Raw genomic sequence first — 60,948 nt, forward strand, 5'->3', positions numbered from 1 at the left:
TGGGTCTAAAATGAGTCTCCTGCAGACAGCATATTGATGGGTCTTGCTTTTTAATCCAATCTGATAGCCTGTGTCTTTTGATTGGGGCATTTAGACCATTTAAATTCAGGGTAACTATTGAAAGGTATGAATTTAGTGCCATTGTATTGCCTGTAAGTTGACTGTTACTGTATATTTTCTGTGTTCCTTTCTGATCTAGGCTGCTTTTAGGCTCTCTTTTTGCTTAGAGGACCTCTTTCAATATTTCTTGTAGGGCTGGTTTTGTGTTTGCAAATTCCTTTAGTTTTTGTTTGTCCTGGAAGCTTTTTATCTCTCCTTCCATTTTCAATGAGAGCCTAGCTGGATATAGTATTCTTGGCTGCATATTTTTCTCATTTAGTGCTCTGAAGATATCATGCCAGTCCTTTCTGGCCTGACAGGTCTCTGTGGATAGGTCTGCTGCCAATCTAATGTTTCTACCATTGTAGGTTACATATCTCTTCTCCCGAGCTGCTTTCAGGATTTTCTCTTTGTCTCTGAGACTCGTAAGTTTTACTATGAGATGTCGGGGTGTTGACCTATTTTTATTGATTTTGAGAGGGGTTCTCTGTGCCTCCTGGATTTTGGTGCCTGTTTCCTTCTTCACATTAGGGAAGTTCTCTTCTATAATTTGCTCCAATATACCTTCTGCCCCCCCCCTCTCTCTCTCTTCTTCTTCTGGGATCCCAATTATTCTAATGTTGTTTCATCTTATCGTATCGCTTATCTCTCGAATTCTGCCCTCGTGATCCTGTAGTTGTTTATCTCTCTTTTTCTCAGCCTCTTAATTTTCCATCATTTGGTCTTCTATATCGCTGATTCTTTCTTCTGTCTCATTTATCCTAGCAGTTAGTGCCCCCATTTTTGATTGCACCTCATTAATAGCCTTTTTGATTTCGACTTGCTTAGATTTTAGTTCTTTTATTTCTCCAGAAAGGGTTTCTCTAATAACTTCCACACTTTTTTCAAGCCCAGCTAGTATCTTTAACGTCATGATTCTGAACTCTAGGTCCGACATCGTACTAATGTCCGTATTGAGTAGGTCCCTGGCAGACGGTACTACCTCTTGTTCTTTTTGCTGAGATAATTTTTTTCATCTTGTCATTTTGTCCAGAGGACGACAGATGAATGAGAGAACAGAATGCTAACAGGTTAACAACGTCTCCAGCAAATATACTCTATACAAATCAGAAAGGACCTGAAACCAGGGGACAAGAAAGGGAAAGAAAGAAGAGAAAAAAAAAAAAGGAAAAAGAAAAAGATAAAAACAAACTAAAACAGAACAAAACAAAAAAAAAACAGAATATGATCAAATATGATCAGGCTAGTGCATAGATCAGTGCCACACACTAGCTTTTGGGCATATTTTGGTCTGTTAGAAGAAAGTGCCTGCTAAAATTTTAAGGGAAGAAAGACTTATATATGTACAAAATAAGGGTTGATACAATTAAGGGATGGCAGATGAATGTAAAGATGAAAATTATAAAATATTTTATAAAAGGACTTGATAAGATAAGAAGTTGTTTTTAAAAAGAAAGAAGAAGATTTAAAAAAAAGAAAAAAAAAAAGGGAGAGAATGTGATCAGGCAGGAGACTAGAACAAAGCCATACACTAGTGATTTAGGGTATATTTTGATCTGTTAGAAGAAATTGTATCTCAAAATTTTAAAGAGAGAACAACTTATACATATATGCCAAAAATAAGGGTAACTACTATGAAGGGATAAAAATATGACTCTCAAAATGAAAAATAAAAAGTTTTTTTTTAAAAGGGATAAGATGTTGTTTGAAAAAGGGAAAAAGAAAAATGCAAAAAAAAAAAACCTTTAAAAAATTAACTTTGAAAAACTAATGAATTATGGTAAAAAGCCATGAATTCTATGTGCAGTATTCCCCTAGCGCTGGAGTTCTCCCGTTCTCCTTGATCGGTAAACTTGGTCTTGGCTTGCTGGCTGTTCGTGCTGATCTTCTGGGGGAGGGGCCTGTTGCCGTGGTTCCCAAATGTCTTTGCTGGAGGCGGAATTGCACCACCCTTGTGAGTCCGGGCTAAGCAAGCTGCTCGGGTTTGCTCTCAGGAGCTTTTGTTCCCGCAAGCTCTCAGTACAGCTTTAGAGGACCAGGGTGAAAATGGTGGCCTCCGAATCTCCACCCGGAGGAGCTGAGAACTCGGGGTCCCGCTCCTCAGTGTGCCCCCAGAGAAAAGCAGTCACTCCCGTGTCCCCGGTCTCCAGCCGCACTCCGTGCTCACCGGGCCTGTGACCGAGCGTTTCTATCTCTGGCACCCGACCCCGTGTGGAGTCTCCAAACCCAGCAGATCCCTGCGGTGTGCTCCCGCGCCGCTCCTCCCGGGGAGGAAGGGGAGTCTCCCCGGCTCTGCCGCTTGTTGGGTCCCTGCTGGAGGAGCAGTGGCCCGACTGGGCCGCGGATCACAGTTTATGGGACCCCGAGCTGAGAGCCCGCGCCTCGGCTCCGTCTCTGCAGCCGGCTTCCCCGCTCCGATACCCAGGAGCTCTGCTGCACTCAGGCACCCCCGGTCTTTCTGTGACCCCGAGGGTCCTGGGACCACACTGTCCCTCGAGGGTTCCACCCCCCGCTTAGCCACTGGAGTGATGTCCCTCCGCGAAGCCGGCTTCTAAAAGTTCCGATTTTGTGCTCCGCGGCTCTAGCACTTGCCAGAAGCGGCTGACGGAGTCCCCATCCCCCGCCGTCTATCCTCCCGAGTATCGCCTCGGATTCACTTCGCACGTCCTACCTTCCAGAAATGGTCGCTTTTCTGTTCAGAGTGTTGTTACTCTTCTTATCTTCAATCTCCTGTTGAGTTGGTAGGTGTTCAGAATGGTTTGATCCCTATTCAGCTGAATTCCTGAGACCAGACGAAATCCAGGTCTCCTACTCCTCCGCCATCTTGCTCCCTGATATGAGGAATTCTTAATCTCAGGAAACAAACTGAGGGTTGCTGGAGTGGTGTGGGGGTGGGAGGGATGGGGTGGTTGGGTGATAGACACTGGGGAGGGTATGTGCTATGGTGAGCGCTGTGAATTGTGCAAGACTGTTGAATCACAGATCTGTACCTCTGAGACAAATAATGCAATGTATGTTAAGGAAAAAAAAAAAGAAGTTAGCAGGAGGGAAGAATGAAGGGGGGGGAATCGGAGGGGGAGACGAACCATGAGAGAGGATGGACTCTGAAAAACAAACTGAGGGTTCTAGAGGGGAGGGGGGTGGGGGGATGGGTTAGCCTGGTGATGGGTATTAAGGAGGGCACATTCTGCATGGAGCACTGGGTATTACGCACAAACAATGAATCATGGAACACTACATTAAAAACTAATGATGTAATGTATGGTGATTAACATAACAATAAAAAATTTAAAAAAAATGTTTGTTGCTTTAGCCACCCTGTCTGTGGTATTCTGTTATAACAGCCTACATTGACTAACACAAGAGGAAGCCCAGCCTCCACCTGCCCCACCCCATTTCTCAGAGCTGAACTCCCAATCTGAGGCTAGAACATGGGTGGAAGTCTCATCTTACAGAGATGATGGTATAAGGGTAAGAGACATCTATACATTGAGCTTCACTAAAGCATCATCCTAAGGTCTTTGAAATTTCTCATTCAAAGCCTGTTATAATAGATGGATAATTGGTTTCACCTTTGGAGCAGACCATTCTTTTGTTGTAGGAATACTACCTTTCAGATGGGAAAAGAGTAGTGCTGTCCTTCAAACTCACCCCTTCTTTCCTTGCTGCCAACCCACATACGTAGAATAAAGACCCTCTTCTGAAATGGGGAACTCTACGATGCTAAGTTTTAAGCAGCTGACTACCTATGAAAAGGTGCTTGTATCATGGGCAGAACTGAATGTCTGCAACTCGTGTTTTCTAGCAGAAGCTTACTTCTCTATGGGCTTTAGAACTGAAATGTTTCATTTGTTCTTAGATGTGTGTATATAGGGATGTCTGCATGATCATTTTCTCACAAGACACCAGGAATTGAGACCTTAAAGATGCAAAAATAATATGTGGGCCTGATCACCATCTCCAGTTCAAGGAGAACATGCAATTGACCTATATTAGATTGCTGATGTCCCACACAGAGTAAAACAGAGTTAGCAATTCCAGAATGAAGGTCACCAGCTAGATGCGTTGTGCTGCGTTTGGATGACTACCTTCTGATGGGATTGTCCTGCTGGAAGACACAGCATGCGAGACACACAACTCTTGTAAGAAGGAGGTGGGGCTTCCAGGAGGGAGTGGACTTTCTCTGCAAGAGCAAACCTGGAAACAGAGGAGAGGCATCTGAAGGCAGGCCTTAACATCAGGAAGGAGAGGGCTTTGTCCCATGGAGGACAGAGATGTACTCAGTGTCTCACCAACTGGTGTGGAAGGGAAGGCTGGCCTCTGCGTAGGGAGGGAGCTAGGAGTGGTTACAAGACACTTCTTACAGGACTAGCCTGGGGAGAGTCTCTTCCTGCAGAATATGAGAGTGGTTTCACTCAGTATAAGTACGCTGAACTGTAATTCCCTTATTACACAAGTCTGCAGGTAACTTCTGTTGAACATCACAGAACCACCTATCTTGAGGTTGTGGGGTAAAAAAGGAAGAGGGTCCTTCCTTCTTCCTGAAAGGCATTTGACCCAAGAGGGGGCTGGTGCTTCCAGAGCTGTGGTGCCAGGTAGAGACCCCTAAGTGAAAACTCCAGTGAGTGAGACATTCCAACCCAGCGGGAATGGGGGAGAGCCCCAGGGGGGGACACACGCTGGGCACCCTCACATATACTAGAGGGAAAGACCCAGGACTGGCTGAATTCCTGCCACCACTCCAGCAGGGGTCATGGGAGCAACACTGGTTTGGACTTTCCTCCTTTCTTCCCAAATATTTAAAGGTCCAACTCAATTTCTTGCCAGGCTAATCTCTCCTTAGGAAGTTGCCTGGAATACAAAAAGCTGTCTGATGTGTGGTGTTACCATCTTTTAGTTGAAAAGGGAATAGTTAATGAAACCCAGGTTTTCATAAACTTAAATTTTTTGCCCTTCACATCTGCCTTTACCCCTTTTAATAGAGAAATGGAATCTGAGATGAGCTTTTAATTAAAAATCTCATAATAATATACAAAATATCCAGGAGATAAGAAAATTAAATATTAAATATGGATTTTTTTCCTTCTCTTTTCCTCTCCACATTTCCTGTTATTTGGCGTGTGCAAAGTTTATTAGAACAATAGGAGACAGAAGATCTTTCAGTGTCAGAAAGGACAATGCTGGAGAGGGTTAATTTTGGTGGTGTGAATGTCCAATGGCCTTTTAACTCATCAGTCCAGAACCAGACCAAGGGGTGGGCACCCCCTTCTACACCTGGGGGTTTGGACACCACCACCCCACTCTCAGCTAGTCAGATAAGTGAATGACAGGCCACAACGGCAGTTGAATACCCTGGGAGGTGGGGAGGGCGGGGCTGTGACCAGGGGCTGGAGTGGACAAGGGGCCTGAATAGGGGAAAAATAGAGATTCTGGGGAGAGAAGCTCTCCTGAGAAGTAAGGTATCTCTTCTGGATTCTTTTTTGCATCTGACAAGCTACTAGTGACACTATTTGATTGTGGAACATGCAACCCCTTTTTTCCATGATGGGGGTAAGAGAGTGTGGTCACAGGAGAAATAAAAAATCTTAAATGTTTGATGTTTCTAAGTGATGTTTATTACTTTGATTCTAATGAAATTTTAAAAAGAAAAATGATAATGCCTTGCAGTTCTATAGGAAATTCCAAATATCTTGAAGTTCTTGATGAAGGGAGGATGCCTTAGTCCCTTAGTTGGCCTCCAGAGCCATACAGTCCCAGGACAGGAAGCTTTAGAAAGCCGGAACACAGACCTGCTGGTGACATTTTTTAGTATTTCATAAGCCAACTCATGGCTGGTGTCAAGTAGGGGAGATTTTAAAACCTACCATGGCAATCACTGGTGTAAAGGTTTGTGTGGCATGACAAGAGCAGGTTAACTAGTATCTCCAAGGGTGGGTAGAAGGGACACAGTGATAAGAAAGCTGGCAAACACGTCAATGCTTGTCATTGCGAATTCACAAGGACATGTTCGTTGTGTGTTTGTTTAAACCTAACCTCATTCTGAAAAGAATCTGAGGAAACCCTTACATAAAGCACAGCAAGATAAAAAATAAAAATAAATTAGAGAACTGAGGCGAAGGGAAAATAAGCTGGAATACTAAGACGAAAACAGAATTTAGAAAAGTCATCAAGCAGAAAAGCGTGCTGTGAAGTTCTGCATGATTATTCCAGTTGAGCCGCAGACTTACTTCTGAGCAGGATGCACTGATTTTCTACAGGGTAGAGGCACATAGGCCAGCCCCCAAATTAGCATTTGGACCTGTTTCCATATGGCAGGTATAGCTAGATGGAAAATTTATGTGAGCAGAGCTCTGTCCCTACTGCTGGGGGGAAGGCCACATACATTATTCCACAAGAAAAAAAATTCTAAAGCCTTAATTTTCATTTGATCTGGGAGTGTCCATGAAAAAAACCTCGAAGCCAGTTTCAAACTTCAAAGCCAGAAGCCAGATGGTGCATTCCTTTGCTCATTCAATAATGAATTGACAACCTAATGCTGCCAAGAACCATGCGAGGTGCTGGGGACAGAGAAACTGGTGGATCAGGGTTGCTGCCCACATGAAGCTGGGGGGGACAGACAGGCCAGTAACTTGGCAGGGGTGGGTGCTTCTCATAGGGGTGACTGTGGGTGTACAGAATTGGGCACACTATAGTGTAGGGGATTATGAAAAAGGCAGTCCCCAAGAGGTAGAAACTGAGATTCTTTTGGCCTCTGTGGGTTTCATTCATTCATTCATTCATTCATTCACACATTCATTCAGACCAGGGACTTACAGAGTCACATCTCCCTGAATCTTATTGTCAACTGGCACATCTTCAACCTCATGCCTCTCTAGCTTTCTATCACTCCTACTATACCTGCTTTTCAATTACAAAGAGAGAATTTGATAGACCTATATTTTTGTTCTAAGGGGCATTTCTGTTAAATTATATCTACATTTCAAAAAAATGATTTTGTATCTATTCTGTTATTTTGATTACCACAAATAACATGAAGAGAAAAATGTCCAGTTGGAAAAAGTGCTGGAACCTAAAGGAGAGCATCTTCATCATGCTCTTAGCTTTGATGTTTTTAGCTGTGTGACCTTAAATAAGCCAGTCAGCTTCTCTGAGCCTCAACAACTCACCTGTCAAATGGGGATTAACCAGTGCCTACCTCATAGAATTGAAACTAAATGAAATACTGGATGCAAAGTGCTTAGCACTCAGACAATATTTGACAAATGTTTGACAAATGCCAATTTCTCCTTGGACTAGAAATTATCTTGAAGAAATGTTTTTGTGATCGATTCAGTTTTTAATCAAACATTCTTTTTCAATGTATACCAAGCAGGGTAATGGGGTTAAGGAGAAGGATAGCACTCTGCCTACTGGAGGCAAGTCCATGACCACTAGTGCACTGGTACCCACCCTCATCATCTCAGGGTCATAGTACCTCCTTCCTAATTCCTGTTCCAGTGTAAAGGATTCTCAGAATTTCTCCGAGACCAATCTGTCAGACACTGTCATTTCCCAGTGTAACAGCGACACCAATGATCACTGCCTCCCAGTATCTTCACCCTGTATAAATCTCCTCCAAAATGTATTTACGGCTGGCACTTTGACCAAGAGAATGTGTGGTAGAAGCGATGCCATATAACTTCCAAGACTGGGTCTTAAGATATATTCGGTTTTCCTTTTCACTTCCTGGAATCCTCCCTCTTGGAACTCAGCCACCATGCTTTAGGAAGCCCAGGCCACATGCAGAGGCCACATGGGAGAGAACCAGGGTCCTTAGTCATCCGCTCCAGCTGAGGCCCCGGTGACAGCCCATACCAACTGCTAAATATGTGAGTGAGCTTTCTTAGATGTGCTAGCCCAGCTGAACTCCCTTTTGACTGCAGTTCCAGCTGGTATCACATGGAAAGGAACTGACCCATCAAGCTCAGTCAACCTACATAATAGTGAGAAATAATGAAATGGTTGTGCTTTTAAGCCTTTATGTTTTGGGGTGGTTTATTACACAGCAACAGACAATTGAAACAACTAGTGTTTGCCCTGTTCTTTGTCTCTTGTTAATCTGTCTTTGGCCAGTCTAACTTGCCAGGACCCAGCTGGAGAACATAAGAGGTGTGGAGGATGAGCTCTTTTCCTCCCCTACAAAGCCACGGGGCATATAAGACAAAATACAACCACCGATATCCAGGCTGATGGCTTTTTCTAGCACTTTGGAGGGTTGATATGCCCAGTGCCTGCCGGGATTGGGGATATAAATGTCCCCGTTCACTTGACCTCTGGTGGGATAATGCTGAGGTGTATGCAGAGGTGTGGAGGATGAGCTCTTTTCCTCCTCTACAAAGCCACGGGGCATATAGGACAAAATACAACCACCGATATCCAGGCTGATGGCTTTTTCTAGCACTTTGGAGGGTTGATATGCCCAGTGCCTGCCGGGATTTGGGGTATAAATGTCCCCGTTCACTTGACCTCTGGTGGGATAATGCTGAGGTGTATGCTCTTCATCATTTCCCAGAGCTTAACCATGGAGCTAAGCTTCCTACTCTGGGGGAACCCAAATTAAGACCTTTGTATGGGACAGACTGTAAATGGTTGTGTATGGATGTCTAGGCTGCTATGATCTCAGAACGGGTATCTGTACAGTCCCTAATATTCTCGCCACCACATAGTAAGTGTACAAGGAGAGTAATGTACATTTATTGAGCACTTGCTGGACACACACATTCTGAGCACTGTACACATATGACTCATTTAATTCTTACAACAACACGTCCAGATAGGTATTATCATCATCATCTCCATTTTGTGGATGAAGAAGCTGAGGGTAAGAGGTTAAGTGTCTTGGCCCATGGTTACTCACCCAGTAAGCAGCAGAGCTGGGATTTGAACCCAGGTTGTGTGCTAGGTTCAGCAGAGGCTACCCTGTAATAAGCACAGTGCTACACCACTTCTTACCAACATAAAGCCCTTAGCTATTAATGGAAATGAAGTGACACCAGGCTTTCAATGCGTTCAAAATATTAAAATTTAAGAGAAAAAAGACAAAGCCTGCTGTTTGGTTAAAGAGTTGTATTACCTAGCAGCTAGCTATATAAACTCAACCTGAACACGATTTTGACTTTCTCTGCATAAACCCAACAATCAAAAATGGAAGGTGCGGAGCTGCAGTCTTTGGCTCATCCTATAGGAGAGCTTTTTAATGGTCAAAAATATTTGACAATTAAACAGGCTGCTTGAGCAATTTCTTGAACACTAAGAGCAGTCATGTCATTTGTACTAGAGTTGTGGAGGGGTTTTGTGCATCCAGTGGTGGTTATATGATAAGATGTTTAAGACCCCTGCCGATCCCAAGATTCAACAACACAGATTAATTGGTGCTTATGACCCTAGACTGTTACTTGTCTGTGTCAAAGAGATATTGTGTCTCTAATGTGGAAATTAATGCCCTGCACACTTTCCTTCCATCCTCCCTTCCTTGCAGGGCTGTTACAAAGATAAGAAATAATGCATATAAAGTCCCAGGCACATAGGAAGCAAGCATGATGGGGCCATGAGGTGGTAGCTATTATGATGTAGCCTGGATGTCTGGCTCCTTGTGTTGACCACATAGAAGGTGCTGGACCTTCAGATAAATGGTCCCCTTATTTCTCACAAAAACCCTCAAGGTAGGTTTTTTTATCCTTAGGAGCCAGGACACTGGGGTTGAGAGAGGTGCCCAACGTCACACCGCCAGCCGATGGGGGCACTACATCTGCCTGATTCTAGAGCCCTTTCTGCTCCCTCTGTGCAGCCCCTGAAGGGCACCAATCAATTCTTATCCATCACGACTCAGGATCTTTTCTAAAACAACCTCTCCTGACTTTCGGCAAGAACAGCAGGAGAGACTTAATTGAAAGAAAGGGTATTTTGCAGGAAGTAAAGGTTGTCATTTTGTTCCTTTGACTGTTGTTGGTCCCTAAAACATACACACGATTAATGAACTCACTGTAAGCAATCTTTCTGAATTTTTTTTTCCCTGAATCCCACAGAAATTGTGATTGTTTTATAGTAACTGCTGCTGTGACACGAAGTGCCTTTAGCAAACATCAAACGTGGTTAATGCCTTCACCAAGGGGACAGCTGCCTATGGAATAACAGCCCAGCCAGGTGGGATCGCCAGCAACAGCCTTGGCCTCATGATTGAGACCTTTGAACATCAGCTATAACCCGGCCCAGGTGAGCTTCACTTGGAATCGAATGTATTGAAATGCAACTTAAAAATATTAGTTGGGCAGTTTTTGTTTTTTGTTTGTTTGTTTGTTTGTTTGCAAAGGGGGTTTTTTACTTTATAATTTTGCTTAACATTCTTCAAATTGCAGCCCTACAAAATAGGATGGAAGACTCCAGGCCTGCTGTAGGAACGCTAGTTCCCGATGCTCACCTTGGGCAAGTCATTTAGCTTGTTTGGCCCTCCAGCTTTAAGGAATAAAAGGAGGATGGGGAGAAGGGAAGGAGAAAGAAGAGAAAAGGAAAGCGAGAGGTCCAAGGATAGGAGTTGGAGGCAGGAGGAAGAAGAACAGAAGGAGAAGAAGACACAAGGGAAATCCCAGAGACTGGACATATTCCTCAGGCCATCCTGCATCAGAAGTCTGGATTCTCTGGTGATGTGTGAACCTTAGTTTCCCGTGTCTGACACTGTGGCTGACCCAGGGTCTCAGGGCTCCCCGTCTGTTCTTGTAGACAGGGCATGCAGATGAGCCAGGTGACAATACTATCATCAAACCCCAAATCCCCTCCCATCCCGGCAAGAGCAGAGCTATGCTATCTGACCTAGAGCTGTGGGAGCTGGGAACTGCTGCATACCATGTGAAGGCAGAGCAGGAGAAGTCCCCGGCCGCATGTGCAGCAGCGCTGGATACGGGATGGCTGTAGCCCGTGGAATGTGGGAGGGAACATGTGCCGCTTCTTTCAGAATCCCCATCCTTCATCCTGGTCCCAGAGCGAAGTCCCAGTGCAGGAGAGTCACAGCCAGAACAAGGTCACAGCTGCCCCGGGAGAGCAGGAATGAGACATACACCTTGTTGTGTGAGCCGCTGAGAGCTGAGGGTCGTGTGTCTTTACAGAATTACTGTGTCATCCCAATACCTACTGGTTATAGGGAGCCTCGGGGATAGGAAAAATCACATGCTACAGTACGTGGCAGGGCTCAGGGGTCCCTCGACTGCACCAGGCATGCCTGGCTCCAAGCTCCCGCTCCTGCTGCGGTGGTCCCTGCAAGCACATTCACGCTGCGGGGGCCTCTTCTCCTCCCAACTCAGGCTCACCTGACCTCCTCTTAGTTTCTGATCCCAGGTAGAAGCCAGACTAACCTCACCTCCCCGCCCACCCCAGTGGCTTTGTTCTTAGCTCTGGACCCATAGAGAATGCAGGAACTCTCTGTGTAACTGTAGCTCTCCGGAGGCACAAAGAACTTGCCAGAACACTGTGTTAAGAGACCTGGCTAAGCTTTAGCCTGGCTTCTACCTGAACTAAATTGCGCCCCTAAAGGTGTCTCCAAGCTGAGTCAAGGCTGCTAAACAACTAAATCTATGTTGTCCCAACCCACATTGCCAAACCATGCTCAGTGAATCTTTACTTAGTTGCCTTCTGTGATTTTCCATTTCCCCATAGCCCTGCTAGTCCCTCCTTGTTTGCTCTCCTACTTCCCATGGCCTCCTCTTCTCCCCTCTCTATTCTCCCTTAGAAACCTCATCTCCCTTTCTTAGGTAGAGTTGAGCTCAGTGTAGCCTGGGGTCTTGCTCCCCTCCTACAGTAGTCGGAGCAAAGTCTGTCTTGCCACCTTCAACAAGGGTCCAGTGTGCTTCTCTTTGACACCAGGGACCCCAGTGTCAGGGAAGTAGGTATCTTTCCATCAAAGGACACCATTGCCCCCCCCCCTACATGCCTTTGCATGCAGCCAGCTCTGCTCTGGGGGTGGGAGTCCTCTCTCCCATGCTCTGCCCAAGGGACTCTCAAGACGTGCAGCCCGAAGTCAGCCTCGGAATAGGGCCCTCATCCTGGGGAGGGAACAGCCAAGCGGAGCATTGGGCACTTGACACCTGGTGAGTAGGAAAGCGAAGGAGGTGTGGATATTCCAGGTAGAAACACCAGCTGGAGAAAAGGTCTAGAAGGAAGAAAAAAAGCACGCAAGCAGAAAAATGTTAAGACATTTTAAGACAGGCCAGGCAGGAGATGAGACTATAGAGCTGAGCATGACCGGAGGCACGGGAAGGTTGTAAGCAGGCACAGTCAGAGGCCTTCATCACAGGATGGCTGGGAGAAGGGGATGGTGGAGGAAAAAAAATCCATCTTACTGACTTCTCCCTACCCAGCCTTTAGCACAGTGAATGGCACGTGGCACTCAATGTACACAGCTATTCCCTAATTCATTAGCAAATGTCTAAATGCTAACATTTACGAAAGGGCCTCATACTCGGCTAGGTATTGGAGAAACCTGCCTCATTTTATCTTCAAAACAAGCTGATGGGAGAGACTCTGTACTTATCCTCATTCTACCGGAGGTCGGGCGGCGGGAAGCTAATGCTTCATTTGGTTTCATAATTCACTCAGGGTTGCAGAGCAAGAAAGTGGTAAAGCCAGAATCTGACCCCAGGGGTCATCTTTAAAGCACCCGCATTCCTAACTCCCCAGTGTTCCCCAAGCTCCCTGAAGATAAAAATCCTCCAAGGCACTCCTTAAACTTACAGATCGCTGGGGGCTTCTCAGCTGGGCCCCCAAAGCCTGCTACTTTTTCAAGTCTGTTCATTATGACAGGAGTACCGGGTGATGCTTATCCTCAAGGAAGTCTGGAAAAGAGGGCTGGGGTGGGGGGATAATGAATCCTTGTTGAACTGGCCCAGAAGGTGACAAAAGCGCCTGGTGAGACATGACAGTGCCTCACTGAAAGCTGACTGGCACGAAGAGCGGGTGCGGAGCTGGGAGGCATGCCAGCCCTGACAGAGGAGGAGGAGAATGCCAGGGACCCCGGTGTCAGTGCCCCCATCTAAGCAGCAGGCAAGGCCAAAAGAGACGGAGAAGAGTCCTCGGGTCACCCCCGAGCCATCACTGAAAACATCCTAAACTTGCAGGAAGACCTGGGCACTGCCCAGCAGCAAGGAGTCCTCTGGGATCCTTCTCTGGGGTACAGGCCCTGTGTGAGCCAAGTCAGTCCGCTGCGGATGGGCTCCCAAGTCTGCCCAGACACAATCGAGCTCACTGTCTGGGACTCTTTCCCCCTGGGTGACTTGACCCTCTCCTTAAAGCAGCCCCACCCATCCCCGGGTGCCATCCCTGGGCTTCAGACAAGGCGCCCTGAGGCTCCCAGGGTTTGGTTGGTGATGTTCATCCCGTCCCTCTTTGCTTTGTTTTTCTCTTCAACCCTGTCTGGGTTCCCTAGGCTCCCCACCCTTGATGTCATCCCCCATGTCTGGCCACATTCCTGACCTCTCACCTTGACAACTGACTGCGGTTTTCTCTGTCTGAACTGCAGCATCTATAAGGACTCTGGCTCAGACACCACAATCAAGTTTCTCTCCTTCCTCGTGGAGCCCACCTCCTGAGCCCCGCCCACCCCACCGGTGCCTGTGGACCTGCCACACCCTCAAAGACTGAGGCTCCACTGGGAAAAAATCCATTTGCCACAAACCCAGAGCCTTTCTTTCTTTCTTCTTTTCTTTCTTTCTTTTTCTTTCTTTCTTTCTTCTTTTCTTTTTCTTTTTCTTTCTTTCTTTCTTTCTTTCTTTTTCTTTCTTTCTCTTCCTTTCTTTCTTTCTTTCTTTCTTTTTCTTCCTTTCTTTCTTTCTTTCTTTTTCTTTCTTTCTTTCTTCTTTCTTTCTCTTTCTTTCTTTTTTTTCTTTCTTTCTTTTTCTTTCTTTCTCTTCCTTTCTTTCTTTCTTTCTTTTTCTTTCCTTTCTTTCTTTTTCTTTCTTTCTTTCTTCTTTCTTTCTCTTTCTTTCTTTCTTTCTTTCTTTCTTTCTTTCTCTTTCTTTCTTTCTTTCTTTCTTTCTTTTTCTTTCTTTCTTTCTTTTTCTTTCTTTCTCTTCCTTTCTTTCTTTCTTTTCTTTCTTTCTTTTTCTTTCCTTTCTTTTTCTTTCTTTCTTTTCTTTCTTTCTCCTTTCCTTCCTTCCTTCCTTCCTCTCTCCCTCCCTCTGTCCCTCTCTCCTTTTCTTTCTTCCTTTCTTTTTCTTTCTTTCTTTTCTTTCTTTTCCTTCTTTCTTTTTCTTTCCTTCCCTCTCTCTCTCCCTTCCTTCCTTTCTTCCTTTCAAGATTTTATTTATTTATTTGAGAGAGAGAGAGAGTGAGCGTGAACAGGGGAGAGGCAGAGGGAGAAGGAAAGAATCTCAAGCAGACTCCCCACTGAGCGTGGGAACTCTATCTTACAACCCTGAGATCATGATCTGAGCCACCCAGGTGCCCCCAGGGCCCTTCCCCCCCAACCCCAGGGCCCTTTTTAAAGGCCATGGCCAGTGTGAGACTATTCTGGTGGGGGCACAAGTGATTGTGATTGGAACATACTTTGCCTAAATCAAAGCTTTTTACACATAATGTGCAAATTACCTGAGGAGCTTGTTAAAATATAGATTCTTGCCCGAGGAGGGGGGAATGGACAGGTGGTGGAGAGTCTGTGCTGTTAACACACACTCAGATGATCTCAGGCTGCTGGCCCAGGGCCCTCATTTTGAGTGGATAGGCAGGACAGATTCTCAGGCAAACTCAGCAGACAGAGGCCGTGTCACCTGGAAGCCCACCCTGACCTCCCACCCCGGCTCGCCTGGGTTGGGTGTCCTTCTGGCACCTCTGCAGCAGCCCACTCTGCCTACGATCTCTGTGGTAATTACCACCTACCCAGCAACAACCAAGAGCTCTCTGAAGGCAAGACTGGGATCTTCTGGTTCTCCCTCCCAGGCTCTGGCACATTTCATATTAGCATTTGTTGCTTGAATGAATGAATGAATGAATGAATACAATATGTCTAGGTAGACGAAGTTAAGTGTACCAAAGACCTAGAGCAAGGGTCAACAAACTTACCCTGTGAAAGGCCAGATTGTCACCATTTTAGGCTTTTCAAGCCATAAGGATTTCTGTCACAACTGCTCAGCTTTGCCGTGGACCCTACATATATGAATGGGTGTGGTTGGGCTCCAATCAAACTATTTACAACATAGGCTGTGGGTTGGATTTGGCCCAAGGATCATAGTCACTGGCCCCCTGGCCTAAAGAATTTTCTTTTTAATTTGGACAAACATTCAAGTCGTTCAAATATGGTTATTTGTGCTTCATGATTTTTTTATAGTGTCAACCAGGTTTTTTTGTTGAATTATATCAGGTATACAAAGATTATTGGGTAGAGGATTGACTTATTTAATCCTCTGTAAAATGAGAGCAAGACCCATAGACTCCAGGTCCCTTGATTCAGGCTCTGACACTCCCACCTAGAAGAAAGTGGTGTCCCTCTGTGCTTAACTGAAAATGGAACTTGGCTTTCCTCGCAGACCTGGCCTTGGTTCACTCTTCCAGCTCTTGGCTTTGCTCTTGGCTCAGGAAACAAGGCCTAGGCTCTAGCACAGGGAAGCCATATCTCCTTATGGGTCTGTAGCCCAGCCCAGCCCAGCCCAGCCCACTCTCTGTGACCATCTGAAGGAGCTCAGGTAACTGTGGTCAAGAGAGGAGCTGGTAGGACACATGACATGGGAGGCAATCTGTCCACATCCCTTTCTCCACCTCCTCCCGCTCCTCCTCCTCCTCCCATTGTCTCTGGAGGAACACGTCGCTGCCTGCAAGATGCTGGTTGGATAAAAGGGATGGCAGGGGAGACGAACCATGAGAGACGATGGACTCTGAGAAACAAACTGAGGGCTCTAGAGGGGAGGGGGTGGGGGGATGGGTTAGCCTGGTGATGGGTATTAAAGAGGGCACGTTCTGCGTGGAGCACTGGGTGTTATACGCAAACAATGAATCACGGAACACTACATCAAAAACTAATGATGTAATGTATGGTGATTAACATAACATAATAAAATAAAATTTAAAAAAAAAGGGGATGTCGGTCAGGCAAGGTTTCTTGGCTTCCCTGGGAGAGTGACAAGAAATGTAACAAGCTCACGGATCACACCTTCTTGTCCAACTGTTCCCACCAGATTGGCTTCTCACTTTGAAAGATTGCCCAAGCAGGTGGCACAGGACAGAGACACCTTGGCGATGTAGTGCAAACAACTTCCACCGTAATCCGACATCCTCCAGTAACACTCGTCACTTCACACATTTCTCAGGGAGCCCTTTTCCCTACTCCCTGTTTCCCAGAATCAGATCCGCGCAGACCTGTGAGGTTTTCACCAGTCCAAGGTGAAATGAGGAAAAGCATCTGGGAGCTCTCTCTTGTTACACTGTAAGTGAATCCTCTGTTGTTTCAATTCCTGTCCTTCAGAGCATTTGTCCGAATCATTAATTATAGATTTATGTAGATGGCTCCCTACAAGCTGATATTTTCCATGAGAAAAGAACCGTGTTTGTTTGGTTCACCTCTGGATGTCCAGGAGGAAGGGTGATTTTCAAAATATGGCACAGCGGGTCCTTGCCAATCAGAGCAGAGGAGGGTCAGTTCGCTGTACCAGGGGGTTCCAGATGATCAGCCCTGCCCAAAGCCAAGCATGGTGCCCGATATGGGCTAAATTCTCCACCAGCATTTTGGAATGAACGCATGAGTGTAGTGTGTTTTTCACAAAGCTAAGTTAGTCAATTTAAAGAACTGAGCTTTGTTCTAAGAGTATGCTTCGAAATCAGAATATTCTTTCTAAAAGAAATTAGAGTGGTAGTAGATAGTAGAGTTTGTGTGGTTTTCATTTAACGTGTTATTTAGTAAAACTTTTAAACAATTGGCAAACCTTGTCAGACCCCAAATTATTTTGAAACATTGAAAATTTAACAAATCCAGGGTTCAGGGAAACTCTGCCCTATTCTATCTTTGTATTATTTTTGTTGCTGTTATTAAGGTATAATTCACAAACCATAAAATTATTATGCACCCATCACCGCTATCTAATTCTAGAATATTGTCACCACTCTACAAGAAACCCAGCACCTGTGAGCAGTCAGTTACATTTCTCCCTCCCTCCTCCCCTGATAATCACTAATTTGCTTTGTGGCTCTACAGATTTGCCTATGCTGACCATTTTGTATAAATAGAATCACAAAATATGTTGTCTTTTGTGTCTGGTTTCTTTCAATTAGCATGATGTTTTCAAGGCACATCTACACTGTATCATTACTTCATTCCTTTCTATGGTTAAATATTATTCCTTTGTATGGATATACCACATTTGTCTATCTATCAACCAATTCGGTTGTTTCCACTCTTTGGCAATTTATGAACAACACTGCTGTGAATATTCATATACAAATTTTTGTTTGAACACTTGTCTTAATTCTTTTGAGTATACGCCTAAGAGTAGAACGGCTGGGTCGTATGGTAAATCTACGTTTGACTATAGGAAGAACTGCAAATTGTTTTACAAAGTGGATGCACCATTTTACTTTCCCACCAGCAACGTATGAGAGTTTCAATTTCTCTACATGCTGACACTTGCTATTGTCTGTGTATTACAGCCATCTGCCTCAGTTCAGGCTGCTATAATATAAACACAGTAGACTGGGGATCTTAAACAACAAACATTTGTTTCTCAGAGTTCTAGTTGCTGCAAAGTCCAAGATCAAGGTGCCAACAGATTCAGGATCTGGTGAGGTTTCTCTTCCTAGTTTTCAGGTAGCTGTTTTCTTGATATGTCCTTGCATGCAAAAGAGAGAGATCATCTCTCCCATGTCTCTTCTGATAAGGACACTAATCCCTCCACCCTCCACCCTCATGATTAATCTAATTGCCTCCAAAAGCCCCACCTTGTAACACCATCACACTGGGGATAGGGCTTCAGCCTATCAATTTAGGGGGGACACAAGCATTTAGTCCATAATACCATGCTAGAGGGTATGAAGTGAAATTTCATTGTGATTTTGATTTGCATTTCCCTAGTGGCTAATGATGTGAAGCATCATTTCATATGTTTATTGGCCATTTGTATATCTTCTCTGCAGAAATATCCATTTAAATCCTTCGACCATTTTAAAAAATAGGTATTTATCATGTTACTGAGTTGAAAGAATTCTTTATGCATTCTGAATACTAGTCCCTTAACAGATATATAATTTGCAATTTTTTCCCTTTCTGTGGGTTGTCTTTTAACTTCCTTGATAGTGCACAAGTTCTTTGTTCAAGTTTATTTTAATGAATAATTTATTTAATGAATATTTCTATTTTTTTCTTTCTTCACTATCCATTTAGTGGTATATCTAAGAAACCATTGCCTGATCCAAGATTGCAAAGATTTACATCTATCTTTTCCTCTGAAGGCTTTATAGTTTCATCTTTTATGATTTGATCTATGATTCGTTTTCAGTCTATGGTTCGTCCTGAGTTGATTTTTATATACTGTGTGAGGTAGGGGTCCATTCTTTTGTATATGGGTATCTAGTTGTATCAGTGCCACTTTTTTTTTTTTTGAAAAGACTATTCTTTCTCCAATTGAATTGTCTTGATATTCTTGTTACAAATCAGTTAACCATAAATGTTTGGACTTATTTTTGGACTTTCAGTTCTATTCCATTGATCTACATGTCTATCCTTATGGTAGTACCACATTGCCTTAATAACCTGTAGATTTCTAGTGAGTTTCGAAATCAGAAAGTGTAAGTCCTTCATCTTTGTTCATTTTCCATCTTAGATTATCTTGGCTTTCTGGGAATTTTGCATTTCCTTGGGAATTTTAGGATCAGCTCATCAATTTCTGCCATACACTATTTTACTGAAGCTTTGCCACAGTTCTCAATTTCTCTGGATAAAGTTGATGACTCAGGTCAGGACCTGGAGGGAGTGCATGACAGGGCCTGACCAGAACCAGGACAAGCTCTTGCTCTGGCAAAACTACTCAGAGAAGCCTGCGTGTATGGGGCTCTACTCTGATAATGTGAAGTTTCTCACTTTGAATTCTACTTGTTACAGAGCCACTGGTCCCCCAATTTCCAGAAAACCTGCCCTTCCTATTCCCTCTGTCCAAAGAGAAATGCCAGTGCTAAAGGATCTCACCACCAAGGATACCCAAAGCACACTGTGGCTGCCTATCATGGCACACCTTGCGCTATTATCACTGTTTAGTCTTTTTCTCATTTACCTTAAGCCCCATGAGAGGAGAGGCCATGTCAAGTGTCTCCTGGCCCACTAACCCAGCTCGATCCCCACTTGTTCCAAGCAACCATGGCCTACAAAGTAGAGACAGTGTTCTGGACAATTTCCCAGACCTCTAGTGTATTTTTGACCAGATTGTTCTAAGCTTAAACTCTTGCTGGACTTAAACTCATGACTCTGCAATCACAGCCTACATCTTCAACTCTGACAACTTCTTCTCCCTGTCCCCCAAAGATAGGTGAGTCTGTGCTCCCCCAAACTTCAGCTATCACCTCTCCACCACACCCTTCAAGCTGCCAGCTTGCCCCTGATTTGGCCAAAGTTAAGAGAAACCAAACCCACATCCAGCTTTTCAGTTAGTGTCTGGACCAGCCATAGTCTACTCTCCTTATCCTATCAAAGGGTCACAGGTGATTGTTCTTAGGGGGCAGTCTGAAGCAAGGGTCAGTGGGAGAGGGAGGAGAGTGATGGGTGCCCCTCAGAGGAAGCCTCAAGAGAGAGTTAAGGAGAACTTTGTGGGTGTGGAATCTGAAAAAGTGAACTTCTTTTGAAAGAGTGCAGAAAGTGTTCCATAACTCACAGAAGACATTCATTAACTAATTTGAGCCATGGACTGTGCTAGGAAATGTGGGAATGTGGACTCAGTTTTGCCCTCATGGATCATCCAACATTAAAACATACAAGTCATTTCTAAATTCTAGTGTAGTAAGTGCTGCAGAGAAAAAGTTCAGATGCTATTACAGCATACATGACAGACACTGTGGTCTGGGTAGCCCAATAGCTGTTCCCACCTGTACCCCCCCTACCCACACTACCACTTTTCCTCACCACCTTCCATTGTGGAGGCTGGAGAGCCTGATACTTACCCAGCCTCTCTTGTAGCTAGGAGCGACAATGAGATGTGGTGCTGTTCAACAGGATGCAAAGGGAAGACCGTTGGACACTTCTGAGAAAGCTTTGCTTTCCTAACGAAGAGGACATCACCATTTGGAATTGCTTCTGCTCCCTTTTTATTGCCTTAAACATGGTGTGATGCCTGAAGCTGTATCAGCCACTTTGCAACCATCAAGTGACAAGCATGAAAATGAAGAGACTAAATGATGGAATGGAAAAGTAAGACAGCCTGGAGTTTCTGGTGGCCTCTTTGAACAACCAAGCCTCTGCCCACATTAGCAATCACCTACCTCCAGAGTTTGTCCTCTAGGACCGCTAGAGAGAGGGGTCAGAGATGGTGTCACCTGGATGTCCTCCATTGCTTTGTGCAGCTGCCTGCACATGGCAGCGGTTCAGTGAATATGTGGTACACTGGCCAGCAACTCCTTGTATCTCATGCAGCCCCCAGTACTTAATTTAAACAAGACTGCCTGGCTGCCCAGGCACTGAGAGGTGAGGACCTGCCCAAAGTATCAGGCGATTACTGGCAGAGCTAGAAACAAAGCTTTTTCATTACCTATAATTGTCCTTCTAAGGTGGGGTCCTTCTCTGGGCTCTGGTAAACAGCCTTACTTTTACTGTACAGCCGCATACTCCCAAGGTCTCAAGGTGCTTTGCTTCCTTCCAGAAGAACGCAAGACATTTGCAGGGAAGAGAGGAGATGATAAATTCACAGAACATCCGTGTTCAAAGACATTCTAAAACCTCCCAGCTTGGGAGTATAAATTGGTGCGACCGACTTTGCAGAGCCATTTGGCAATCGCTAATAAAGCATATGCATAAGCAATTCCCAGCTATCCACTCATAGGTATACTCTTCAGAGGAACGCTTTGATGTGGGCATAGAAGACAGGCACATAGAAGTTCATTGTCATGGGTTTTGTAAAAGCAAACACATTGGAAACTCCCTAACTGTCCTTCCATAAGGGACTGTATCAATGACTTACGGTCTTATGGTGCAATGGGATCCCACACAGAAGATAAAACAAATGTACTGATACATGGGGGATGGGGGGATGCAGGTATATCTCAAAGCATACTGCTGAGAGAAAAAAGCAAGTTACAGAAAGATGAAAGAGACTGGATTGCTGCTTCAACCAGGTCAGGCTGTCATAATAAAATACCATAGACCATACTAGGCGGCAAAAACAACACAATGCTTTCTCACAGTTCTGGAGGTGGAAGTCTGAGATCACTATGTCCTCATGTGGCCTTTCCTGGGGTTCAAATCCCATCAGACCAGGGCCCTTCCTTCACAACCTAATCACCTACCAAAGGCCCCACCCCCAAATACCATCACATTGGGGGCTAGCACTTCACTATGTGAATTTTGGAGAAGACACAAATAATCAGTCTATAACAACTGCTAATTCCTGCCCCCCACTTGGCAGATAGGAGGACTCAGCATTTTGGGGGGTCATAAGCTTGCCTACAGACACCCAGCCCATAGATAATAGAGCAAGTCTCCCTAACCTCAGCACCAGAGCAGGGATAGCCATACCATATTAGTCTTCCCCATTCCATATTGGTCTTCATCAGCCATGCCCATTCCAACCTGCCACCATCATTTTACTTGTGAGAATGTGTATTATCATTACTTTTTTCCATAATGCTGCCTACTATTCTTTCCTACCCCACCCACTTACCTGGGATTCAACTGGGACATTTGTACTCTGCACCCTCTCTTACCTTTTGGAAGGAATTTTTCTTTGTCTCTTCGGTGTGCCTGTGTGTCCCTGTGCCTTCTCCCAGGAGCTTCTAACACATGTATTCAGCTAGCCTACCAGTATTTGTTGAGTGCCTATATGCCAGATACTGTACCAACACTGGGGACTAAAACAATAAGATGTGGTTTCAGCTCTAAAGAGTTTGGAGTTTTGTGGTAAATAAATGTAAAACCCTCGCTCTATGCCAGACACTATTCTAAGTGCTTTACTGAAATGGATGTATTTAATCCTCACAACATTATCAGTCTCATTTCACAGATAAAAATACTGAGGCAAGGAGGTTTAGGTCAGCTTCCGAAGGTCCCACTGCTAGCAAGTGGCAGAGGCAGGATTTGATTTCAGGGAATCTGGCTCCAAAGTCAAGTAAGGATAAAAATCCCCAGGATATGTAAGCAGACAAAGACGGGGCACTGTGCTGAGCTGTAAGACCCAGTTCTCTGGAGGCCGTGGGAACCCAGAGGAAGAAATGTTCTTGGAAGGCTGCCTTGAGGAAAGGACCTTTGAGCTAATTCATGAAAAGGGCCAGAATTCATCCAGGTGAAATTGGACAGATATTCTCCAGACGAAGGGGAAAGCACATGCAAGGACCTAGGGTATGTGAGGGAATAAATATGTTCAGGGTACTATGAGATATTTGATGAGGCAGAGTCAGGACTGAAAGAGGGAACATGCAATCCATCCATTTTAAAATTCTTGCTCTATTTTTTTTTTTAATGAGGCAGCACAATGTAGTTTAGTTGCTCTAAGTGCCCATGTTTTAGACCCAAGGACTGTTTGTGTTTAAATCTCAACCCCAAAGCTTCTTAGCTTTGGATCTCACGGTATCTCATTTCCTCACCTCTAACATGGGGATAACGAAGTTCCTGCCTCAGAGTTGGGGTGAGAATTGAATGAATTAATATAGAGCTCTTAGAACGAAGTGGTCTTTGTCATCCTCATCACCACCATCATTTGGCTCACTCATTCGTTTGGCATACTTGTCATGTCCCAGGGTCACGTGATACAGGATGGAGTTGTGGGGGCAAGTCCTGCTCTTCCCACTCAAAAGTAAATCCAAGGCTAGTGAGGGGAGGGAGTACTTTCAGCCTGTCACTTGGAGTAGTGCAAAACGGCCCCACATGTCCTTTTCTGATGACAGCAAGCAAGGCCACTGCTGAAAGACAAGGACTTCTATTAACAAGGAGCACAAAGGAGCTGGGCATATTAACGTTTGACTTTGCAGAAGGAGAGACAAGGGCACAGACGGGGTCTCCGAGGCAGATATGGCTCAGTGGAGAGTGGCTGGCTCCCCAGGGGCCTCCCACAGCAGGTGACCCTGGAGCCCGCAGGAAGGACCCAAATAGTAATGATCTCAACATTATCAGCATTGCTATTTTTAACAATCGGGTCCTAACTTATATTTCTAGGATGTTTTACTTTCAATGGGCACTTCTGTTCATTAGTTTCTTTAAAGCTCACCATACTCTTGTGAGTAAGTAGAGGCTGGGCTTATTTTTCCTATCTTGATTAGCAAACTGAGGACCAGTTACATGACCTACTAAGTGGTAGGGCTAGAACCATAATCCAGACTCCACACGTCAGGTAAAGATCCTTTTACTAGAAATATATCCCTGCCCCATGATTGTTCTTGAAGTACAGATAAGAACCAGACTGTTTCCTGTTCCACTTAAGGAGGAGACTTCACAGTCCAGACTTCTATAGCGTGAGCACCCTCCACTAGGGGAGCTGTAGGGGAGGAAGTCCTACATTCCACCCATTGGTTCCCAGAATTTGGAATTTGATGTATCAGTAAAATTTTGGATAATATTTTGAAGACAGACATAGGGTGGCCGATTTTGTGTTTTGTAAATGGAGAACATAAAAAAAAAGTTAAAAAATTATTCCATAAAGTATCACAGAGAGAGGATATTTCAGCATTCCCTCAAAAGCCCCCCAGAGTGGAAAGAACTTAACATCAGATGAAGGACATTCCCTGCAAAACACGCAAGGGGAGGGCCTTAGAAAAATGCACAACCCATTCAGGACAGCTGTGAATGACTGTACAGGTTGTGCACTGCACAACTTTAGGGCTGGGATTACCATTCACAAGAACTATCCTGATGTGGCCCTTATTCTCATTTCCCTACAGACTAGCAGAAACTTTTGTAGGAAGTAAAATGGCAGATAAGAGTCCCTTCTAGCATGTCATTTCTGTAATTCTCAATGTTCAAAAAGGACATATAAAAACTATCTGGTCCAGATACTTCAAGGTGTGCTTTGAGGATCAAATGGAATCCACTAAGTCTTCTCAAGGACCACTTAAGCTACGCAGAATAAGTTTTAATTCCCTTTTATGTAGTAGTCTTCCATGCAAACATTTGTCAAAGAAAGTGTTTTGCAGGGAACAAAAGTTGGGAAGCCCCTGGTCTTTTCCATGCACCTAATTTTACAGAGTAAAACAAAGTCCCTGAGAGGTCCTGTGACTTCTCAAAGAACATGTGGTCTGTTAATGGTAAAACCTGTTTGGCAAGTGGCTGGAAAGATGGGGACCACCTTCGGGCCTGGAAGCTGACACATCAGTCTAGACCCTCCCTACACCCATCTCAACTCCACAGACACTCAGTACTGAGGGAGTCCACGTGTACTCCTGGATGCTTCTTTACACATCTTTTCAAGTTAAAAAAATAAAATCATTTTGACCGCAAAACAGACCCTATTTAGACTCAGCCTTAAGTTCAAGTCACAAACATTTATCTATTGCTTACTCTGTAGCCCGCCCTCTGCTGGGTAGTAGAGCCTCATTCACTTAGAGTTTCCAGGTAATCAGAGATGGACTTCTTCCTCAGGGTCATCTCTTGAATCCTTAGGAGAAGTTCCCTGGAATCCTATGTTACCGTAGCATTGAAGGCCTATGTAATGACCTCCCTGTGTCTATGACCTTTGCCCTATAACTTGTAGCTCCCTCCCATTCTCAAGATGGGCACATCCATGTGACTTACTCTGACCATTGGGATGTTGGAAAACTTTATGCAAGCGAAGGCTCTTTCCTCTCCCAGCTGGCTTTCTGGAGGGATGAGAGAAAAATGAAGAGAGTTGGGTCATTTTATTTGAGGACCTTCTAGATCAGGCTGCGTGGGACAAGTAATTGCTTGGAACATAACATATTAAAAGATGATTGTTTATCTGAAACTGATCAAATATAAGTGAGTGGCCAGTAGTTTTATTTTCTAAAACTGGCTTCTCTATCCTAAATCAACAGCTCCCAGAGGATGTGTCAGCTGACTGCAGACACATGAGTGAGCCTCCCAGCCAAGATGAGCCAAACCTGGCTGGATTAGCAGAACTGATCCAAGCTGATCCACGGGCTTGAGAGAAACATAAATGTCTGTTGTTTTAAGCCACAGAGTTGTGGGGTGGGGTGGGATTACTTTGCAGCATTAGGATGGGTACGTCCACACAGCACCTTAGAAAAAGCCCTCTGTTGATACAATCAGCTGTCATAGAAGAGAACCATCAAAAAATCCTGTGTGGGCAGAAACAAAACTTGCCTCATAAACAGGCTCTTGATAATTGTGGATTTTCTGAAAATCTTACAGTCTACTGTAGTTTGTGTTACCGTTGCTAGCACACCGAGATGTGTGATCAACAGGAGGTGTGTTAATAGTTCACATGTCTTGTGCGCTCACGAATGTGTGTGTGAGCTCCCATAGATACACATCTCCAGATCTTGAGAGACGCTGGCTGTTTACGTGAGTGGTCACTGTTGGTCTGAGATACACTTTTGAGAGCTGAATGGCCAACCATTCCAGTAAGCCATGATAACAGAGGTAGGGCTATGCCTTAGACCTTGATGGTTTCTGAAACCTGGGGCAGGGGGGCTGATGGACTAGGAGAGGCGCCCAGGTAACTTCAGACAGAATGAAGTCACTGTGATCTGGTCTGTCTACCTTTCGTCTTTCTTCTTGTTTGACTTTTTTCTTAGTATCACAAGAAACATGAATACGTTTTCATTGGGAAAATTTCCAGTAATTCTAAAATACATAGCAAAGGGCAAGAAAGTCCCTCAAATCCTGTCCCCTCCCCGACGGGACAGATTTAACCTAGCATTGCATGTGCTTGCCATTGTTCTCCGAGCCCTCAAACTTGCACAGGAGATAACAACATAATCGTGGTTCTGCAAATTGCTGTTTTCTCTTAAAATATTAGCCATAGTTCGCTGCAGTGCCTGACTGCACAGATGCAGGGTCCCCCCGCCCCAACCCCACACAGGCCACGCATTGTAGAACCATTTCCCTTTTAATGGGCAGTTAGGTTGTTTCCACGTTTCAATGTTAAAAATAAATTTCTAGTTCATATCCTAGAATTCACGTACTTGTGCCCAAGAATGATTCTTTATCTAGAATGTTTTCAGAGAAGCAGAACTTGAGCCAAGGGTACATTTTAAAGTTTGATGGCTATTGTCAAATTTCCTTCTAAAAAGTCTTAACCAATTCTTCCCCCATCAACAGTGCCTGAATATGCGTATCTCCATACGTCTTTCCAGCCCAAGATTATCAATCTTTAATCTTTGCCGAACTGAGAGGTGAAAAATGTTACCTTATTTCCATTTGAGTGTCTTTAGTAATTAGAGAAGTTGAGTATTTTTCCATGTGTTTCCGGACATATGTGTTTCTTTTATGACTCTGCCTATTTTTCTATTGTACCTCTTGGTTTTCTAAATGATTAAACAAAAGATCTTTCTATATTCTGAATGTTCATGAAAATATTGACAGTAATCTATTCCAGCAATTTAATTGTTTTCAACTTTATTCATTGTGGAATTTATCAAATATGTTATCTTTTACTTTTTAAAAATAATTTTAAATTTAGAATAGTTTCAGATTTACAGAAAAATTGTGAAGATAATACAGAAAGTTCCCATATACCCTACATTCAATTTCCCTACTATTAATGCATTACATTTAGTAATAGTACATTTGTTGTAATTAAACCAGTGTTGTTACATACATTATCATTAACTGGAGTCTGTGTTTTATTTAGATTTCCTTAGTCTTTTTTTGCAACTGTATCAATAATTTTATTTGTGTGTGTGTTTATTTTTTTTAAGTTTTTATTTTACTTCCAGTTAGTTAACACAGTGTTATATTAGTTTCAGGTGTATGATACAGTGATTCAACAACTCCACACATCACTCAGTGCTCATCATGGACAAGTGCATTCCTTAATCCCCATTGCCTATTTAACCCATCCCCCCACCAACCATTGTCTGTTGTCTATATTTAAGAGTCTGTTTCTTGAATTGCCTCTCTGCCATTTTTTTCCTTTACTTGTTTGTTTCTTAAATTCCACATATGAGTGAAATCATATGGTATTTTTCTTTCTCTGACTGACTTATTTCACTTATCATAATATTCTCTAGCTCCATCCATGTCATTACAAATGGCAAGATTTCATTCTTTTTGATGGCTGAGTAATATTCCATTGTGTATATATACCACATCTTCTTTATCCATTCGTTTGTTGATGGACACTTGAGCTGCTTCTATAATATGGCTATTGTAAATAATGTTGCTATAAACGTAGGGGTGCACGTATCCTTTTGAATTAGTGTTCCTGTATTCTTTGGGTAAAGACACAGTAGTGTGATTCCTGGATCATAAGGTAATCCTATTTTCAACTTTTTGAGGACCCTCCACACTGTTTTCCATAGTGGCTTCATGAGTTTGCATTCTCACCAACAGTGCATGAGGGTTCCTTTTTCTCCACATCCTTGCCAACTCCTGTTGTTTCTTGTGTTGTTGATGTTAGCCATTCTGAGAGGTGTGAAGTGGTATTGCATTGTAGCTTTGATTTGCATTTCCCTGGTGACTAGTGATGTTGAGCATTTTTCCATGTGTCTGTTGACCATTTTGATGTCTTCTTTGGAGAAATGTCCATTCATCTCTTCTGCTCATTTTTTAGTTGGATTATTTGTTTTTTGGGTGTTGAGTTTAATAAGTTCTTTATATAGTTTAGATACTAACCCTTTATCAAATATGTCATTTGCAAATATTTTCTCCCATTCAATAGGTTGCCTTTCAGTTTTTCTGGTTGTTTCCTTTGTTGTGAAGAGGCTTTTCATTTTGATCATGTCCCAATGGTTTATTTTTGCCTTTGTGTTCCTTGCCTCAGGAGACATATCTAGAAAGAAGTTAGTTGCTATGGCCTATGTCAAAGAAGTTACTCCCTGTATTCTCTTCTAGGATTTGTATGGTTTCAGGTCTCACATTTAGGTCTTTCAACCATTTTGAATTTATTTTTGTTTATGGTATAAGGACGTGGTCCAGTTTCATTCTTTTGCATGTTGCTGTCCAATTTTCTCCACACCATTTGTTGAAGAGACTGTCTTTTTCCCGTTGGCTATTCCTTTCTGCTTTGTCAAAGATTAATTGACCATATAATTGTGGTTTTGACCTAATGAAATTTTTCTCTTCTAGGATCCCACCCAGGATACAGTGAGTCATCACTGTAGGCTCCTTAGGCTCCTCTTGGCTGTGACAGCTTCTTGGATGATCCTTGTTTTTAATGACCATGACAGTTTTGATGAATACTGATCAGGTATTTTGTAGGATGTCCTTTAACTGGAATTTGTTTGATATTTTCCCCATGATTAGATTTTGGTTATGGGTTTCTTGAAAGAAATACTACAAAGGAAAAGTGCCATTTTTATCATATTATATCAAGGGTACATACTATCAACATGACATCACTTTTAATGTTAACCTTGATCTTCTGGCTGATATACTGTTTGTCAGGTTTCTCCACTGTGAAGTTACTCTTTTCCCCACCTTTCCATATTGTACTTTTAAGAAGAAAGTCACTTAAGGAGTGATGCACTGTGCTCTATTTCCTGGAGGGCAGAGAATCTATGTAAGTCATTTAGAATTCTTCTGCACTGAAGGATTGTCTATTCTCCCCCACTTATTTATTTATTCAACCATTTATTTATATCAGTATGACCCATGAATATTTATTTTACAATTTGGGTTATAATCCAAGGGAATTTTAATTTTTGGCTTGAATTGTCCCAGCTTTGGTCATTGGGAGTTCTTTCAGTTGGCTCCTGTGTCCTTTTGATAGATTTCCCTCCATCATTGTGACTTTAAAAAAAAAAAAAATATTTATAGTATTATAGAGCTTGTCTGGTATGTTTCATGCTCCAGTCTTAGAATCAACTATTTCTAGATGGAATCTTAGCTCCTTTTACTGGACCATGGCATTACCAACCAACATTGGGGTGGTAGGTATGCTTGTTGGTATTGTCCAATTTTTTTGGATTTTAACCACTCTAATAGGTTCATAGTAGTATCTAACTGTTGATTGAATTTGTAATTCTCTAATGACAAATGATATCTACTATTTTTCCACACGTTTATTTGCCTTCAGCGTATCTTCTTTACTGAAGTATATTCAGGTCTTTTGCCCTTTTAAAAAATTGTGGTAAAATATATGTAACATAAAATTTGCCATTTTAACCATTTTTAAGTGAATATTCACATTCTTGTGCAACTGTTACCAATAGCCATCTCCAACACCTTTTTCCTCTTCCAAACTAAAACTCTACACCCATTTAAAAATAATTCCCCAATCCCCCCTTCCCACAGCCTCTGGTAGCCATCAATCTACTTTCTGTCTCTATGAATTTGACTATTTTAGAAACCTCATATAAGTGGAACCATAAAATATCTGTCCTTTTATGTTTAGATTTTTTCACTTAGCATAATTTCTTTAAGGTTAATACGTATTGTCATGTATGTCAGAATTTTCTTCCTTTTAAAGGCTGAAATATTTCATTGCATGTATATACCAGGTTTTTTTTTAATCCACTCATCTATTAATGGGCATTTGGATTGCTTCCACCTTTTGACTATTGCAGATAATGCTGCTATAAACATGGGTGTATAAATATCTCTTTAAGGGGCGCCTGGGTGGCTCAGTTGGTTTAAGCGACTGCCTTCGGCACGGGTCATGATCCTGGAGGTCCTGGGATCGAGTTCCAAATCGGGCTCCCTGCTCGGCGGAAGGTCTGCTTCTCCCTCTGACCATCCCCCTCTCGCTCTCTCTCATTCTCTCTCTCTCTCAAGTAAATAAATAAAATCTTAATAAATAAATAAATAAATAAATATATATCTCTTTAAGTCTCTGCTTTCAATATTTTGGGGTATACACCCAGAAGTGGAATTGCTGGATCACATAGTAATTCTAGGTTTAATATTTTGAGGAGCCACCATACTATTTTTCATAGTGGCTATACCATTTTACATGCCCACCACAGTGCACAGGGGTTCCAATGGCTCCACATCCTCTCTGATCCTTGGTATTTTCCATTTGTTAATGGTACCCCCCCCCAACAGGTGTGGAGATGGCAGTATCATTATGGTTTTGATTTACATGTCTCTAATGATTAAGGATGTGATCATCACTTATGTGCTTGTTGGCCATTTGTATACCTTCTTTGGAGGAATGTCTTCTGAGGCCTTTGCCCATTTTTTAACTGGGTTGTTTGTTCTTTAGATTTGAGTTATTTGTGCATTTATTGTTTGTTTTTGTATTGTTGAGCTAGGATTTTTTGTATGTTTTGGTTATAAGTCTTTATAGATATGTGTTTTAAGTATTTCTTCCAGTCTGTGGTTTGGCTTTTCAAAATCTTAACAGTATCTTCAGAGTGAAGTAAAATGTAGATTCTCTCCCATACTTTATTCTAGAAGTTTTATAGTTTTTTATTTACATTTGGTTCTATGATCCATTTGGTTTCATTTTCATGAAAGATATAAGGCCTGTATTTATGTTGTTGTTGTTGTTGTTGTTGTTTTATTATTTTGCATATAAATATCCATTTTTTCCAGCACCATTTGTTGAAAAAATGATACCCTCTCCTTTGAATTTCTCCTTGCTCCTTTGTCAAAGATCGTTAACTATATTTGTGCTGGTCCATTTCTGGATTCTATTCTGTTCTGTTGACCAACGTGTCTATCCTTTCACCAATACCATGCTGTTTGATTACTGTAGCTTTGGAGTTTGTCTTGAAATTGGATATTGTTAGTCCTCCATCTTTGTTTTTTCTTCAGTATTTGCATTGACTAGTTTTGGTCTTTTGCCTTTCCATGTAAACTTTAGAATCATTTTGTTGATATCTACAAAATATCTTACTGAGATTTGTATTAGTTTGCATTGATCTACCGAACAAGTTGTAAAGAATTGACATCTTAACATTGACTTAACATATTAATATTGACACTTCCAACCTGCAAACATGGACTAGCTCTCCATTTATTAAGGTCTTTGATTTCTTTCATCAGTGTTCCTGTAGTTCTCCACATACAGATCTTGTACAAACAGATTTGTACATAAGTAATTCATTCTCTGGTTCATACTATAAATACTAATTTTTCAATTATAAATTCCCATTGTTCAATGTCAGTTTATTAGGAAAGCAATTCACTCTTTATATTCAGCTGTATCCTGCAACCTTGCTACAATCACGTATTATTTCCAGAATAAGGAATTTTTTGGCTATTTTTAAGATTTTCAACATCAGGTTGCCTGGGTGGCTCTGTCAGTTAAGCAACTGCCTTCGGCTCAGGTCATGATCTCAGAGTCCTGGGTTTGAGCCCTGTGCCAGGCTTCCTGCTCAGTGGGGAGTCAGCTTCTCCCTCTCCTTATGCCCCTCCCCCCCAACATGTGCTCTCTCTCTCTTTCTCAAATAAAGTTTTTTTTTTAAAAGATTTCTACATCAACAAACATGTCATCTGTGAACAAAGTCAGTTTTAATTTCTTCCTTCTCAATCTGTATACCTTTTATTTCCTTTTTTTCCTGTTTTTTGTTTTTGTTTTGTTTTTTTTATGGCACTAGCCAGGACTTCCAGTGTGATGCTGAATAGGAATGGTAAGAGAGGCCATCTTGCCTTGTTCCTAATCTGGAGAAAAAGCACCTAGTTTCACACTATGAAGTAGGATGTTAGCTGTAGGGTATTTACAGCTGCTCACTATCAAGTTGAGGAAGTTACCTTTTATTCCTAGATTGCTGAGAGTTTTCATCATGAATCAGTATTGTCAAAAGCTTTTTCTGCATAAATTCACATGGTCATACGGGCTTTTCATCTGAAACCTGTGATATGGTGGTTTACACTGATTGTTTTTGAAATGTAAAACCAGCCTTGTATCCCTGAAAGAAATCCCACTTGGTCATGGTGTATAATTCTGTTTACACATGATTGGATTGGATTTGTTAATACGTTGTTGAAGAGTCTTATGTCTATGTTCATGGGAGATATTGAGCTATAACTTCCTTTTGTTGTAATTTCTTAAACTGCTTTTGGTGTTAGGATAATTTTGGCCTCATAGAATGAATTACGAGTGTTCTCTCTGCTTCTATTTTCTGAAAGAGATTATGGACAACTGCTATCATTTGTTCCTTAAATGTTTGTAGAATTCACGAGTGAAACCAGCGAAATAAATGATCTTACAGCACTCTTTTCACTACATCAAACAATTTTTTATAAGTTTGATTCTCAATTTGATTTAGTTCAAAATATTTTTAAATTTCCCTTCAGATTAGAGGAGAACTCAAGGTGAAGGCTTTCTGGGTCAAGGACACAGCAAGGAGGAGTGAGAGAACGTGCCAAGTTTGTAGTTTGAAGATTAATTTTGTATGACAGTTACAGAATATAGGAGTACCCAACAACAGAAAAGACAAGACGTAGGAAGTCAGACCATGAACACCCTCACCTGTCATGCTAAAGAGTTCAGATTTTATCTTAGAAGTAATGGAGTGAAACACTTTACTTATTAGTGCTGAGCCCAGATACTTTAATCAAAATGCTTTGTTGTTATCTGGAATTTTTGCTACCCAGCATCTATCTAATCAGTATGGCTTACAAGAGCCAATCGTCACAATAACCTCCTGTCAGGAAAATGTGGAATGCTAGTCCCTCCCCTGCACTGAAACCTGAACAAAGGAAATAAGAGGAGTCTCTTCTTCGTTTCCCAGATTATAGTAGGTTACTCAGCAGTACACCCTCAGGGTACTCCAGAACGTATTCCTCATATAGCATGAACTGTAATTTTAAATAAATAAATACAATTGCAATTTACTGTCTATCTCCCCCTCTGAGGGTTTGGAGGAGGGTGCAGTGGATTCCCTGACCTTTTCTCCCTAGCACTTGCAATGACTGAGCAAGATTCTAATCACCTGTATTAAATCCCTTCCTGCTTAGAACACCTGAAAGGCTTTATCTTTTTCTGAAACATACCCCAACTGCTTCAGTATGTGCCACAAGGATGGGCCCAAGGAACAGGACATCTGCTGTGGGTTATATCTGAAGGTAGTAATGGCCTCATCTCGGGTGGAAAATCGAATGTTGGGAGTGCTTGGCAAATACTGGCTGTTTGACAAGGCATGACAAAAACAAGATGTACTCAGGGGACCATTAGCTGGTTTATAAGCAAAAATAAAAGAGAATAGAGAGAGTCCAGAAATGCGGGACCTTGCAGGATTCAGAAAAACCTGACTGACTCTAGATTCCAGATGGTGGAAAATAAGATTTAGAAAGCCTTTTATTTAAAGAAGCAAGCAAGTAAACAAACCAACAAACCTTGCAACAAAGATAAGATTAAGAATGTGGTTTTCTCACTTAATCCCAACAGTCTCATGTACCATGAAGTTAAGAGAGAAAGGCATGGGGGTGAAGAAGCAAAAAAAAAAAAAACCAAAACAAAACAAAAAACAAGTAGATTTGAAAAATATGTTCAGGAGAGATTTTTGGGTATTGTTATTGGCTCATGGAACTGACAGGAAGCAAAAAGATCAGAAGTCTACTAAGGTTTTGGGAGGATTGTATTACCAAGGAAACCACAATTTCAAACTAAAAAGATCCCTGACAATTTGAGACTTAAAACAACTCTCACTCCTCCAGCCTTCCATAAACAACCAGCAATCTCCAGAAACTGTACAGCCCCCAAGGAGATCTTCTACTCAGCACCTACTTCAGGTGTGCTCACCGAAGGAAATGAGCAAGGATGGATTCCCCCAGTGGGTTAAAGCTGGGCTCATTGAGGAAAATGGACATGTTGGTTCTACCCAAAGCACAGAACAAAAGTCTTGGGAACCTCTCTCTCTGCTAGGGCAAGGAAACTTCATAATCTCTACACTACAGGACTTCTACTTTGGTATGGATAAGCAACTATTATGTGCCTTCTTTCCTCTCCTTTTTTGAATGGGAGATTTTACTGTGGAATTTCCGTCCGTATTCCCCCATTGTACATCGGGAGAAAGAGACAATTTGTAATTTTAGTTCGTAAGTCCCCAGATCCCTAATATCCCATGTGGTCCTCCATGTCCCTTCTTGCCCAACTGTGTTTGGAGATTAATACTTAGGATGACCTTGAGAATCATGTACTAAAAATAGCACGCCCACTAGCCTGGGTCCCTGAGTGATGGTAGAGAGAAAGTCTTTTGCTGACCCATGTTGCATGGTGATGTCAGAAACAAACATTTAATGTGTTAGGAAGCCAAGTTTATGCAATTGTTTGTGATAGCATCTAGAGTTAAGTATCCTGACTAATACGTTGAGAGATTATTTCAAACCACATAGTAACTGAGACAAAAAAACACACTCAGAACCCTGGTCTCTTGACCCCAGTCCAGTAAGTTTTCCACTGGTGGAATATGTCCTGGGCTGACTCTAAAATGACAGGTCACTCCCCCGAAGGCCCACCTTCATTCACTAGAATGATGACATGGTCCTGATGTTTCTTAGCCTATGGATCTTGTCTAGGTCAGCAGGCATGAAGGAGGCATCATCTGCTGTCCCACGTTCCCTCCTTCTACTTGCTGAAGGGTTTTTATGAAGGTCTGGAACTAGGTAATCGCCCTCGTCCTTTTTGAGCTGACAACCTCCCCCCCCCCCCCCCCCCCCGTTTATTACATTTACTGTCCTTGCTTGCCCAGGTGCTTTTAGGACTGGGAGAACAATTGCCTCGCTCTTGAGAAACTCAGGATTATTCCTCAGTGCTTTGTATAACTTGTCACAGTATTTTTCATGGCTATTCTTCTCAAGTTTGCTGTGAGAGCCTCGTGCCGGCGTCCGCCCTGACGGCGCTGTGAGGCTGGAGGGCTCTGACAGTGAGGTCATCCCCTTGCAGAGACAACAGCTACTTCTCAGGCCCCAGCCGGCATCTCTGTTCTTTACACCCACCACCCATGGTCTCCTCATGAATTCAAAGGCCTGAGGCCAAAGGCTGAAGTTTAAGGGCTTGCTTTGCATGGGAAGAGAAAAGAAAGGAACATAAAGCACATTCACATGTAACCTGTTTGCACCCATACAACAGTTTGTGGTGGGGAGTGGAGTATTATCTTTTGGTACACAGTCTTGGAGGTTTTGGCCACCCTGGGAAGATTCTGCTACTCCGACCACCATCACCTTATCTTATTTAGATGACTTTGTCTTTCCTTTGTTCTTCCATAATATCCTACATTTACCTCTCTTGCAATATTTATCTGTTTTGAGAATAAAACAGCCATTCATCTCTGAGTCGCAGACAGCTTAACCGGTGCCTGGCACATAGCGAGCAATCAATATTCATCAAGCCAACATTGATTAAGCACATACTATACACCAGGACCTGTACTAGGCTCTCCAACACAAGGGTGACCTATACACACGAAGCACCTGATCTCAGAGAGGTTTAATTCATGGGAGATAGACAAGAACCAAGCTCACAAGGAGGAGAGTGTTGGAAGCCACTACTGCCACGGAGACCATAAGGCGCTGGTGGTCCAAGGTTGACCAGAGGCAGAGGGGAAATGGTGCGGTTAGGGAGCCTCCTTGAGGAAGACCTGGGAATTGAAACCCGAAAGAAGGGAGAGGGAGAGATCTGGGTGAAAAGAAAGTCCAGGGAGAGGGAACAGTCCAGTCCTCGATGTGGTAGTGGAACAGCAAGGACAGCAATGCTGCCAGATGGGAACGAGCAGAAGGTATGAGGCTGGATGGGCAACCAGGGGCCAGGCTGGTGCGGGGAGCATGGCTTCATTCTGAGGACAGTGAGAAGCTACTGGAGGGTTCAAGCAGGGGAGCAACATGATTCACTGCGTATTTTTAGAAAGATCCTTCTGGACTGCTAGGCAGGGAATGGCTGGCAATGCTGAATGGCCACAGGGATGGGAGGGAGGTGTTTGCTGCTCCCAGCAGGGGCTGAGGGTTTGGGCAGAGGCACAGCAGTCAGGCTGGGTTGTGCTTTCGAGGTAGAGCTGAGGGGATCACAGTTCCCTATTTAGAAGGGGCTAATCCAGCCCCCAAACAGGATATGACATATACTCCATTCCAAGTGCTTTACATTTGTTACCTCATCCCTGCATTCATAGAACATTTACAGTTCATCCTACAGGCCAGGCGCTAGGAGGTAGAAAGTATCATCCCCATTTCAATACTTGAGAAGCTCAATGACAGAAAGATAAAGGGCTCTAACCAAGGTCTCAGAACTGGGAGCAGGATAAAAGTCTCACTCCAATGTCCCTGTCATTTCTATTACAGGAAACTATATTTCCTCCCACGGTTCTCAGGGAGCCAAGAACCCCCATGGCCTGATCTCCTTCTTAAAAATACCATAACCACAAATAATAACCACACCTGCCATTTCTTGAGCACTTACTATGTCCTGGGCACCGTGCCTAGCGAACGATGTGTATTATCTCATTTAACTCCTGACACCCCCCGGGAGGTAGATGATGGAACAGGCTGAGGGAACTAATTAGCCCACATTAATACAATTAATATAGAATGCTAGCAAGAATTAGTAAATAGCGGAACCAGGTTTCAGAAATTGCCTCTGCATGAAGGACTCTTGACCAACATGGTTTTCTGTCTCCAGTGATACACATAAAAGATTGGTATTGTCCTTTACAGTTTATGGAGTCCCCTCCCTCCCCTCCCCCCCAGGAGCCACATCACCTCCTGTAGGGTTTGGGCTGTAGGGTTTGGACCCCAGCACGGGCTTAGGCAAAAGAATGACACAGAGATGCAGGAGGCTGTGTGGACACAATGTCTGCCGAGACTCCCCCCTGTTGTGCCAACTTGTTCCAGAAGGAAAGCAGTAGCCCAACCCTGCATTTACCCATGTGGGTCAACTTCCAAGAAGCACATCAAAGCACCTGAAAATATACCCCAGACAGATCTTTTGGACTGACACAGGAGAACCACCCCAGAATGTTATTGAAAACATTGCCAATAAAAGTGATGAACCACTTCTGCAAGTGACCCAAGACTAAAACTTTTTTTTTCTTCTTTGCCTAGAATGGCATCCCCTTCATCTGTCTTATATTGTAATCAGATACAACCTTGATAGAATGAAAGTAGAGGTCACACTGAACAAACTGGCACTTTACGTGCTCAGAAAAAGGCTCCTTTGTAACAGGGAAATTATAGCATTTCTATAGCAGGATTTTTCTTAAAAGGACAGGTTGCTTTGTTCAAATGGTGCTGATTTCAGTGCTCTGAGGAGAGGGTCCTTTCAGAGTGTCGACAGGCTGAAATTTGTGGGCTTCCTTTTGTTTGTAAAAAGCTGAGTGTATTACAGGGGGGTGTATTAAAATAGAAATGATAAGCCATTTGACTAGGCAATGTTTTGATTGTCCAAAAACATCAGGCCATTTTACATTTCGCTTATACAGTGTCAGATATCCTAGGAGCACTGTGTGAAACATGGTTTAACAGATCTCTGTGGGTCCTGAGTTACACTTTCTGTCCATAGCATGTTGATTCTCTTGGGAAGAGAGCTGATATTTTTTAGCAATGGGAATCCAGATCATAGTATTAGACGTACATTTGAAAGGACAAACAACAGCAAAGCAAAACTCCCGAGTTTAGGTGATGTACAGGAAGAAAGGAAATAAAACTTGGACCTGTGGTACTCTACCATCCGCTGGAGCCAAGCCAAGCTTCAGGAAATCACATTGCAGAGCAGAGTGTGAACACAGGAAATGTGTTTGAGCTAAAAAAAAAAAACAAGGTTTTGTGTCAATCGAAATGCCAGGCATGTCATGTCTCAACATGTAACGTTATCAAAAATTAAGCAAAGTGTTTCATTTTCCCCGTGTCAGTTTTAACACTTAACAATATTTTTGGCATGGCAATTACTGTTTTCATTCCATTAGGCCTTCTGTGAGTGGGAATGTTTTGTCTGCAATCCTAATAATCATACTTTTTACGAGCAGATGTAGTGCTTCATTAAATCTGATTGTTTATAACTAATAATAAAAGTTTTACCAAACCTACTATACCCCATATTTGTGCTGCAAATGCTTGCTTCTCACCCCCTTAGATCTGCCAAGCAGATGAAATCAGTACCGCCATTTTTCATGAAACAGCTGTACCTGCGGTGGGGTGACGCAATGAGAGTTCTAATCTCCTCTTCCAGGTAAGAAAAAGAAGGAATTGCAGTGTGATACTCTTCAATTTCATTCACAGCATACAATGCATTATAATTTAAATCTGGGCAGGAAGAGATGCTTCCCCCTATCATCATAAGGCCACTGCATTATTTCCCAAGAAATAGGGTATGAGTTTCATCAATAGGAAAGCTATGAATGTTTTGTGCCTTCTAGCCACTAAAGAAGGAGGAATGAATCAACCCAGAGGCAGCCAGATGGGCTTGATTTTAGGCTGGGTAAGAGTGAACTAGCTACCGCCCAGAGAAAGAAGATCCCCCCCGACTCAGGCATCCATTTTGCAACCCGGTGCTGGATGTGCACGACCCATATGCTTTCTCGGCGTGAAGCCGCTGAGCTGTTAAAGTTCATGCATCACTACAGCAGAGCCTAGCCTACTCTAACTAATAGATACTCGCCTCTCTGGGCGGTGGCGAGGTTCGCATGAGAGGTGTTCCGCAGAGCACCTGCGGCAGACGGTGCCTGACTCTGGCACATGCGCAATGAATGGTAGCCCCTGCGGCACCCATCCTGCACCCACACCTGAACCGGGTCATCAGCACACAGGAGGAGAGGAAGGCTCAAGAAGCAGGTTGTTCCTGCCTCACCTCTCTGAATGTCATGACAACCTAGAAAATGTTATAAAGCCCACGTGGGCATATGCAAATGAAGTGTGTGGCTGCCAGATTTATAGAAAGTTGATAACAGAGCTCTTGGGCAAACAAAGGCAGCTCTGGAGTAAAAGGTTGGAGAGCATTTTGATGCAAATGTATGAAGAGGTATTTTTCTCTCCCTGTCAAATCTTCCTTGGCTGAGATAATAAACAACTGAAGCATCCTGGTCCTGTCCCAGGGAGGTTAATCAGATGTGGCACCCGATGGAGATGAGGTGGCAGGTCAGCCCTGGCGCTGGCCGTGAGCAGAGAAGCCAGTGGGGTCCCACCGGGCCACTTGCTCTGACTCAGGGAATACCTCCATTGCTACAGTAATCCCGACATATTCAGACTGGAATGGGCGTATCCTCTTTGTTCCTTTCTGGACACTAAGTAGGCAGCTGCCAGCTTCGCATCTCTTTTCTGCCTCCAACCAGCTGTATGCTTGGGACGGTTGTATTCTCTCTAGGACTGCCTTCCCTCCTCTGCACACAGGTGGATGGGAACAGAGCAGGGCTCCGCACATTTCATGCAGCAACAGCAGAACCCCCGTTTCAAGCAAAATCTTATGCAGAAAGGCAACATAAAGCATGAAACAGTAGAAATGTTTCAGTTGAAAAAGGAACAGGGGTTGAGAGACACTCCACAGCCCTCCACCGGGCAGCTCCCCAGCATCCCTAGCTCTGCAGGCTTTAGTTTGAAAACTTCAGGCATGGATCATCTTGCTGGTCCTTTTTGAACTCTGAAATTTTGCAACTTCTATCCTTTCATTAATGCACGGTTTCCCCTTCCCCAGCGGGGCCCTGAGCTGCCTGCTCACTGAGCCCCTGCTTTCCAACACTCAGTTTTGTCTCTGGCTTCTCTGAAACCTTAAAGATGGGATTCTTTCTTTGAACGGACTAGAAAGAAGTTCTTTAACAACTTGGAACCAGCCTCTGTTCCTGAGGACCCACCTCTCTTTTTTCCCCTTTGGAGAAACAAGAAGATACTGATAGGAACTCTTTCCCATGTTTTCATAGTACTCATAGTTTGCATGAGTAACTTTATTTATTTATTTTTTTTAGATTTTATTTATTTATTTGTTTGTTTATTTGAAAGAGAGAGAGAGAGAGCGCTTGCGGGGGTTGGGGGGGCAGAAGGACAAGCTGACTACCCACTGAGCACAGAGCACAGTGGGGGCTTGATCCCAAGACCCTGAGATCGAGACCTGAGCCGAAATCAAGAAGTCAGGCACTTAAGCAACTGAGCCACCACCCAGGTGCCCCTACGTGAGTCATTTTAAAGCCTTCCCTCAGTTTAAGAATATGGAAAAGGGTGAGAGAAGGTGAGACCATCCCCCTCACCTATTAGATGGTTCCCAGATACCACCCAGAGAAAGATCCTGGGGCTCAGTGAGGTGCCTTACAGGGGCTGTAACAGAGCGGGGAGAATGGCGCCACCCAGCTCCTACCCCTGGAACTACACACAGCATCCCAGCATCCACCCCGAGCTTTGAACTGTGTCTGTGAGCATCTGTGCTTTATCTCCGTTTATTTTGTGCATCTTGGCAAGATGTGTCCTTAGGTATAAGAAAAGACTAAGGAGGTTATTTTTTGGTCTGTGAATGCTCAAAATATTTTCCATAAGAATGAAGGGTAATTGCTTCTTTGCTTTACATCATTTTGGCTTACAGATGTTTTTGTAGGAACACTCTGCTTTCAAATGGCGGAGAACCCTGTACTGGGGAAACAGAGTGTCCCTGAGTACTTGGGCAGTATCCGGGAAGATGCAGGGAAAGGGAACAGTAAAGAGGGGAGGAACAGAGAGAGTAGACCTCGAATAGAGGGAGTATTTTCCCAAGAGACTGAATGTACCCGACAGGGCTGTTTTAGATGGGAAGAAACCGAGTTTATCTTCTCCCCACCACCCATTACCCATTACTGTCTCCAACAGCTGGAACGAGGAAGCCTCTGGAGCAAGATGAGATCACCTACAGAGAAGAAATTATCATCTTTTGCTTCTGAGTTGGTGTGTAAATTCCAATTCTGCTACATAAACAACAGCAAGAACAAGATATAAAGAGGGAATTATCCACAAGGGAGGTGAACGGTGGACATTCTTAGCTGGCATGGTCAGGGCGGGTCTTACCGATATGGTGACATTTTAGCGATGACCTAAAGGACAAGAAGGAGTCAGACACACAAAGATTCCCAGCAAAGAGCACAACATGCAGAATGGCCCTGGGGTGGGGAGGTGCTTGGCATGAGCAGTAGGAGACGGAGGAGCAGGACGTGGATGAGATTGGAGGTGGAAAGAAGGAGCGGATCATTTCGGTCCCCATAACCACAGTGGAAAGTCATTGCGGGCTTCCAGTAGGGCAACGATAGAATCCAATTCATAGTGTTTGAAAAGATCACTCTAGTGATGTGTAGATAATACTGTAGAGGAACAAGAGTAGAGCAGAGGGTCTGCAGGAAGCTCTGGGCATACTCCATGTATGAGATGTTGGGGGCTCTGACTAGGGCAAGAGAGAGAGGGAGAGACATGGATGGATGTGCAAATACTTTGGAGGGAGACTCACCCAGATTTGCTGATTGCTGGTGGATTGGATTTAGAGGGGAAGAAGAGGCAGGGATAAAGTCCCAGGTTTTTGGCTTGAGCAGCTGGGTAGAAGCTGTTGTCATTTATCGAGATGACGAATACTGGTTGTAGAGATATTAAAAATATGGCTGCAAATCGTTACCTTCCTGCCCCAAGAGGTGGGTTCTGTGTCGTCTCCCCTTGAATGTCATGATTGCGTGGGCCAATAATGTACAGAAGTGACTGTGATCCAAGGCCAGGCCATAAAAGACTAGGAAGTCTTCCTCTTCTTAGCTGGAGCATGTACTCTTGGGTCCCTGGGCTGTCACTATTCCGGTTACTATCGTTACAAAACAAGCTCTGCAGAATTTTCCTGATGTCTAGCAACCATTTATTACGCTCATGGATTTTGAAGACCAGTGAAGAATGCTCAGAATGCTCGTCTCCACTTGGCCACACTGGTGACTCGAAGGTGGGGGGGCTGGGCTGATCCGAAGGTTCTCTCGTAGGGCTGGCACCTGGGCTGGGAAGACTTGAACGGCTGGGGACTGCAGCAGCTGGAGGCCTTTGGACATCTCTAACTGTCTGTAGCATCTCTGCCTATTCTCTCCAGGCTTCAGGGTCACCAGGCTTGCATGTTTCAGCCCAGTACTGCAAGGCTGAGAGAATGAGCCAGGTGGAAACGGTACCACCTTTTCTAACCTAGCCCCAGATGTCACACTGCATCACTTCCATTCATTGGAAGCAAAGCACTAAGGCTAGTAGCCCATATCAAGGGGAGGGAATTATGTGCAGTTTATGCAGGAGGTATGGCTGTGGGAGGAGTTTGCCTACCTTAAGACCACCGTGCTGGAGAGGCCACGTCGGGACACTCCGTCAACAACAGCCCAGTGGAACCCAGCCTTCCAGAGATCCCCACACAGCCCGGGGATGCGAGTGGATCCCCCAGAAGAGCCCATCTGCCAACCGAACGTCACCTACTGACCACCATCGAAGCCACACGGAAGAGAAGAGTCACTCAGCTAAGTCGCGTGGGAACTCCTGAGCCATGAAATTATAAGGTCTGGTCAAAGGACAGCTGTTTTCACTATTGAGTTTGTGCGTAGTTTGGGACACAGCAGTGGATAACCGTAGCACTCGGGAGGAGAATCTATTTTTGGTCTCCGAGGATGGTGGGGGAGAGAGAATCAAGAGTCTCCTAGGAAACCTCAAGGAGGTGGTTAGAGGAGTCAGCCGGAGCCGAGGGAGAGGCTGCCAGGAGCCGTGGCATCGTCAGTGGACTGCGTCAGGGCAGCCGCCCTGGAGGCGCTGACTTAACAGACCCAAGAGACCATGCTTCCGGTTCCCCCGCCCCCTCTTCGCCGCGCATGCCCAGCACGTACTCAACCGCTCTGCGTGGACAGCGGGGAGTCCTGGGCCCGTGTGAACCAATTTTTGCCAGCTCGAGGGCATTCGGCAGAGCCTCTCCCCCCCCTTCCCTCTAAGGCTAAAGGAACCTTATAAATGAGGCCCAGTGTGAGGATGGCACCCCGCCCCACCTCAGGATGATCTTCACGAAGTAGAGAAGATGACTATTTACATGGTGAGTGTTATATTCAAGGTATTATGGGGTAATACCTTGGAAAGAACAATGTTCTAAAATAACTTGTAATTTCTAAACAATATCTAAAAACTCCAGGATTCAGGTGACCTCCCCAGCCCCCCACCTCTCCCCTTACATCAACAATCAGGAAGCCTGGGTTTGTTTATTTGTTTTTAACTCAAAACATCCAGAAAAAAAAAAAAAAAAACAACCCTTTTCTTCTTTTTGACTCCTGAATGGTATCCACATCCCTCCCTACTCTCTGTCAGAAGTTTTTTTTTTTTTTCTTCAGTTGTGATCGACAAATCTGAAAAAAATCCCCCTTGCACCAGAGACCCTGTTTAGGAATGAGAAGGAATGGAGGCCCTGCTGGGTCCTTCTGTCTGTGTTCTTGTCTTTCATGCAGTCAACCCAGAAGGAGAGGAAGGAAAATTAAAGATTGGGAAAGGCCACGAATGCAAAACAGCAAACAGACACGCTGAAATCAACACCAGGGTCACTGATGTTTCCAAGTTGGGTCCTCAATTGGTGAGGGAACACGGAGGGCACGGCTTTATTGAAATTTGGCCTCTGGGGAGTAACCTGCCACTGCCATCATCTGCCTTCACCCTTCACCACCAGACCCTCCCTCCCCGCTCCCCATGAAAGAATTTGTCTTACCCAAAAACAAGATAATAAGGCCATAATCGTTATTTTTCCAGAGGTAAGGAAAACATCTTAAATCTATTATTGGTATTTGGGGGGAAAGGGAGATTTGGCTGGGGCCTCGAAGAGTGGAGGAGGTGTATGCTAATTGCATGTTTTCAGTTCAGTTCTCCGGATCCTAAACACAGCCTGCTCCCTGGCGGAAACATCACAGAGGTCTATAGAGGCTGCTTTGAGGCTTTCAGAGGCTCGGAGAGAGCCCTTCGGAGCCCAGGTACGATGATCACTGACTTTCGTCCTGGCCCCACGGTAATGGAGCCACTCAGAGCCTTTCTTCTACCGAAGTGAGAGGTGGGGACGGCAGACAGCAGGACAAGGGCAGCCTAGCAGGCTGACGGGAAGCCACAGGAGGCTCTGACTGGTGCTGGACGAGCCAGATCTGAACCTCAGAGAGGGCTGCTCACAAATGAGCTCATCCCTAGCATGGTACCTTTCACCCAACGGCCACTGACTGTTTGGGCTGTTTTGAAGTAAGACAAATATATCTCCCAGCGGCTTGGAATAGAGGAGCTCATGGTACAAAGACCAGAGTGACAAAGCACAAAGTTGAAAGCTGCTCCTGCTGATTTGGCAAAAGGGAGGGTGGGGAGGTCCAGGGGAAAAGAAGACCCTGAGCTTTAAAGATGCTGTCAGGGAGTGTGACCTTCCTACACCACTGTTCACCAAGGCCGGGAGCTGGAGTTAGAAGCCACGTTGGAGGCAGGCGGGGCAAGGTGGCTGCAGGGCGAGTGCAAGTCTTCTCAGGGCTCCAGACGCTGGGGTCCCAACCTGCCTATCTCCCCTGGAGGTCTTTTACAAAAGACAACGTTGCCCCCCCCAGGCAAGCACTCTGCCCCATATTTCCAGGGCTCGGAAGGCATTTTATCCGCATCCTGCTACCCTTCAGACAGGTCAAGTGCCTGCAACCTCCTCACGCCCCCTCCCCACGTTCTCTTTAGATAATTACTATCCTATAGCACCAAGGTTGGCTTTGAAGCTTGAGCTTCCGATCTTGTTTGCACTGCCTTCATGTGCAAATGCCCTCAGGTCCTTCAGGAGACTAGGCTAGGCCATTTGCCCTCGGACCCTGCACTTTAGGTAAGTATGATCCCCTCTTTTTTTAAAACTTAGCCACTCATCTGTCAAATGAGGGATGGACTGGGTGACCCTCGAAGGGGTTCAGGACAGCCCCCACATGTGCCCATTTGGCATGCAAATTATTCTGAACTGAAGGCAATCAAGAGCCTGTGGACTCAAGAGAAGCTTTTGCCCTCCCTTAACTATGTAGAAGAATCTAAACTAGGGGTATGTGTGTGTGTGGGGGGGGTCTTTCCCAGAATGAGGGTTATTAGCAGAGATAAATGTTATCTGTGTGACCCCTCTCATCTCATTACCAAACATCTGCTCTTCTTCATGTCACCCATGAAGTGCATTCCTTTCCTTTGAAGTCCCAGACCACTGCCCCTTTTCCTTACTTCAGGATGACATACCTACCTCATGTTGCCTAATTTCCGTGTCTGTGTGGATTGCCAGTACTTACGCTATTAAATTTTATTTTCTCCTGTTAAAGTTTGTCTCCTGTCAATTTGATTCTTAGTCCAGGTAGAAGGACCCTTGAGGGGACAGGAATTCTTGTTCCCAATACCCTCTGGTGCCTTGCATCCCCCATACCCCAGGGAGAGCCCATCTGGGCACCACCGTCAGAAACTGGATATTGGGCTGATGGCTCCCAGCCTATGTGGCTCTTCTGATGCCAGTAGGGTTAGTGTGAAGCAAATTAAACTGATTCTTCTAGAAGGGCTCAGAGCAAATGAAGGCACGTTGTAGAGGAGATGGGAAGTCATCCCTCAGGAGCCAAAGGCTCCAGACACAGAGAGAGCCGGATCTGTATGAGTTTCCCCTCATTGCTAGAGCAAATTACCACAGATTTAGGGGCTTAAAATAACACTTATCATCTTCTAGTTCTGGAGGGCCCGAGGTCTCACAGGGGTCTCGCTGGGCTGAGATCAAGGCATTGGCAGGCCGCCTTCCTTCTCGAGGCTCAGGGGAGAGTCGTGTCCTTGCCTCTCCGGTTGCTGCTGCCTTTCTTGCTTCCGTTGGCTTGCAGCTTCTTCTTCACATTCAAAGCCAGCAGCGTAGCCTCACCCAGTCTCCTTCTGACTCTGACCATCCCTCCTGGGCCTCCCTCTCTGACTCTCCGGGACCCTTGGTATTGCATGGAGCCCACCCAGATAATTCAGGATACTCTCCTTCTTTGAAGGTATGCTGGTTAGCAACCTTAACTATCTGCAATCTTAATTCCCCTTGCTGAGTAATGTGTCCATTCACAGATTCTGGGAGATTTGGACATCAACATGTTTGAGAGGCCAGTATTATTTATTTATTTATTTATTTATTTGAGAGAGAGAGAAAGAGAGAGAGAGGTGGGGGGAGGGGCAGAGTGAGAGGGAAAGAGCATCTCAAGCAGACTCCCCACTGAGCACAGAGCCCAACACAGGGCTCCATCCCAGGACCCTGAGATCATGACATGAGCCAACATCAAGAGTTGGACACTTAATGACTGAGCCACCCAGGTGCCCTAAAAGGCCATTATTTCACCAATTATGAGATCTATACTATGGCTCTTAGACAAGACAAGAAAAGGCCCAGGCCTGTGGCCTCCTCTGTGGCCACTGACTCCATAAGTGGGATGACGTCTCCTGCTATTATTAGCTCCATATCTCCTCCCTTGCCCGTCATGGAGCCCCGAAGAGTTTAACTACTTGTTGAATAGCTGTTCTGTTTCTTACACTGTAACTTCTGTGAGGCAGGAAACAGTGTCTACTTTCTTAATCTGCCACACCCTAAACAGTATATTAGTCAGCATTTCCTGTCAACAAACACCTCCCCACCACCAAACCTCAGTGAGTTACAATGTTTTATTCAGTGCTGCAGACTGAATTCAGGCCTGTTCCACCCGTTTTCATGTTCAAGCACCCAGGCGATGGTGAGGATGTGTAATTCTCTTACAGGGAAAAAGCAAATAATAGAGAATAATAGTACATTCTATCCTACCTGGGATCTATCAAAAGTATTACTTACCGAATAGATGAGCTACATCGGTAAAAAAAAAAAAAAAAAAAAAAAAAAGGCAAGAATCAAGAATGACTAGGAAGTTCCTGTATATTACCACCTCTTTTAATCTTTATAACAAGTTTGTCAGAAGGTCTTATAATTTCTATCTTCAGATGAAGCATCTATTGGTTGAGAACCTCCTCAGGAGCTTTGTGAGTGTGATCTGAAACTGGCCGCCATATGTAGAGGACAGGGAGAGACAGAAGAAAGACATGGGCCATTCTAGTTGGGGAGGCAGTGGGTCGAATAAGCAAGAGAACTTACTTACGAGGTTTGTCTAGGGCACCGCAAGGTGAGTAGATCTCTGCATCTGCTGGCCAAATCTTAAAAGCTTATATAGAGGCTTGGGTTGTCACATAGACCATCCAGAAGGTCTCCACACCGCATCACTATCTCAAGGCCGTGTCCTTGGGGCAGCTTCTGGGAGTGGGGGAAACAGGTGGAATGTACATTCCAAGGACAGGGGAAGGGGTGAAGAGCCTCCCATTGTTGGGGTCCAACTTACAGGTCAACTGGTGGACATGTGCTTTTAGTGATCTCCCCCAACAGCACCTTTGTGCTGGAGTAAGAATTAAATCTGGTTCTCTCTGGTCCTATCGCCCTGCCCTTCATCTGACCTATTTCCCTTGAATAATTATTTGGAGAATAGGGCATGCTAAAATGTCATCCTAAAGGATTGACATTTAGTATATGAGCATAAATTATTATTAGTGGGGGAAGTTTGACTAATATGAATATGTACTGTGAAAACAATAAGGATCTGATATATAGAAGCTTTCACGTCCTGTCTTACAAACATGAAGCTGTGTTTGTAGCAGGAGCTTGAATCCAGCTTTCTCATCCGTTCAGATCCTTTTCACTCTGTCTCTCTGGGCCAAAGCTTCTTTTCCCTATAGCAACATGGATTAGTTGACAGGTAACTGGTGAAAATTGCATTTGCTTTTTACTGTCTACCAGGATATGAGAGTCAACGATGCAGTAATCCAATTGTCGGGTGCCAATTTCATTTGAAATAATTGCTGATAAAATCGAAAAGAAAACTTCAGCAAATCTGAAAACAGATTATGGCAGAACTCAGTGGCACAATGGGCTGATATTAAATATTGTTTCAGTACTTAGGATCAGACTTCATATTGAATCTAGATGAACACTGGGTCACGGGATTTGGATAAAAGCCAGGCAGAGTCAAGCTTCCCATCATTCATGGTACTTGGATTCTGAGTGGGGCCCGATTTCCTAAAGCCACTGCCCTCACCTGAGTCCACAGTGATGACGGATTTGAATTCGAGAATAGCATTGTCTGAAATTAGAGTAATCCTACCGAATATTCCTCCTATATACCCATGCCATCCCACATAAGCCTCACATCCCAGGAAGGGGGTATTTCTTCCCTAATATAACAGAGGAAGAATTTGATTCTGGCCCAACTTCACACAGATAGCGAGGGACAGAGCGAGGATTGAAACCTAGGTGGTTTGTCCAAGGGCTGTGATCATCCCACTGGACCACATTGCCTCTTAATCTGTCTGGAACTGTGGTAGCCATATCATATAATTGAGGGTCGAAATCTACCTTGGATAATCCTATTTAGCTTTCTATGCTGATTAGTTTAATTATATTACTGCCACAGTCCACTTCATAAATGCTGCGCAGAAAAAGCTGAATGTAATTAAAATAACCACCTATTCAAACAGATGTGCATCTGCAAAGCTGAGCGCAAATTGAATTTTTAAGCAACATATTGTGTTTTATATGCAAAAACATCTCCATTAATTTGTTCATTCAACAAACATTTATTAGTGCCTTGATGCCGGCAGGCACTATAATAGATCCTGGAAACACAGAGATGAATGTGACCCAGCATCTGTTTCGAGAAGCAGAGACCCCAGTGAGGAGTGACAGACCAAGGAAATCAAGTAAGATGAGGCTCTCCCTCTGCCTAGACCATCCCTCTTCTGCGGGTTCCCATCTCGGAGCCACCCGCAGCTCTCTCCCCGTCTCTGTCATTATCCCATCAGGCTGCACTGTCCCGGGATGGTGCTGTGTTCTCTTCCCCACTGCAAGGGTCCAGACCGACTGTGCATTAGAACTGGCTTCTCTCCTCGTGTAACTCACGTGTCAGCCAAGGTCTCCTGCCCCTGACACACACAGATACAGTAGTGTCAGCCACATTCTGATCCTTCCCCAGCCCATGGAGATCCCACACTTGCCTGTGTGATTTCTGCGAAGTCCAAGAGCCTCCCTTCTGTGGGGCTTCTTCAGCCTTTGAGGTCTCTTGCTGTGTGTGCTGTTTCTGTCCTATGCCATGCTGAGCCCAACGTGACAGCAGGCTCCTTCCCCGTTTCTGTGAGGCACCCACACCCACACGCATGCATGCTCCTCTCACAATAGGCATTTATGAGTTTGATAAACCTTAATGAAGATTTGGCAGCTGCAGGAAGGGGTGGGCTCACACATCACATGGCTTCCTGCAGACTAAGGTCAACACACAGAGGGAGCTCCCCATCCCCTTCTCTTCCCATCCTCAGGCTCAGGTTCAAGTTCAGTTTAGAAACGTCTCCCAAACAGCGGCCACCCCCTTGGTCTCGGCGTTCCCGTAGTGCTGCCTGCCCTCAGGAGAACAGACCAGGGAAGAACCCTAGAGGCCCAGCAGGTGGATGGGTTAGCGGCTGCATGGGCAGGGAATTCCAGAGTCCCATGCACCCCAAACCTAGTCTGGCAGGGGCTGCGGAGGATCCCAGTGGGGTGTGGCCCAGACCTCTCTGGTCTAGGGCGGTACTGTTGCTATCATTGTCTTGTCTCCATCCTTATGGGTGAGGAAACTCATGGCACAGATTAAGTAACTCACCCAAGGTCAAAGGGCTAAAAAGAGGCAGAGGCAGGATTGGAACTCAGGCAGCGTGGCTCCTAAGATTCTTAGCCATTATGCTGTATTGACTCCCAAAGACAGAGTCCCTTGCCTCCTGAAGCTCAGGGCTCAAGATAATCATGTGTGTGTGTGTGTGTGTGTGTGTGTGTGTGTGTGTGTGTGTGTGTGTGTGTGTGTTAAGTAATTACTGTTCTGAGTTCTGCGGGCGCCATACACGAGGAGAGATAAAAGCCCAAGGACTGGGGTTGCCCAGAGGAAATACTCCCTGATCTGACTGCCCTTGGGGGAGACAGGCTGGACAGGAGGAGATCAGAGAATGCTTCCCTGGGGACATGACGTGGAGCCTGAGCTCTGGGTGATGAAGAATAACACATGCAAAGGCTCAGAGGCATGAGAGCATAATGCTGTTTTCCGAGAATATAATAAAAACCATTATTTATGTTTATTGAGCTAATTACAATTCAGCCTTCACTACAGCCTGTCAAGCAGGTGCTGCTGCTAACCCCAGACTGAGGAAAGATGAAACCAAAGCTGAGGGTCAGAGCTGTCAGACCAGCTAGTAATAGGATCACCCTAGGTCATCCAGCTAGTGAAGGGAGCAGCTCTGTTTGTAACTACTTCGCAGTGCTACCTCCAATGAGCCGAGAAATGTTTGTAGAACTGGGTTAGTTGACTGAGGGGGAAGCAACAGCTAGGGACCCACCCACTAAGGAAGACCCCTCCCAAACGTGCCCCCCCCAGATCCCTCTTAAGGGCAGTCTTCTGGCTCAGGACCAGGCCACCCACCAAAGTGGGGAATGTCTTTGAAATGTCAACTTTGATCTGAACAATTCAAAGTTTGCACTCTAGACCAAGGTATCTCGCTGTTTTTTTTGTTTTTTTTTAAGTTAATAATATTGTTAGATTGGTTACTATTAAACACAATCCTACCCAGGCAGGACATCTGTGTTTTGCTGTGTCCTTCCCAGCACACTGTTGAGTACCCCAGTTGGGAGCACCAGTATGAGTGATGGAGGCCACTGAGGGTATGGGGCTGCTTGATCAGATTTCCCTTCTAATTAACTCTTTTTTTTTTTTTTTTGTCTTGGGTTATCTACACTGATCACATTAGCATACTTCCTTTGCTTTGAGGGGTGTATGCTGACTGGACGCCACTGGCAGAAACTCTTTTATTCTTTAGCCCTGTATGAGCCACCCTAATGATCTGTGTGGGATGAACATTTCAGAATCAAGCTTTTGTTGGAGCTCCTTGTATTTGTTTCGATCTATCCCTTATCACTTTACCAACAGATGGGAAAGAAGCCTAAGGCAGCTGGACTGGGCGCCTAGGAGCCTGAGTCCCCTCCTGTCTCCTGATGCGCCTGGTACCTGAAACTCCAGGCCACGTCCCCCGTGCCTTATTTTGATCCGCTGCCTTCACCTGGAGGCTGAGATGTTTTCACTTGAAAACTTGGCTCTCCAGGGACACCTGGGTGGCTCAGTCAGTTAAGTATCTACCTTCGGCTCAGGTCCTGATCCCGGAGTTCTGGTATCAAGCCCCACATCAGACTCCCTGCTCGGCGGGGAGTCTCCTTCTCCCGCCTGTGTCTTAGCACCCATTCTGTCCCCTTGGTTCCTATGCAAGGACACCTGCCTGCTTTCTTTGATCCTTCCAGGAAGAGCATCCGGGGCAAATGGCTTCAAAGATGGCCCCCGTCCATTCCTCCCCTCCCTGTATGTGCACGCAGCTTCCCACATCAAGAGGTGCAGTTTACCGCCCATCTTCCTGAATCTGCTTGGCCTGAGTGACTTGTTTGGGTAATAGGATGCAGCACAAGTGACATTCTGGAACTTCTGTGGCTAGATTCTAAGAAGTCTTTAAGCTCCACTTGGAGCTCTTTAGGAGGCTCATTCTTGGCACGCTCACTGTTGAAATGAGCCACTCTGATGGAGAGGCTGAAGCCAAGTGGAGAAGGCACGTGTCAATGCTCCACTCGTCAGCCCCAGATGAGATGCCGGCGAACAACCGCCATCAACTGACAGTCCCGTGAGTGAGCCGTCCTGGACGTCCAGCCTTCAGGGGCCTTCCGCCCCAGCTGACATCTGACTATGCCCACAGGAGAGACCCCTAGCCAGACCTGTACAGCAGAGCCTGGCCCATCCACAGAGTCACGAAATAAAATGATAAGTTTGGGGTCGTTTTCTATATAGCAAAGCTCCTGGAACAGTGTTGTAGCCAGCCACCTTGTCCGAGGCAGCTAGACTAAAGTTCACGTGTTATCTGACGCTACTCACGCAATCCCAGGCAGAGGGGTTGGAAAGGAACTAGGTCTTGTGTTAGTGCAATTGTTTTTCATGCAGTCCTTCCACAGGGCTGGGGGACATCTGGGGCATCTGGGGGGCCAGGCTGCACACTGCAGTAGTGTAGTAACTCAGGAAAATGCTTATAGATCCATCGAGTGTGAAAAAGCAACAAAGATTGTGTGCATACAGCCTGATGTCCAAGACATGATGAAGGGCGGGGTACTGTGATACGCCCCGTCCTCTTTCAAGGAGGAGGCCATAATAGTTGGAGTGGTCAGATTCCAGGTTGCTGATTTATTGCACCCTAAAGGTCAGGACATGGGTGTCACCCTCTCCCCCACTCCCTTTCTTACTGATTGGGATTCTGTGGCCCTCTCCTCTCCTACACCCACAGCAGAAGTACTAAGAGGCTCTCTTTCTTTGACTTCTAGGTACTGGTCAAAGAGCGATAAGACTGGAAATCTGGCTTGGGGATGAGGTGGTAGAAGACCTCTTAGGCCCCCACTTGAGGCCACTGGCCTAGCTCTGCTTTCCAGAGTGCTCCTTTGGGGGTTGGTGTCCATGTCAGCTGGCAATAAAATATTATGCTAATTTCTGCCTTACACTGTTTCTTATGTACATATCTTCCTATAGCCCTCACTGGGAACGAAGCCTATGGCTGGCCTGGATTCAGATGTCCCTGCATTCCTTGGCCATTATATCATCTTGATGCCACTGAATAACACCCAAATCCAACCTTTATTCCTTTATTCAACATATGTTTATTGAGCACCTACTATGTGACTGGCACTGGGAATAATACATCAGAGAACCAAAAAGATTGCTGACCTCATTCTGGAGGGGGAGGAAAGGCACTCAAGGGCAAAACCAAAACGTAAACCATATACCATAGGGTGAAAACTGCTGGCAGGTGTGAATGACTTCTGCCGATGCAAATGCCAGGGGGCAGGAGAGTGCCGACTCCAGAGATCATGGCTGCCTGCAGCGAGCTGGGGTGAGAGCCGCCAGAGCAGTCTGGAGACCCACAGCAACCCACCTATAGTCCAGAGACGGGTCGTGAGAAGTGGTCCGTTCTGGATTTATTTAGAAAGTAAAAGGAACTTGAGTTTTTCTTGGCTTGGGTGTGGCATAGGAGAGAAAAAGCCTTTTAGCCTTGCAACAGGCTGAAATGAAATGAAATGCGGAAAATCGCAGGAGGTACAGTTTTGGAAGGCAATTCCCTTGAGCCTCTTAATAAATATGGTAATAATTATTTACATGAGTACTGTTTGGAATTGGAACTGGGCTCTGCCCCTTACTAATGGAAGAAGCACAATTGAATCATTTCACCCCTTGACCCTCAGTTTCCTCATCTGTACAATGGGAATCATAGCAACCACCTTACAGGTTTGGAATATGGATCTGCCATAATGGGGTTAAGTACCTTGCATGGTGCCTGACGCATAGCAGGTGCTCGATTGATGTTAGCTGAATGTGTGCTTGAATGGGTGATACTGGTGCACAGGGTTAGTAGCAAAGCCCAGAATTATGTATACTACATGTTCACTCATTTCTTTTTTTTTTTTAGTATGCATTCAAAAACATAGGGGATTTGTAGTAAGCTTTGATTCCTAGTTCATCCAATATTCCACCCAAAGGTGCATCACTTTGATGGTAGATTTTAAACCTATAAGGAAATGGGAAGCTGGTTGGTGAATTTCTTGCCCTGTCTCATTTGGCAACAAGGCCATGAAGACAAGGCAATTTGTTCTTATTTCTTCTCCAGTGCTCCAGACAGACAAGGCAGGTATTTGGAATAAACTGTTTAAACTCCTCTTTCCATTTGCATCCAAGGGAGTTTGCAGCTGGCCCAGTTTGTTACTGAGTAATGAGACGGATTAAATGATCTATTCAAACATAATAGTTACTTCCTTGTTGGCTAGAGCCCCGCCTTAGCTTTTTCTTGTATCTTACATAGCAGCAAACCTGTGCAGGTAGAACAGGTGCTTAACACATAAGCTGGTAGAATTTTGATTATTCAGCAAACATGTGTTAAAGAACAGCACCAAGCCTCAAGTCATGGCTTACAACGCCACCTTCCAGGTGGTGGAAGTGATGATGCTGTCGCTGATTGTGAACATGAAGTGGGCACCTACTGTGTGTCAGACCCCACAGGAGACCTGATGAGCTTACCACTGATCTGCCCAGCAATCCAATGGAGTATGATTATCCCTATTTTAAGATGAAGACCCTGAGGCCATGGGAGCAAGATGATTTGTCCAAGGTCCCACCACTGCTATGAAGAAAAGTTTGGATTTGAACCCGTGTCTGCCCAGGACTTTTTATCACACCATGAAAAGGAAAGCCTATTCCCACTTGAATAAATATTTCTCCATCAGCTACCTGAGCACAGTGGAACCAGATTCAAATTCCATGATTCTCAGCCAGCAAGTCTAGATTTAACTCAGCTCAATTGGCTTCACTGTTTGAGCAGCCAGAGGGCATCAGGTGCTGTTCTCTGCACTGTGCCGAGTGAGGAAGACCTCCCCTCCCCACCGTGGCTGTACTGTTGTCTAGATGAGTGGGGACCCTAGAGTCGTCCTGAGTCTGTGGGTGCTTTGTTGGCTCCATGCAAGGCTGCCAGCAGTGCCCCAGGCTCCACATCACCAGAATGTTGGGATGTTTTGATATTTGGGGGATATGGAGACGGGGTGGAAAAATGAGAGGATCAAAGAAAGGGAAGAAGGGAGGAAAATGTGAGTTACCTCTACCAGGAAATTTCTGCTCAATTTAAAACAAAGCCTTAGAAAGAATGGAACCAGCATGGTGAAATCTCAGAGAACAGTTAGTGGAGAGGTGGAGAAGACAGTATTTGGGGATTTGAGACATATTCCAGAGACAACTAAACTTCTCTAATGAGGACTCTGCCTATTTTAAGAATTTCTTTGCAATCAAGCATTATAGAGGGAAAAAAGAGGGGTCAGGTGCATTATGGGAAAAGCACTTGGTATTAGAAAAATAATGGTGTTGATATCTTTTCAACAGATCTTTAAGTATAATTTGTCCCTTTGCTTAATTAATTGCAGATTGAAGAGAACTTATTCTGTGATGAGACTTTGTTCTATTGACACTACCACCTGATGAAATATAGATTATTTTAGACTACTTCAGAAAATGTCTGGCGTATAGATTCTGATTACACAGACATTAAAATAAGCGTGGATGATCGGGCTGTATCTTTCCTTCCCCCAAATTTCACCTATTTCAACAATGGATCTTTGATCAATTGTTTTGTGTCTGTACCTGTTAGCACAAAATTCCATTTCAGAGTAAAATTATGTTGTGTGAGAAAAAAGCAGTTTTTAGATATTATGAGAAAACATTTAAAAAAGGAGCATGGGTACAAAAATAATTCCCCCAATGGAATCACCATGATTGGTTTTCATCAATGATTCATAATGAGATCAGAAAAAAAGGGAAATATTCAAAGGCATCTATTTGAGTGGATTTAATCAAATAAGATCACAGACTGCTGGAGGTAGAAAGATCTCAGAAATAACCTAGCCTTATGCTGTGCTTGTGAAGATGAACCAATTAAGCAAGGCTGTGACTAGTGGGGAAATCTTGGGCTTTGGGAAGAGAAGATCTTTGTCTACCTCATCTCTGTCCCTGGCCTTCTCTAAGAATCGAAATGCTCAGGCCTCCATCTCCCCAACTGTAGAATGTGGACACAGGCCAAAGTGATCCTCCTCTAGCTGCCACTTCCCTGACCACCTGATTTCAGTGGGTCACCCATTGTTCTTCATTCAGAGCACTTATCACATGTGTAATTTCCATCTTGGTGTGTGAGCTTATTGGTGTAAGATGTGTATTCCCCAGACGAGGAGTAGAGACCATAGCTCCCTGAGGCTGAGGCCATGCCCCTCGTGCTCCGCGGTGCCCAGCAGAGGGACCCAATGATTTGCTGAACGGATGAATGAATAAAGGTCTGAAACATACTCTGATCATCGTGGAGGTAGACACTATCACCTGAATTTCACGAATATCAGTTATAGGAGAAAAAACAAAAACAAGATTTGGGCTCATACGGATTTCAGTTTTATTAAAATGGATGTAGATTTCATTTTTTTTAATTATTGGCTTTCTAGACCTGACATGTAACAAACTGTTAAGTAATTTAACACACTTTCAAACTTTTAGCTGATAAAACCCAGAAATTTGATGCTTCTCATGAGTACAGGAAATGAATGCCCTGTATTTGAAGCTTTCCCCACCTCCACTTCCTTAAAATTATCTAGATAATAGCTATAGGCATTTTTTTTTAACCTAAATGCGAAAACTAATTACCCACAAGCAGTTTCCCTGAAACTACCACTTCTCAGAACACATCTGTCCAGTATAATGTGTCGGATATAATGTATGCAGATGGCTTACACGGCGCATGTTAAACCCAATTTTGTTTAACTGATTATGTGGAAAGACTTGCCACAAACTCATGGCGACAACAATGATGGGTCATTTGTTCATCTACCCACCTAACATTTATTGAGCACCTGTTGTCCCTGGGCTCCGAGAAAACACAGCCTGGTGGGGGCAATGGATGAGTGTTTAGAGGAGGCCACCATACACTTGGAGGAAGAAGCCCAAGCTCTGGGAGCCCGGAGGAGGGGCGCCTCGACTAAGATGGGCACGCTGTCAAGGAGAGCTCCCCAGCATGAATGGGAGGGTCTGAGGAGGAGGGGGAGGAGCCTGTGGTGAGGGCTGGGGAGCAGGAAAAGCGATCCTTGGGAATATAGGACAAGAGCAGGAGAACGCAGCTGTCCCAGATGCTGGAGCACAAGCGTGAAACAGATAAGTTGTCATGCAGCCCATTCTCCAGGGTGCTTCGGACAGGTAGACGATTTCATCATCGGATGGACGCTTTGACAGGGGAGGTCAGAGTGGGCTCGGAAATGTGATGAGAAGTAATGGCTTATGGAGACCGGAGCTCAAACGATCAATTATTATATGGGCCACAGAAGGCCTACCCTGGGCCTGGCAAGACCAGGTGTGAACACACACAATGATGATTCTCAGGGAGAAAGACTTTCACCATTTCGTTCAATGCCTCCAGTGGCTTAGAAGCTGAATGAGCTCTGGCTTCACTTTCTTTATCTATGAAATGGTCATGACAGTAGCCTTCGGTAGATACTGCCCGAAACACTAATTCCAACAATGCCCCCCAACCCAATCCTAACAGCCTAACGTTGTGGCCTCTTCACACCTCCCTTCTCAGAAATGAGTCCTAACTCTTATTTCAGAGAATGTGGCTTCCTCAGAAAAGGTGCTGTTATAACTGAGTGATTATTCAGCACTACTTCCAGCTATGAAGAAATAGTGCCTTTCGCTCCTCCAGAATCATGGAGATCAATCTTCTCTCCTTGCTCTGCCTCCCCTCTCGTCCAGTGTTGTCAGGACTTTGCGATTGAGCAGGTCCCCAGACTTCTGCAGGAGACCACAGGAGATGCAGGCAAAGAAGAGAGGGAGGCAAGCACAATTTCAGCTCTTTGGAGAGGTAAATCTGTCACACACAAACAAGAAGACATCTCCAACTAAACATGGCCAAGGCCCTGATTTTTCCAGCTCAGTTCAGATCACCATAGCCCCGAGCAAACTAGAACCTTCCTGAAACAGGGGAACACTAATCAAGAGTAGGATTCAGCCTGACAAACGGAGGGAGCCTAAGAACTCAAGAGAACACCCCCTCTCCCTGCCGGCCCCCGGAAGTCGGTGCACGGGGCAGGAGCACGGAAAACAGCCTGAAGACACTCTGGACAGCCTACCGCTGGACAAACCTAGGCAAGCTGCCACATCCTCAGGGCCCCTCTCCCTGTAAGATGGGGAGAAAGCATAGAATCCTCTTTACTGAGACATCTTGAGGAGTAAGGAGAGAATTCATGAAAAAGGCCTGAGTTAGAATTGGTGTTCCAGCCATGTGTTAGCTATTGCAATGGTCTGGGCTTCGACAGAGTGATGAAGGGGGCAAGACCCAGGGTCTAGAGTTAGATTGACATGGCTTCCAAGCCTGACTTACTGGTTATGCAAATGGTCCCAAGAAGGCAATCGTTAATTTTGGAGGATGCTTGGCATGGGGAGCAGATGCAACCCAGCATTTATTAAATGCCTACCATGTGTAAGGCTCGCTGCTTGGTGATTTACATGAGTTCTGTTACTTAAATTCTACCACACTGACATAATTTCCTTCATTACTATTACCTTCATGATGTTGTCATTAAAACTGAGTCTCAAAGAGGCAATGGGGCTCGCCTGAGGACACACCCTGAGGTGCTAAAGAGAAGACATTTGAACCAGATCTGTGTGCCTAGCACACCCATACTTGCTCTGCTACATCCCAGACCCGAGTCCTCTGGCTCCATGATTCTCACAGCTGGCTCCTTCATGTCTTAACCATAACCTCTGTAGAGGGGCCTTCCCTGATTATTCCACCTACATAAGTTTCCCCTGTCATTCTTCCTCAGGGCCCCAACTCCCTTCCTTCAGAGAACTGGTACAGTCGGCAGTCCTACATGTCTTCCTTCACGTAACAATAATAACACAATACTGTTATTTATTGAAGACATTATCCTGATACTATCCTAAGCACTTTTCTTGCACTATGTCATTATAGCTCCCATCAACCTTATGAAGTCAGCAATTGACATATGCTACCTTATTTCATTGCATAACGTGCTGTGAGGGTGACATCCGTATTTTCAGTTTATAGGTAAACTGGAACTGGGACACAGGGAGGTTAAGTGACTTACTTAAGGTCATAAAGCCAGGAAGTAGCATGTCTGTCTCCTGCACCAGACTCTCCACTTTGTGAGGGCAGGGTCCCTGTTCCAAAGCCTGAAGCAGTAACTGACACATGATTATACACACTCCGTAAACGCTGATCGATAAAGAGATGAACACTAAGGAAAAGGAGCACAGAAGCATTATGAACTGGTGAGAAGATGTGCCCTTTGTTCTCAGAAACACCTGTTCTATCTCTGGCCACACTGATTTACCTAGTGCTTGTCGAGTGTCCAGGCACTGGCTGGGCTGTGATGGGCTGGGGAGCGATGTGTGCGCATGTGTGTATGTGTGCATGTGATGCTCTGATGGATTGAGGCTATGGGAGGTTGGTTGAATCTGTCTTAGTTCTCCCCCAGGATGTTCTGGTGGACCAGTGAACCGTACTTCTTTTGCAGCCCCCACTGGGAGAGGCCAGCCACAGAAGAGCTTTGGGCTTTGAGCGCAAAGAAGGGAGAGGGAATGAAGGAACGTGGGTCAACAGTCAGATCCAGAGGGGAGGATGGCACACAGGTTAACAGAGTCAGAGTCGGATGGATGCTTGGAGCAAAAGGAAACCGTTGTAGGTTATGGAGCATCCATTCAATGAATTCACGGTACATTCCCCCAAACCCACAGATCATTGTGACTGGAGAGGGAAGAGACTTGAAAAGTAGGCAGGGCCAAATCATGCAGGCCTTTCTTGGCTAAATAAAGGGTTTTAGTCTTCATCAGAACAAACAGCAATGGAGACCACTGCCAGGTTTTCGGAGAAGGAAATGACCAGACTTGCACTGATAAAGATCAGCCTGGGTGCAACACAGATGAGGGACACATTCAAGGCCAGAGGGCAGGAGGCTTCTACGGAGAAGGCAGAGCAGGGAGAGAGAAGTGGGGGGATTTGGGGATATTTGGGAGAGGAAATCAACAGGAACTGCTAACAGAGTCACTGCGGGGCTGAAGGAGAGGGCAGTGGCTTCCAGGTTTCTGGAATGACGGAGAGGACCCGCAATGAGAGAGAACACTGGAAGAGAACAAGATTTGGGGGGCTGGGGAAGAAGAGTACAATAAATTTTTAAAGGATAGGTAACTATTTTATGAAAGGCAAAGAAGCAAATGCAAAATAAGACCACATTAATCTTTTAATCAGAGGCTCGTTTGTTATAAGGGTTCTTAGGCTAATTTGAGGGACCTGTTATAAGAGCCAACTTGACGTCTTGCAGAAACTATTCAGTGACTTAACTGCTCTGCACACAGCCTCAGATCCTCAGCCAATTTTAAAGATCTGCTTGGAAGCAACTTCTCCGGCGTTAAGCACCTACTTGGCCCTTACTTGAAGTAAATTGTCCTCATGCCATTAAAACCTGATGCCTTCTTCAGTGGAGGTGGCATAATTTCTTTAGAGTGTAATGTTCTATTCCATTCTGTATTTCAGGAAATCTAGAAAATAAATCATTAGTGAAAGAAATAATTTCTTTAGATTTTTTTCTTTATCCACTTTACGGAGGAGCCTGTTTGATTTGACGAGAAGCCGAATTTTCTATCAAGGGGACATGCACTTACTGTAACAATTACCATTCACCAAGCCCCCAATTTATGTGCTGGGGAATTTTTTTTAAAGATTTTATTTATTTTTTGACAGAGACAGAGACAGCGAGAGCGGGAACACAAGCAGGGGGAGTGGGAGAGGGAGAAGCAGGCTTCCCGCTGAGCAAGGAGCCCGATGCGGGGCTCCATCCCAGGACCCTGGGATCATGACCTGTGCCGAAGGCAGATGCTTAACGACTGAGCCACCCAGGTGCCCTTATGTGCTGGGGAATTTATGAACATAATATTAGTTAATTAACCTTAGTATTTCTGTAAGGTAGACACCTACAGTTAAGGAAACTGAGGCTTAGAGAAGTTAAGTCCGTGGTCTTGAGTTTTTGG

The 60,948-nt window shown here is 44.6% G+C and overlaps 3 long non-coding RNA genes across 8 annotated transcripts; 2 read left to right on the top strand and 1 right to left on the bottom strand.

Annotated features, from left to right (window-relative positions):
- Positions 1-4,185: 4,185 nt before the first annotated feature.
- Positions 4,186-42,668, bottom strand: LOC113938965. Of its 3 annotated transcripts, none has more exons than XR_003525083.1 (4): positions 42,530-42,668; positions 37,960-38,048; positions 25,022-25,086; positions 4,186-4,296 (listed from the first exon to the last, which is right to left on the bottom strand). It is a non-coding gene; the product is annotated as an uncharacterized LOC113938965 (long non-coding RNA). The 3 variants fall into 3 exon arrangements; XR_003525076.1 differs by lacking the exon at positions 4,186-4,296 and adding an exon at positions 22,826-23,196; XR_003525091.1 differs by lacking the exon at positions 4,186-4,296 and adding an exon at positions 24,766-24,907.
- LOC118356881 lies at positions 9,856-16,405 on the top strand. Its single transcript, XR_004820003.1, has 3 exons — positions 9,856-10,056; positions 10,164-10,350; positions 16,290-16,405. It is a non-coding gene; the product is annotated as an uncharacterized LOC118356881 (long non-coding RNA).
- LOC113938841 lies at positions 42,580-52,809 on the top strand. 4 transcript variants are annotated; one of them, XR_003525053.2, is made up of 5 exons: positions 43,142-43,277; positions 43,684-43,980; positions 44,085-44,196; positions 48,876-48,991; positions 52,659-52,809. It is a non-coding gene; the product is annotated as an uncharacterized LOC113938841 (long non-coding RNA). The 4 variants fall into 4 exon arrangements; XR_003525060.2 differs by lacking the exon at positions 52,659-52,809 and adding an exon at positions 51,235-51,576; XR_004820002.1 differs by lacking the exon at positions 52,659-52,809 and adding an exon at positions 51,235-51,576 and having other exon boundaries at positions 48,893-48,991.
- Positions 52,810-60,948: the final 8,139 nt, after the last annotated feature.

This window comes from Zalophus californianus, chromosome 4 (genome assembly GCF_009762305.2).
Source record: "Zalophus californianus isolate mZalCal1 chromosome 4, mZalCal1.pri.v2, whole genome shotgun sequence".
Taxonomy (NCBI): Eukaryota; Metazoa; Chordata; class Mammalia; order Carnivora; family Otariidae; genus Zalophus; species Zalophus californianus.